The sequence below is a fragment of the Miscanthus floridulus genome, chromosome 14, assembly GCF_019320115.1.
Source record: "Miscanthus floridulus cultivar M001 chromosome 14, ASM1932011v1, whole genome shotgun sequence".
NCBI lineage: Eukaryota > Viridiplantae > Streptophyta > Magnoliopsida > Poales > Poaceae > Miscanthus > Miscanthus floridulus.
Window position 1 is genome coordinate 3,346,120 of NC_089593.1, and position 71,741 is coordinate 3,417,860.

At 44.4% G+C, this 71,741-nt stretch overlaps 4 protein-coding genes, 1 non-coding gene and 1 pseudogene across 12 annotated transcripts; 5 read left to right on the forward strand and 1 right to left on the reverse strand.

Moving 5' to 3' along the window:
* Positions 1-2,885: 2,885 nt before the first annotated feature.
* LOC136505968 (calcium uniporter protein 6, mitochondrial-like) lies at positions 2,886-5,099 on the reverse strand. The gene is made up of 2 exons (XM_066501098.1): positions 4,658-5,099; positions 2,886-3,483 (listed from the first exon to the last, which is right to left on the reverse strand). The coding sequence occupies exons 1-2, from the start codon at positions 5,015-5,017 to the stop codon at positions 3,028-3,030; spliced, it is 816 nt and encodes a 271-aa protein (XP_066357195.1). The 5' UTR covers positions 5,018-5,099; the 3' UTR covers positions 2,886-3,027.
* Positions 5,100-9,189: 4,090 nt separating this feature from the next.
* LOC136506307 (small nucleolar RNA Z247) lies at positions 9,190-9,328 on the forward strand. The gene has a single exon (XR_010771521.1). It is a non-coding gene; the product is annotated as a small nucleolar RNA Z247 (small nucleolar RNA).
* A 4,272-nt stretch (positions 9,329-13,600) lies between these two features.
* Positions 13,601-25,139, forward strand: LOC136505089 (bifunctional dihydrofolate reductase-thymidylate synthase-like; annotated as a pseudogene).
* Positions 22,965-24,091, forward strand: LOC136502903 (uncharacterized). Its single transcript, XM_066498153.1, has 2 exons — positions 22,965-23,345; positions 23,462-24,091. Exons 1-2 carry the CDS (start codon positions 22,965-22,967, stop codon positions 24,089-24,091), a joined length of 1,011 nt encoding a protein of 336 aa, XP_066354250.1.
* Positions 25,140-28,345: 3,206 nt separating the features above from the next.
* LOC136504854 (putative pentatricopeptide repeat-containing protein At2g02150) lies at positions 28,346-32,957 on the forward strand. 8 transcript variants are annotated; one of them, XM_066499886.1, is made up of 5 exons: positions 28,346-30,611; positions 30,756-30,830; positions 31,692-31,842; positions 32,489-32,563; positions 32,827-32,880. In XM_066499886.1, the coding sequence occupies exon 1, from the start codon at positions 28,492-28,494 to the stop codon at positions 30,583-30,585; it is 2,094 nt and encodes a 697-aa protein (XP_066355983.1). In that variant the 5' UTR covers positions 28,346-28,491; the 3' UTR covers positions 30,586-30,611; positions 30,756-30,830; positions 31,692-31,842; positions 32,489-32,563; positions 32,827-32,880. The 8 variants fall into 8 exon arrangements, with proteins under 8 accessions (XP_066355983.1, XP_066355986.1, XP_066355981.1 ...); XM_066499889.1 differs by lacking the exon at positions 32,489-32,563 and having other exon boundaries at positions 32,827-32,957; XM_066499884.1 differs by having other exon boundaries at positions 31,988-32,952.
* Positions 30,810-33,762, forward strand: LOC136502904 (probable galacturonosyltransferase 7). Its single transcript, XM_066498155.1, has 4 exons — positions 30,810-30,914; positions 31,692-31,754; positions 32,827-33,122; positions 33,408-33,762. The coding sequence occupies exons 1-4, from the start codon at positions 30,810-30,812 to the stop codon at positions 33,760-33,762; spliced, it is 819 nt and encodes a 272-aa protein (XP_066354252.1).
* The last annotated feature ends 37,979 nt before the right edge of the window (positions 33,763-71,741 follow it).

Below are 71,741 nucleotides of genomic sequence, written 5' to 3' on the forward strand. Positions count from 1 at the left end.
TCACCACCGAAGAAGATGGATCTGAGGAAGAAGAAGAGAGGAGGGCGAAGGAAGGGATTGAAGATGCCACGTCCCTCGGGGGCTCCCCTTTATAGCCTAGACGATTTGCTGTGAGCGGCCCTGGCCCCTCCGATCAGCCATCAACGGTCAGAAAGGGCCCTGGGGAACCGGCTAGGCATCCCTTCAATCCCCATAGCACGACTTCGGGCAGTTGCATAATGGTAGTCGCATAGTAAAGGCAGAGTCAGGGAACCGCTAACGATGAGTCAAGTCCCCGCTCCGCTTTCCACCACGCGCGTTGCCCACACGCCTCCTCACGGGACTTGGGGGGAACCAGCTCCCCTGGCCCCACCAACTATCATCAATGGCTTAGATCCACGTGCAATAAGTGCCATGACTCCTCTTCCACTAGATCTGCTCCACGTGGCCTTGATATCCAATCTCCTAGACGAGGCAGGACGGCGCGGGGGTTGCACGCCATAACTCCTCCACCAGGCATGATGGCCCAGATGCCATCAACCACCTACACAAGGTGTCAGCGGATGGGACGTGCCTAGTAGCCGCCCCTTCCGCTGGCAAGGAGACCCCACAATGGCCTCGAGGACTGCGCCGGCTCCACAGATGGAGCAGCCCGATGTCCCGATCAACGGGCACTAGGGTGGCACATCCCCCAAAAACCAACCAACTCCTCAGAGTTAGGTCAGAAGCTGCTGAGTAGTGGTCCCAACAAGGGCCTCCGTCCAAGCCTCGGCGCGCTCCCATCTCCCCGACCTATAGCCATAGAGGGTCGGCCCTAGAAGGCCAGCTCGAGAAGATCGGGACCTGTTATCGCAGCCCCCCAGAAGGGCGTGGTGCTCCTGATGATCAAGCGGCCCTGAGCCAAAGCCCAGCGCTCTTGATCACCCGGCCCACGGTAGGCTCCGATAAAAAAGGACGGCGCCTCTAGGCCTATAGTCGGCAACTCCCAGACGAGTTCGCCGAGCTCTCGCTCGAGTCGAAGACCCATGCGACATAGGCTCACGAAGGGATCAACACCATCTTCGCTCAGCCCCGACAGCCGAGCAACACCCATTACTTTAGAGAAGAAGGCCCCAAGCAGGGCACAACACTCTCGCCAGTAGAAGACGTCCCCACCAAGGAGGGTTCGATCACTAGATGATTGAATTCAGCCCTTCGTCGCCATCACGCCAGGTAAGGCCACGAAGGGCTCGGGGGCTCCTGATGAGATCCTAACATACATGTATGTTAAGCCTCGGGGCCAATGGTTCCCGAACAAAGAAGACCCCCTGACTGACCCCTTTAGGATCGCTCAGGGGCTCAGGGGCTATGCCCATCGGGCCCACTCGCGTGCACCCTCTGGCAAAGAGATTCGGCCGAGCCTAACTCGACCGCAACTTTGGCTTGGGGCTCGGGGGCTTTCTCGAGCCTTGGGCTCCCGATCTACGGCACGACCAAGCTCGGTCCTTGGCTCCTGCCCAGCTCACGATGTCAGCCAAGGCCCGGGCACAAGAAGACAGGCCTCTAGATACCAATGCTCGGAGGCTCCATGGCGCCGCTCCCCAGGCGTGGCCCTGCCAACTGTTCCTCCGACAGGGTCACGTCTGGGGCGTGACACAAGAAGACAAAGCTTCCCACGGCCTCTGGGGGCTCGCGGGCTTCCAGACCCACACGTTAGCCCCTGGAGCCGACCTCCTCTACCACCAAGAAGACTCCAGAAGGTCTCACCCGGGGGAGGCCGGTCCAAGCTAACACCGCCTGACATGCAGAGTGTCAGAAGAGAGCAGTCAGACGACGCCCAAGGCTTCTTCAGCTCCAAGACACCGCGACGGTTCTGCGTGATTCTTGTGTTCCTGAGTCCACCCGAGCCATCGGAGACCCGTACTCTGACACCGACTCGAACAATATGCTTGTCGCGGTTTCGACCCCGCGACAGTGTGGCTCCGTCTTCTTCACTGGCCAACGCGCTCCCTCGAGTCCTGGCCCAAGGGCAAGCTTGGGCCTCGCTATGCTGGCCCTTTTTAAGTACAGGAGCGCATTGGATCGGTGGCCTATCGTCTTTGCTCGCCAGATGGTGCCCATCTCCATGACATGTTCCACGTGGGGCTACTCAAGCCCTTTCGAGGTGACCCTCTGACGACTACTTCCCACTCCGGAGCGTGTGCTTCGCACCTAGCTTCGCCGGGGCGCTTGGCATGTGCTGGTCCAGTGGCAAGGGCTCCCTTCCGACGACGCTATTTGGGAGCCTCTGCAGGATTTCAAAGACCTCTACCCCGGTGTTCAGCTCGAGTACGAGCTGTTTGAAGAGGCGGGGAGAGATGTTATGACGGGCATCTCCTATCAGCGTTGGCCCAGGCCCAGTGGCTAGGCCACACCGACGGTGAGGGGACCAGGCACCCATAGATATACCATCTATAGTTATTTTGGCTATTTCCATAATTATAGGATCTGAGATTGATTTGCTTGTAAGTTTGAGGGGATAAATACCCCTTGACCCTTTGAGAATTAATTAAGCAAGGCAAAAGTATTTGCCAGGCCTCAAGGGCCATTACGTGACTCTCTCCAGCCTCCCTGCCCTATCTCTCACGTGAGCCCTAGGGCAAACGGCAGCGGCGCCACTGCCACCGTCGCCGTCGCTCACCTCCACCACGGCTCCTGGTCGCCGTGTCCCTCGTCCCCTAGTCTCCTATCCCTACGCCCTTCGCAGCCGCGGTAGGATAAGGGTCCTATCATGCAAGGCTATGCATGGAACATATTCCGGCATAGTTCAGCATGTCAGGGTCCTCAAAATAATCTGTCAAAACACACAGGTTATATTGGCAAGGTTCGAACATTCAGTTAGCCTTTTGATATGCAGCCAAAAGATAACTCCTATATGACCCGTGTCTGTCACTGTCAGGACCACATTTCTGTCTCGAACGGTAGTCTCAAATGCAAGGCGTGTAGTAGTGGCTATCCTAGTATCCTGCAACCTAGAGGGTGCACTGTAAAGTAGCAGGTAACATACGAGAAAGTTTAGCTCCTGTGGTGTTACAAGTCATGAAGCTTAGGACCATGAGGGCGATGGCCTTCCAGGGGACACCTACACTGCTTCTGCAACTCCAGGTACCTCTCCATATCAAACTTCTGCGCTGCACAAAGCTTTTTCTGCCTTGACAAGAACAGACTCTCCATGAAGTCCCGATACGTCGGATCTCTTGAGGTGATGAGGAAATAGGCGTAGCCGACGAGCAGGCCAGATGCGGTGGTGAAGAAGGCGATCGGCTCCATCACGTCCCACGAGAATTCCCAGAACGTGAGGCGGAAGAGGAGCCCGACTTGGCACATGAAGAACCCTAAGCCAGACCACAGGATGCGCCGCACTTGCTTGTGCGCCAGCTTGTCAATCTCTTCCTTCTTTGCCTGGAGCTGCTCGAACTCTTCTTTTCTCGGGTCATTCTCTGGTGATAGCGCAAGTGGCACAGCCCTTCTAACCAGGTCCACCACCTGAAAATGGTCAATGGTCAATCAATGTAAGATTCAGTCAGAAAGATTACATCATGACTCCTTTGGCTCGTCTTGCACGTAACTAAGAAAAACCTTTGACTCTAAGCAAATTGGCTGGATATTCATTATCTTCTCTGTCAATAATAGTGAAATTGAGACCTTCCTACAGGCAACAACTGAAAGCAACAGGAAGAAAAAAAATCTCACACTGTGATGCAATCCTTTTCAGATAATTGTCAATGTGCTGTCCACACTTCAAAGGATAAATTAGTACCTTAATTCCAGGTGGATGCTTTGATGCTTAGGTGGAAAGAAAAAATTAACAAGATTCCACTTTTTCCACAGCGCATACTATGGTCTTTGTTCTGATCAGGGTAGGTGAAGAACATACAGTAGTTGTGGAGGACCGGAAGGTACCAAATCAAAGAACATGTGATCTAATGTTAATCTGTACATGGCTCCAATTCCATGTGCAATGCTTTACAGCTAACTGCATCCTCACGTGACTGAGGATTCCTAACCGCATCCTCACGTTACTAAGCATTCCATTTCCATGTGTGCATCTTGACTATTTTCCCAATATTATGTTTTCCTCAACCATCTGGTAACTGAACCTAAAAAATGAGGATTTTCGTCAGTTGTTAGTCTCCAATAATATAGGAAGACTGAAACAGGGCATTACTTTGGGAATTTCATGTGGTTTTGTTTTTAAGAAAGGGAGGCATCCTCATCGGTGAACGAGGTGCTGCAGCTAGTCAAGGCCGAGGCCGATTGGTGGATCGACGCCGGCGCACGGGGAGGTGGGATGGTCACCCTTGAATGTTGTTTGTTTCAAAATGTAGCACTTGCAAAACACTAATGCGGCCGTGGAACGGCTTATATTGCTCAAACTCTTTCTACTTGATACAATGATACGCATCGCTTGTGCGTATTCGAGAAAAAAAAAAGAAAAAAAGAAAGAGTGATTTGTATGAAACGAGTTCCGATTTTAACTGATTAGCAAGGATGTAGACCCAATTTGAAACAAGATAGCAAAAAGGGTTCACCCGAATCGGAATCCGGAATAAACCGTTACGAGAGCAGCAAGCAGTTTCGAATTCGATACGAGGAGACTGCAGACGAAGAACCTATGACGATACAGTGACAAAGTGATGTAACGCTCAAGAAATGCGACCTTCTCGGGGTGGAGGTAGGCCTTGTCGCGGAAGAGCAGGACGACGCCGGCGTGGTCCAGGGCCCGCGCGAGCGCCTCGGCCTCGGCGTGCGTGCGCGCAGCGCCGGCCTCGACGCAGGCGTCGAGGAGCTGGCCGTACCCGACCACCTCGTCCCGGCCGTCCCGCAGGCGCCGCTTCAGCGCCTCGGCCGGCGTGACCTCCGGCTCGGGCTCCGCCTGCGCCGGGCGCGGCGGCGGCGGGGAGAAGGGGCGCGCGTGGAGGAAGAGAGCGGCAGTGGCGGTGGCGGCGGAGGGAGGGGACGGGGACGGCCAGCGGCGGGTGAGGAGGAGGCGTGCGGCGGCTGCGCGCCACATGGACATGGTGGTGGAGGAGGACCGGCGGCAGTGGGATGGCGGTGAGCCGGTGAGGCCTTGCTTTGCTTAGCAGTTACTCCTAGCAAACAGTTTCTCCCTGCTGTCGTGTGACTGGGTTTTGCTCAGTCTGAAGCCAGGTAAAGAAAAAACACCTTGAGCTAGATGAGACTTTGGCATTTCACCCCTCGTCTAAAAACTGGTTTCGAACTTTTATTATCCCACGAAGTGGTTTCGTTCGTTTGTCATTATAAAACTGGTGTATCCAGCTGAAACACATTTTAAGCAGTTTTAATTCGAGAGAAAAAAAAGAACCTCTATCTCTGCCTACTGTTTTTTTCATTAAAACGGATCGAACGTCAAAACGCGTGAGCCCTCTCTCCCGTTACTCCCTCTCCTCCATCCCCGCTCCCCAGCGGCATCAACCGGCACAAGCCTGCCACCACGCCGCTCCCCTCCCGTGCCGGCGCTGGCCTTCCTCCACGCCGCCCCCTCCCCTGCCGGCACAGACCTGCCCCCACGCCACTTCTCTCCCGTGCCGGTGCTGGCCTTCCCAACACCGCCCCCTCCCTTGCCGGCACAAGCCTGCCCCCTCCCTTGCCGGCACACGCCCCCACGCCTCCTCTCCACTGCAGGCGCCACCTTAGGCCCGCAGGCTATGTCCTGACAGGGCTCTCGTGATACTGCGACCTGAAAGGCATCTGACGCACAGGGCTCCCAGGCTCCATCCTTGCGTGGTTTGGACGGGCAAATGCCATTTCACCATTGGGGCCCTGATTCTGAACTTCCATTTGGACAACGTCTTGGTAGAACGGTCCTGATATGGAATCCGATAACTTGATGATTAGAAGCAATATGATGGGAAACATGCCGATAAATTACAAGAGCAAATATTATCTGAGGCATCACGATCAGATACTGAAAGGTACTTGAAAAAAAAAGGAGTAGACACTCAAAGGATGAAGAAAATGCAGTTATAGCAGTGAGCGCACAGCAACATGATGCGGCCTATCTGGTCAGAAAGGAAACTCGAGAATAACAAAAAAGCACCAAAACAAGCGTTGCTGGCAAGGGGAAAAGCGCAAAAGGAAAATACAGTTTCCACAAAGTGACCGCATAGCCCAGCATCAATGCATCATAGAGCGACAGAGATTGGTTTCGAAAACACCTTGTGAAGCGCGGGCGGAGGGTCCGTTGCAGCAGGCGGCGCTCTCGGCGGTGGGGATCCCCGCGGCGTTGCTCTTCATGGCCTCCTGCTTGGCGAGGTGGTTGATGAAGGCGGACAGGCTCCGCACCCGGGTCCCGGTCTCGGCGACCACCCGGAGCACCCTGGCCGCCGCGGCGTCGCCGAGCTCCGCGAGGTGGGCGCGCGCCCACCGGTCGGCGGTCTGCCCGAGCTACGCCTCGAGGCGCGCGAGCTCCGCGGACAACACCGGGAGCAGGGGCGCCGAGCACCCCGGCGAGGACTGCATTCCTCCGAGGCCGGAGAGGTCTAGGGTTTAGGGCTTAGGGAAGACCGCCGCGAGAAGCGGCGATGGCAGAAGAGGAGAGGCTTGCGAGGGAAGCTTTCGGCCGTCCGGCCAATCTGTTTTTGTTAGTCGGAAGAAAACAGCAGGCAGGGATAGGGGTGGAACCACGTGTTTTCTTTTTTTTCACAAATTAAAACTATCCAAAATGTATTTGAACGGGTAAAAATGCGAAATCAGTTTTTGATGATGGGTGAAATGCCAAAGTTTCGAGCCACTGTTCGCCTAAACGGTCGTTAAGCCCGTTTACACATTGTTTAAACACTACACGGTGGTATACCGTTTCCGTTTAATCAGTTGTTTTGACCGTTTAAATGGTTGTTTTTCCCGTTTAAACGCCCGTTTTGTCCGAATAATGGGCTAAACCATAGGTGACCGACTGTTTACCGTTTAGATAACACTGTCTCGAGCTAGATCTACCATTTTCAACTTTTCATCTTTATAAGTCCAATCTTAAAAAAATATTTTGTTATTTCCTCCGTCACAGAAAGATATTACTCTAGCTTTATTTTAAATTTGATCATGTTTATAGAGAAGATTATTAATATTTATTACAACAAATAGCTACATCATGAAACTATCTTCCCTGATGAATCTATGTCACTTATTTTATATATAATAATATATATATTAATATTTTTATATAGATTTTGTCACATTTTGAAATTTAAGATAGTTTTTTGACCGATGACAAATCTAGAATGCTTTCCTTCTAAATGTTTCGTTTTGATGAATGAAACGGCTCTCTAGTGAATAATTTCATTTTGATGTTTCATATAGTGGCCATAGAATTTAATTGTGATGCATGAATTAAGGCCATTTTGATGCAATGAGCCTCATATTACAAAGTCTTAGAAGTTAGAACAATGTATACCCATATTTTATTTGGTTGAAACCCTATGTTTTTCCTCATAACTCTAATGTCATGTCATGAAATTTGTCAGCACCTTATCTATTGGTAATAAAACTAGCATTGGGGGTACGTGTAAGTGTCGTTTATGTGAAGTGGTTTTGACGAAATTGGTTATAAAACTGCATATGGTTTTTGGGTCCGTTTTTCCTTATAAACCGGATCAATTCCATTCTTCTTAATTGAAAGACAGAGTTCTTAAGAGCTTTAAAATTATCCTCTATACCTATTGAAATCACATGTCAATCAAGTATTGGTTCCTTCTAAGGAAGACTTGTATCTCCGTTGAGGAAGCTGTGATTGATCAAAAGGTCAAGCTCGATCAAACTGCTTTTGCTTCAACCGCTTTCCTCGTTTCACTATTAAACTTCTTCCCTTGTGGAGACGGAGTCGAGGCTTTCACAAATTTTCAAGTGGTTCACCATAAGCACAGATTCTCATCGGGCAACATCTAGACATTTAGGGTCCGTTTGGTTCTTGTCGTGGGATGCCACGCCTCAGCTGCGGCCGCGCTATAATTGCGGCGTCAAATTCGGCCGCCGCAACTGCGGCAGATTGTGGCCTCGCAAATGAATTGCGGGAGTGGGTTGCGGCCGCGGCATGCCACAACTGTGGCAAATTACGAAAGCGAACCAAACGCTTGCCTCGTCTACGGCGCAAAAAGTGCGGCAGGGTGTGGCGTAGTTTGGTAAGCAACCAAACGCTCCCTTAATTTGGAACATAAAGAGCACTAAAGAGAAGTCCTATTCATGTTGCTATGTTAAAAATGTGTTCATTATCTTACAAAAAATGATTCGTGTTATGCAGTTGCAAGCATGTTTCCATCGATGAATCCACCAGTAAGGGCTTTTGTTTAGATGTTCGTGTATCCACCTTAAATCCACGTATGTTGGAGTAGATTGGTGTGGAATTTACCATCCAACACGCATGGATCGAGGTGTTTAAATTCTACACCAATCTACCCCCTGTTAGAAGGAATGGTCTAGCACATGTATAGGGGCTGCGGTTTGGAAGCATGGACCGAGTTCATTGTACCTTGCATGTTTGTTATACTAGAAATAGATAGTTGAGCTATTTTAGGAATAGGTGGTTGTAATTCCTCAATTGATGTAACTTGCCACGGTGGGGGCTCTTCCCACCTACATAACACGCAGCCGAGGATCCCAGGAGGGCAACCTCGTTAACCCTATTCTTCACATGGTATCCAGAGCCTTCTTCCCACCGGACTATTGAAGATGGCGTTCCAATCTTCCTCTTCTTCCTCTGCGCCGCCAGCCGCATTCTTCCCCATCACTTTCCTGCCCACCAACGAAAAGCTCAGCCGAGCGAACTTCCCATCATGGCGTGCACAAGTTCTATCCGCGCTGCGTGGATCGCGGCTTGCGACATTCATCCATCCGGGGGCTGAGGTGCCGTCCCCGTTCCTTGCCCCAGATAAGGGGAAAGAAGATTCGAAGGAGCCACCAAAGCCCAATCCCGAGTTTGAGGAGTGGGTGGCAAAAGATCAGATGGTGTTGAACTACCTGTTCTCCAACATGTCCAAGGAGATCCTTGGACAGGTGAACAGTGAGGTCACCGTGGCGGGCGCGTGGGCGGCCATTGAAAAATTGTTCGCCTCGCAGTCACGTGCGCGTGTGATCTCCACGAGGATGGCCCTCGCCACCGCCAACAAGGGCACATCCTCCATCGCCGAATACTATGGCAAAATGAAGGGCCTTGCGGACGAGATGGCATCCGCTGGCCGGAAGCTGGAAGACGAGGAGCTGGTGTCTTTCATCCTCACCTGCCTCGACGTCGACTACGATCCCGTGGTGACCGCGGTCACCGCCCGCGTCGAGCCGATCTCTATCGCCGAGCTTTATGCTCAACTCATCAGCCACGAACAGCGCCTGGAGATGCGTGGCGGCGGCGGGAACCAGTCTTCGGTGAATCTAGCGTCCAGAGGAGGGCGCAGCAATAGTGGCGGGAACCGCGGAGGTGGAGGCCGCAACAGCGGCGGTCGCGGTGGCTACAATCGCGGCAACAACAACCGCGGTGGCGGTGGCCGCGGAGGAAGTGGTAGGCGCGTCCCATTTCAACCGGGCGTGTACTGTCAGATCTGCACCAAAGAAGGACACTCCGCTTTTGACTGCTTCAAGAGGCATGATGCCTCATATACGCCGTCACAGAAGTCGGCGTCATCAGCGACCTCGTCCTACTATGGAGTAGACTCCAATTGGTACATGGGTACGGGGGCGACTGATCACATCACGAGTGAGTTGGACAAACTCATGGTGCGTGACAAATACCACGGTGGTGAGCAAGTTCACACCGCCAGTGGCTTAGGTATGAGAATCAGTCATGTTGGTCATGGCATTTTGCGCTCCCCACGTACAAATCTTCATCTTAAAAATATTCTACATGTTCCTGATGCTAGCAAAAACTTGCTTTCTGTTAATCATTTTACTCGTGACAATGGTGTCTTTCTTGAATTTCATCCAAATTACTTTGTTGTTAAGGAACAGTCAACGAGGAAACCTCTCCTTGAAGGCCGATGTGAGAATGGCCTTTATCCTGTGCGCTCGCCTAATAAAGAGGTCCTTGGAGTCATCAAGCCCACTGTGTCCTTGTGGCACCATCGCCTCGGTCATCCTGCTGCCGCCGTAGTTCAACAAGTTGTTCATCATCATCAACTCCCAGTTGCAAAAGAGTCCAATAACAATCATGTTTGCGACGCCTATCAGCAAGGCAAGAGCCACCAATTGCCATACCCAAGATCATCCACCATCTCTGATAGTGCTTTTGACCTTGTTTTTAGTGATGTATGGGGTCCGGCCCCCACTTCTGTTGGTCACAACAACTATTATGTGTCTTTTATTGATGATCATACTAAATTTGTTTGGATTTACTTGTTGCGGAAAAAATCTGAAGTTTTTCAGTGCTTCAGAGATTTCCAAATTCTTGTTGAAAGACAATTTGACAAAAAGATTTATTCCATACAAATAGACTGGGGTGGTGAATACCAAGCCCTTAGTTCCTTTTTCCAACGTGTTGGCATCACGCATCGTGTTTCCTGCCCACACGCCCACCAGCAAAATGGCGCAGCTGAGCGAAAACATAGACACATCGTGGAAGTTGGTCTCACCCTTCTAGCGCATGCCTCGATGCCCCTCAAGTTCTGGGACGAGGCCTTTTTAACTGCTGTCTTCTTGATTAATCGATTACCGTCACGCGTAATTAACAATGAGACACCCTTCTATCGTCTTTTTGGAAAAGAACCTGAATACACTTCTCTCTGCACCTTCGGGTGTGCTTGCTGGCCTCATCTTCGCCCCTACAACACCAAGAAGCTTGCATTCCGTTCCAGACAATGCGTGTTCTTAGGATATAGTAACCAACATAAAGGATTTAAATGTTTAGACCCAAAAGAAGGGTGTGTCTACATTTCTAGGGATGTCACGTTTGGTGAGCATGTGTTTCCTTTTGCCTCTCTCCATCCTAATGTTGGTGCACGACTGCGTGCCGAGATTGCACTTCTACCCGATGTCCTAATCAATCCAACTAGTACTGGGGATGCACAAATGTCTGACCTTGGGTTGTTTTCTCCATTACCTTCTAACGGTTCAAATGTTTTTGATGGAGATCAAAGTGTTGTAGGGCAAAATTTCGGCGCAATGCCACATTCATGCAGCTCACAAAGTTCAAGTGGGGGGCGTCATTTCATGTGCCCCCCCGTCGGGGATAGCAGCGCGCCCGGAGTGGATCTCACTGACGCGGCATCTGATCCTGGCAGCGCATCTACTGCGGGATCGACGCCCATCCTCTTGCCAGGCGCGTCTCCGATGCTGTCTCCCCATGCGAGCGGATCTTCTACGCTAGGATCTGGTGGTGCTGCACGGACTGCACCAACGGAACCGCCACAGCATGATCCAGGGAGTGGGGGTCCGCAGGTTTTGCCTGCGGGATCTGCTGCTCCATCGCCGTCTGTGGTTTCGCCTGTGGCTTCATCACCGGTCGCTGCACAAATGCCGCAGGGGCCGGTTACCAGGCTTCAGCAAGGGATCAGCAAGCCAAAGGTCTACACCGATGGGACTGTACGATGGTGTCAGCTCGCTACCACCTCTTATGATGAACCTAGCTCAGTGACAGAAGCACAAGGTGATCCGAAGTGGGTGTCGGCCATGGACCTTGAGCACCAAGCCCTCCTACGCAACAAAACTTGGCATCTTGTTCCTCCACCGAAAGGTAAAAATATCGTTGGGTGCAAATGGGTTTATAAGATAAAACAGAAGGCTGATGGAACTGTTGATCGTTACAAGGCTCGCTTGGTGGCAAAAGGGTATAAGCAACAATATGGGATTGACTATGAGGACACTTTTAGTCCCGTTGTTAAGGCTGCAACTATTCGTATTGTTTTGTCTGTTGCCATGTCCAAGGGCTGGTCACTGAGGCAGCTTGATGTTCAGAATGCTTTCCTCCATGGTGTTCTTGAGGAGGAAGTGTATATGCATCAACCTCTAGGGTATGAAGATCCATCTCATCCCAACTACGTTTGCAAGTTGGACAAGGCATTGTATGGGCTCAAACAAGCTCCTAGAGCGTGGTATGCTCGCTTGTGCAGTAAGTTGCAATGTCTTGGTTTTGTGCCTTCCAAAGCCGACACTTCCCTCTTCTACTATAGCAAAAGGGGCCACAGTATATTTGTTCTTGTTTATGTCGATGATATTATTGTTGCTAGTTCGTCTTCTCAGGCAACAGATGCACTTCTAGCCGATCTGTGGGCCGAGTTTGCCCTCAAAGATCTTGGTGATCTTCACTTCTTCTTGGGCATCGAAGTCAAGAGGGGGCGTGATGGTTTGACTCTCACCCAAGAAAGGTATGCTTTGGATATTTTGAAACGGTCAGGCATGCAACTCTGCAAACCGGTTGATACACCATTGTCACCCACTAAAAAACTAAGCATTGAGAGTGGTGATAAGCTAGGACCTGATGACTCTACCAAGTACCATAGCATGGTTGGAGCTCTCCAATATCTTACTTTGACACGTCCTGACATAGCCTTTGCAGTTAATAAAGTATGTCAGTTCCTGAATGCCCCAACCACTGTACATTGGAGCGCCGTAAAACGAATCCTGAGGTATGTAAAGGGGACTGTAAATCTTGGTCTACAGATTCGGAGGTCTAGGTCTATGCTTGTCAGTTCCTTCTCTGATGCAGATTGGGCCGGTTGTGTTGATGATAGAAGATCAACAGGTGGTTTTGCCGTGTTTCTTGGTGAAAATCTGGTTTCCTGGACAGCCAGAAAGCAGCCAACTGTGTCGAGATCTAGTACGGAAGCTGAATACAAAGCACTAGCAAATGCTACTGCAGAAATGATTTGGGTTTAGAAATTGCTCACTGAACTTGGTGTTGCACATCCACCCCGAGCTCTGTTGTGGTGCGATAACATAGGAGCAAAATATCTAGATGCTAATCCTATCTTTCATGCTAGGACCAAACATATAGAAATTGATTTTCATTTCGTGCAGGAGCGAGTTGCACAAAAGCTACTGGATATTCGTTTCATACACACAGGTGATCAAGTAGTAGACGGGTTCACCAAGGCACTACCGATTGTGAAGCTTCGACAATTCAGGAACAATCTCAACCTTAGAAGTGGCTGAGATTGAGGAGGGGTGTTAGAAGGAATGGTCTACCACATGTATAGGGGCTGCGGTTTGGAAGCATGGACCGAGTTCATTGTACCTTGCATGTTTGTTATACTAGAAATAGATAGTTGAGCTATTTTAGGAATAGGTGGTTGTAATTCCTCAATTGATGTAACTTGCCACGGTGGGGCTCTTCCCACCTACATAACACGCAGCCGAGGATCCCAGGAGGGCAACCTCGTTAACCCTATTCTTCACACCCCCAACACACATGGATTGAGATGGAATGCTCATCACACATGGATTGAGGTTGTCAAAGAAAAAATAAGTCATTTTTAGAAATAAAAATAAGTCCTTATTACACGAGAAGAACTCTTCCCACCGTATTTTCACAGCTTTGTAAATTGTAAGGGCTTTTCCGCAGCAGCGGCCAGTGCACGGCCCACGGGCTCGCATTCCAAGTGGGCTGCTGGGTTATCAATGTAGAAATCAGGCCTGCTACAGGCCCAGGCAAACAGCCCCACTGGGCTCTCTCTCTCGTTCCCTCCTCTCCCATTCTCGCTGCGACGACTGGGCGCCCCGCCGCCGCCGCCCTACGCCAGGTTCTCCCAAGGTCATCACCGGCGACGAGCACCCACCAGGTACCCCACTCACCCCTTCTATTCCCTTCCTGCTGTGCGAAACCGAGCGCCCAAGCCCTAACTTAAGCTACTTTATGTACGTGTATTCGCATCTGATTCTAATCACAAGTGTAGGTCGTACCCTCGCGCAGCAGTAGATATTCCTGCATTTTAGAAATCCACAAGTTTGTATGGTCGGTTCGGCCCTTTTCTTCTTCCTGCCCTTTTGATTGTTCAAGCAGGTGCACCAACAGTTCTAACCGTTTTTGTTGTTAGTCCACACCAAGTCACCAACCAATGTAGTTGTTGCTTCTGCGATTGATACTTCACTGTCAATTTGTAAAGGTTGGGTGAAGTGTCATGCATATGGTGCTCCTATAATAACCAGAGTTGTGTACTGCAATGCGATATATTGTATACATTTAGTTGTAACTTGGAGATTTCGAAATCCGACCCCCCCCACCCCCCCCCCCACCCCCCCCCCCCCCCCCCCCCCCCCCCCCCCCCCCCCCCCCCCCCCCCCCCCCCCCCGACTTACTAAAAGCTTGCAATCCTGTGCAGTAGTTTGAACTAATTGTACCACATCTTAATAATAGTTTCAGCATTTGCGTTGGAACCATAAATTGTGCTGTGCTTCTGTCTCCTGTTTCTTTAAACAGTTTTTTATATGCTTCCGCTTGCTTTGATAGCGCAATCAACCATTTTTTTTATTTGTAGTTCAGGGTCCAGATGTTAGTCGCAGAGGTGCTTAGAGTTGGAGCTTACATCTCTAGGTTTTCTCGACATGCATGCTAAGTATATAATCTAGCGTTTTACATGTGACATGCTTTTGTGTTGTATAGCAGAATACATATTCTTGCCTTAACTGAGGTTGTGGACTGTACTTTGTTGAACAAGCTGTGGCCTGTGGTACAAACTTACTGCATACTTGTTCTGTTGATACTTCTGTACTTTTTTTTCTAAAAATAGTTAGTAGAGTTTTAGAAAACGGTTATGCGTACAGTTGCCTCTATTAAATCTGGGAAAATACCGGGGCCTTTGTAGGTTAATTTATCTGCATACAGTTGCTTGTACTGTTGAACAATGAGAAATCTTGGGTCTTTTGCTGTTTCGATTCTGATTACATTTCTGTGCAATTTGTTTTTTGATGTTTAATCAAATTGCTATAATGCTCCCTCAAATTCAGGCTGTAAGATTTTCCAGCATTGGTTATTCACGCACTTCTCGATTTAGAAAACCCTTCTCGATTTAGAAAACCTCAAGTTCTGGACCTGATCAGCAAAACAAGTTCTTACCACTTTAGTCAGTCCAGACTCATGGCAATGGCTGCAGGTCCAGCCAATGGTGATTCAGAGAGTGGTCCTCAGAGGAACTATCAGGTTGTTGTGGCTGCCACTCAGGACATGGGCATTGGGAAGGATGGGGTTTTGCCATGGAGACTTGCTGGCGATCTTAAATTCTTCAAACAGCTTACACTAACTACATCTGACCCTGCCAAGAAGAATGCAGCTATAATGGGAAGGAAAACATGGGAGAGCATTCCAGTTAAGTCAAGGCCATTGCCTGGTCGTTTGAACGTCATACTTACTCGATCTGGTAGTTTTGATTTTGCAACAGCAGAGAATGTTGTTATCTGTGGAAGTATGAAGTCTGCCTTAGAACTGCTAGCATCTACTCCGTATTGGTTATCGATTGAGAAAGTTTTTGTCATAGGAGGTGGGCAGGTACTGAGGTGAGTTCTTATCTTTTGAAACAAAATATTGTACTTGCACTCTGTTGTCGTGGTAACTGTGTTGCAATTCCATTCACCCTTCGGCAATGTTTTTTATCATTTTATGTAGGGAAAATCTTAATGGACCTGCATGTGAGGCCATCCATCTAACTGACATTCAGTCGAGCATTGAGTGTGACACTTTCATCCCTCCAATTGACTTCTCGGTGTTTCAGCCATGGTATTCATCTTTCCCTGTGGTAGAGAGCTATATCAGGCATTCTTTTGTGACTTTTGTTCGTGTTAGAAAATCGGTGGTAGAAACCCATGATTGAAATGGCAAGGAATCAACTGAGGTTAATACCAAGAATGACAAGTTTGAAACAGAGAATTTCTCTTTTCTCTCCAAGATGATATTTGACTGCCATGAGGAGTATCACTATCTCAATCTTGTTGAAGACATTATAAGGTATGGTGCTCAGAAAAATGACAGGACAGGAATTGGAACATTGTCAAAATTTGGGTGTCAGGTATTTCTCCTTAACTTTGAATATTCATTTTTATCAACCAGTAAAATAATTTCTTTTCATTTTCTTATTAGATGCGGTTCAACTCAAGGAAAATTTTCCCTTTGCTGACAACAAAGGTATGCAAATATCTTGTATTTTCAGATCTAGCCCTGAGTCAGCATTTGCAAATAGAAATGTGCAAAAACTTCTTTAGTTTTTAATGATTTGTGAGAAGAAACACAGGCAAATCAGTGTGTAACTGTGTATAAAATTGTGTTTCTTTAATGCTTTGTGCTTGTTACTTTTGGAATGTGTGTTTATCAAGTTTGGACTGTGCCTTTTTTATTTTTCTGTTGTTTACAATTATTGGCAATCAACTTGATGTTGGTTTAGTTTTCTTCTTTTAGGGACCTGCTATGCTGGGACATCAAAGGCGCGTTGAGTCAATGTAAAAACTTAGCCACTTTAATGGAGATGAAACCCAAAAGAATCCTGTTGGAGCATAACCCTCTTAGCGACGCGCCATGTCGGAACCCAGGTATGGTGTTAAATGAGCAAGGGCCGGGTCGTCACCCCCGTGGCACGCCGTGTCGCGATCTGGACACAGTGTCAAGTGAGCAAGGATCGGGTCGTCGCATCCTTAGTGGCGCACCACATCAGTGCCCGGGTGTGGTGCAAAATGAGCAAGGGTCTTCACACCTACCTCGGCGGGTGCGAAGGGTAAGGAAGCTAGTCGAGCCAACTAGGATCCGTTTAGGTAGCTGGAATGTAGGGTCCCTTACAGGTAAGTTAAGAGAGTTAGTGGACACAGCGGTTAGGAGACGTGTAAATATCTTATGCGTCCAAGAGACTAAATGGAAAGGGCAGAAGGCGAAGGAGGTGGACAATACCGGCTTCAAGCTCTGGTACACAGGGACAACTTCAAATAAAAATGGAGTAGGAGTTTTGATTGATAAGATACTCAAAGATGGTGTGGTGGAGGTGAGAAAGCAAGGTGATAGGATTATCTTAGTTAAACTTGTCATTAGTGATATGGTCTTAAACGTAATTAGTGTGTATGCCCCCCAAGTAAGTCATGATGAGAGTGCTAAGCGACTTTTCTGGGAAGACTTAGATCGCTTGGTTAGAGCTGTCCCTAGTAGCGAGAAGCTCTATATAGGAGGTGATTTTAATGGCCATGTAGGTACATCAAGTGCAGGTTTCGAGGCGGTTCATGGGGGTTTCGGATAAGGCAGTAGGAACGAGGAGGGAGAGGAAGTCTTAGACTTCGCATAGCTCTTGATCTAATGATAGCTAACACTTTCTTCCGTAAGAGACAGTTCCATTTAGTGACCTTTAGTAGCAGCCAGTACTCTAGTCAAATCGACTTTGTCCTTACAAGAAGGAGGGATAAACGAACATGCGTGGACTGTAAGGTGATACCTGGAGAATGTGTGGTCGCTCAACACAAGCTGGTGGTGGCTGACTTTCACTTTCTGGTGCAAGCTCGTGGGAACAAACAAGCTAGGATTGCTAGAACGAAGTTGTGGAAATTAGAAGGGGAGGCATCAAAGGTCTTTAAGGAAAATGTCATTGAAGAGGGCCCTTGGAATGATGAAGGCGGTGCAAACAACATGTGGGAGAAGATGGCAACATACGTTCGAAAGGCTGCTTCAGAGGTGCTTGGAGTGACCAAGAGGAGCGGATGCGACTCGAAGGACACTTGGTGGTGGAATGAAGATGTGCAAAAGGCTATCAAGGAAAAGGAGTGCTATAAGCACTTGTATCATGACAGGTGTGCAAACAACATAGAGAAGTACAAGGTGGCAAAGAAGACTGCAAAACGAGCGGTGAGTGAGGCAAATGGGCGGGCCTATGAGGACCTTTACCGATGTTTGAGTACGAAGGAAGAAGAGAAGGACATTTATAAGATGGCTAGGGCTCGCGATAGGAAGAAGGGACTTCAACCAAATCAAGTGCATAAAGGATGAGAGGGAGCAGCTCTTGGTGAAGGAGGATAAGATCAGACATAGATGGCAAGAGTATTTTGATAAATTGTTTAATGGTGAGAACGAGAACACCACCGTTCAGCTGGATGACTCGTTTGATGACACTAACAGGCGCTTTGTGCGGAGGATTCAAGAATCAGAGGTCAAATAAGCCTTGAAAAGGATGAAAGGGGGTAAGGTGATGGGCCCTGATGGTATCCCATTTAAGGTGTGAAGATGCCTCGGGGATATAGCTATAGTATGGCTAACCAAGATGTTCAACAATATCTTTCGATCGAACAAGATGCCTGAGGAGTGGAGAAGAAGCATATTGGTACCAATCTACAAGAACAAAGGAGATATCCAAAGTTATATTAATTATCGAGGAATTAAGTTGATGAGCCACACTATAAAGTTATGGGAGAGAGTCATCGAGCAGCGCCTGCGAGGAACGATGCAGATATCAACAAATCAATTTGGTTTCATGCCCGGAAGGTCAACCACAGAAGCAATTTTCTTAATAAGACAGGTTATGGAGCGGATTAGAGAGCAGAAGAAGGACCTCCACTTGGTTTTCATTGACTTTGAGAAGGTTTATGACAAGATACCAAGAAATGTTATGTGGTTGTCTTTGGACAAACATAAAGTCCCATCAAAGTACGTGACCCTCATCAAGAACATGTACAACAATGTTGTGACTAGTGTTCGAACAAACGATGGTAACACATATTACTTCCTAATTAAAATTAGACTTCATCAAGGGTCAGCCTTAAGCCCGTATCTCTTTGCCTTGGTAAAGGATGAGGTTACCAGGAACATATAAGGGGATATCCCTTGGTGTATGTTGTTCGCTGATGATATAGTGTTAGTGGACGAAAGCCAGGCGGGAGTAAATAGGAAACTAGAGTTATGGCGACAGACCCTTGAGTCTAAAGGTTTTAGATTGAGCAGAACTAAAACCGAATACATGAGATGTGACTTTGGCGGAGTTGTACAGAAGGAGAGAAATGTGAGTTTGGAATGTCAAGTAGTGCTTAAGAAGGATACCTTTTGGTATCTGGGATCGATGCTACAGAGGGATGGAGATATTGATGCGGATGTGAGCCATAGAATCAAAGCAGGGTGAATCAAGTGGCGACAAGCTTGTAGCATTCTCTGTGACAAGAGGGTTCCACAAAAGCTAAAAGGCAAGTTCTATAGAACGGCGATTAGACCGGCTATGTTGTATGGGGCAGAATGTTGGCCTACAAAGATTCGACATGTTCAACAACTGAGTGTTGCAGAAATGCGTATGTTGCGATGGATTTGCGGTCACACAAGAATGGACCGAGTTCGGAACGATGATATACATGATCGCCTAGAGGTAGCACCAATTGAAGAAAAACTTGTCCAACTTCGGTTGAGTTGGTTTGGCCATGTTCAAAGGAGACCTCCAGAGGCACCAGTGCATTGTGGAGTCCTAAGCCAAGCTAATAATATGAGGAGAGGTAGAGGAAGACCGAAATTGACATGGGAGAGGCAATAAAAAGAGATTTGAAAGCTTGGGATATACCTAGAGATCTATGTTTGAATAGGAGTGCTTGGAAAGCAGCTATTGAAGTGCCTGAACCGTGACTTGGGGCTCTTGGTGGGTTTCAACTCTAGCCTACCCCAACTTGCTTGGGACTGAAAGGCTATGTTGTTGTTGTTGTTGTGGTGGTGGTGACTATGAGTTTCTAAATTCGATCCTGCAGTGTGTAATGTTAATGGAGCTCTTGTGCATGTTATTATTGTTATCTACAAGTCACATATGACAATATAAGTGGATTCAGTGGAACATTCTGTTCAATCATTCTACCATTTTATAACTCCTTTATATCATACCTGAATATCTGTAAACATTCCCCTGAACATGTGATAGAGAGCCTTAAGGCCACCACCTGTTGTTAAACATCAGGAGTCTAAGGTCCAAAAGAAAGAGTTTGAGTAACTATGTTACCATATTTAGGTACTATTGATGACTAATGCAATAACATATGCTCTTTAACAGAGGGTATTTTGGCGTGGTGTTGTCGAAGAACTCCTGTGGTTCATCAGTGGCTCAACGAATTCAAAGGTGCACATGATTAAATCATTTTAGCGGATCTAGTGCTATCTTTAGCCAAATTTATCCAATATTTTGATTTAATTTAGGTATTTATGCCTTAATGTCTCTCCTGCGTTTTCGAGAAAAAAATATTATGCCTTAATGTATTACCTGCAGCCTACATGCCATGATGCTTATGACACTTTGTTGGATTTTACGAAATGTACTAACCCCTTTGCAACTTATGTCTAGGTACAAACAATTACAATGCTATGTTGATACCTGCACTTTTGTAGAGTTTTGTTTCATTTGTTTTTCCTTTCAATCACAAACACAAGACTGTTTAGTTTTTCTAACTTTGCATGACATAATTCTGGGTACTTTCGTCTCTTCTTCCTTTTATACCCTTGCCTGAATACTAATTTGATCACCAAATGCCTTCTCTTCCTCATTTATTTTTTTGACATCATATTACTGCAGCCTAACTCATTAATAGTGTAAGACAAGCTGTTCATTTTTTGTGTACTATGTTTCTTATTGTATTAATTTGATATGATTAGAGTAGACATGGAGGAGAGACCATTCATTGATTAAACTACCATTTATACTATGTTGCAGTAGGAAGAAATTTTGTCTCAAAATTGTACGACTTCATGCAACAAAATTGAAGAGGCTGAAATGACTTACATTTGTGGGGTATTCAGCCTAACCTCTTCAATTTTGTTGCAGTAGGACACTTAAAAATTGTTTCTTGAAAGTTCTTGTTTTCTAACCTTGCCCTTCAATTCGTAGGTTTTGCAAGAGAAAGGTATCCATATCTGGGATGGCAATGCTTCAAGAGAGTATCTTGACAGGTATATCTTGGATATAGGCTGCAAATAATTTATATTTCGGTTCTTGATGCCTAATCCACATGGCCATCTTTTCTAGTGTTGGCTTGGGACACAGGGAGGAAGGCGATCTAGGTCCAGTTTATGGATTTCAATGGCGACACTTTGGTGCTGAGTAATCTTACATTCCACACCCTCCCTCCTCTCCTTCTCTTGCTTTCTGCTCTTTCGCTCTCTGTCATCTTTATGATAATTTAGTTATTTGACAGATATAAGGACATGCATGCTAACTATACTGGAAAAGGTTTTGATCAGCTAATGGATGTGATTGACAAGATCAAAAACAATCCTGATGATCGCCGAATAATTTTGTCAGCGTGGAATCCTCCAGATCTTAAGAAAATGGCTCTTCCTCCTTGCCACATGTTTGCACAAGTTAGTGTAATTTGTCTGCTTGATTTAAGTTTTATTTTTTTACTATTGGCTCTGTTTTGACTTTCCCATGATGGGCACACTTGTAATAGTCCATTGTAAGTTGAAAATTAGTTCTACTTTTAAATTATAGTAGATTGCGAACATAAACTATGTCTTGCTAATACATTTGTAAGAGTCAGAACATATTACTTACATATTTATTTGTGATAGCTTTGCCAACTAACAACATTTGCATTCAACCTCTTACAACGTCATCCAGTTTTATGTGGACAATGGGGAGCTATCCTGCCAGATGTATCAACACTCTGCAGACATGGGACTTGGTGTTCCATTCAACATTGCATCATATTCTCTTCTCACATGCATGATTGCTCAAGTTTGTGGTACGTTCTTGTATGCCTTAATCGTATTATTTCAACTAAGCTTGTTGTGCACCTTAATACATAGCTTCTTGGTTGTCTGTTGTACTGTATAACTGTATTCTAGTTTAGATTAATTTCATTTGGATGCATTTACTGTGCACTTTGATTTTCCCTTTTACTTGTAGAAACAACACACATGTTAGGTCTATATTCTAGATATTTTTGTAACTAGTTCTGAATAGTTTATATGATGCAAGGATTGTGATGCTATCTGGTATGTTTTCCTGTTCTTTCTTTTGATGCCATTTGTATCTAACTGATAAAAGCTAGAGTAGGCTGTGATGCCATCTTGTATATTGTTTGTTTCTTTTTGATGTCTTTTGTATCACCGATAGAAGCTAGAGCAGGGTGTTTTGCAGCTCTAACCCGTTGTCTTAATGTTGCAAGATCTTTCTCCTGGAGATTTTGTCCATGTCATAGGGGATGCTCATGTCTATAGAACTCGTGTTCGAGCTTTGGAGGAGCAAATTCAGAAGATGCCTAAACCATTTCCAGTGAGCCATTCCTAACAGAACTATTTTATTGAAAAGATGAAATCTGCTTGTTCAAACTAGATGGTTTGATGTTTCTTTTTGTGTGCATTCTGCACATATGTATCTTACTCTGTATGGGCGTTATATGCAGATTTTAAAGATGAATCCTTCAAAGAAGGATATAGATTCTTTTGTGGCATCAGACTTCAAGCTGGTTGGCTATGATCCTCACCAGAAGATAGAGATGAAAATGGCAGTATAATGGTAATATTCTATCGTTTCTACTGATGGATTATCATTTTCTTTTGTCATTACAAGTTTGCTTGGTCGCTGGCACAACACAATTGCCAATTTTGGTAGTTTGTTGCATGCAGTTCAGTCAATTGGCTAGGAGGAATAATAGGAAAGATGGGGAGTGATTGTAGGGAGTGGATTAGCCTCGATGACTATTTACCTGTTCAGTCAATTGGTTTGTTGCATGCAGTTCAGTCAATCGGCTAGGAGGAATAATAGGAAAGATGGGGAGTGATTGTAGGGAATGGATTAGCCTCGATGGCTATTTACCTGTTCAGTCAATTGGTTTGTTGCATGCAGTTCAGTCAATCGGCTAGGAGGAATAATAGGAAAGATGGAGAGTGATTGTAGGGCGTGGATTAGCCTCGATGACTATTTACTTGTAACCCGCATGGGCTTAGTGGTTAAGCAAGAAGTGAGTTATTATGATCAGAGCCTCCTAGGGAGGGAGATCAGGCTCACAACCTTGCCATTGTTCTAAGTCTAGCCAGATTTAATAAAGCCAATCATCCAGCCATATCATCTGTCCAGAATGTGCTGGTGAAGACCGGGTCGCGGTCGCTGACGATGGTCGAAGAAGACGTGCGCTACCGTAGTCGCCGTGTAGGGGTGGCCAAGAGCGATGAAGTGGGCGTACTTGGAGAAGCGGTCAATGACGATGAGCATCCAGACCGCGCCAAATCGGTGGTGCTCACCGTCGTTGACCACTTCTCCAAGTACGCCCACTTCATCGCTCTTGGCCACCCCTACACGGCGACTACCGTGGCGCGCGTCTTCTTCGACCACATCGTTCGGCTCCACGACATCCCTTGCTCCATCATCAGCGACCGCGACCCGGTCTTCACCAGCACATTCTGGACAGAGCTCTTTGCTCTATCTGGGGTGGACCTCCGCCTCAGCTCCACGTTCCACCCACAGAATGACGGCCAGTCGGAGGTGACCAACAGGGTGCTTGGCGTCTACATCCGGTGTCTTGCCGGCGACCAGCCACGCAACTGGTTGCGTTGGCTGCCATCTGCTACAACACATCGTACCAGACGACACTGCACACTACTCCTTTCCAGGTGGTCTATGGCTGGGCGCCACCCACTATGGCCAGCTATCAACCCGATGTCGCCCGCGTCACTGCACTGGACAAGCAGCTCCGTGATCGTGATGCCTTCTTGGCTGAAATCCGTGAGTGGCTGCTGCATGTTCGCGACCACATGAAGCTTCAGTATGATGCTGGTCATATAGGGACATCCAGTTCAACATTGGATACTGGGTGTGGCTCCATCTGCACCATCGCGTCACTGCTGGCAACACCAACAAGAGCAGCAGCAAAGTGTCGCCGCGCTACTATGGCCCATATCAGGTCGTCGAGCGTGTTGGCCCAGTGGCGTATCGTCTTCAGCTGGCCACCCAAGGCAAAGATTCATGATGTCTTCCATGTGGTGTTCCTCAAGCAGTTCGTAGGGACACCATCAGCAGCAGTGGTGCCTCTTCCTCTCCTATCACGAGGCTGTGTAGTGCCAATGCCTGAGTCCATCGTCCGCACTCGCCTCAACCGTGGCTGCTGGGAACTTCTAGTTCAATGGGTTGGCCGGCCAGCTGCTGAAGCAACCTGGGAAGCTCTGGACACATTCAAGGAGGCGCACCCAAAATTCCAGCTCGAGGATGAGCTGTTTCCCAAGAAGACCAAGTCCACAACTTAAATGGTTAGCAGGCGGGCTTGACTGGTGCCAATTTTGGTAGTTTGTTGCATGCAGTTCAGTCAATGGCTAGGAGGAATAATAGGAAAGATGGGGAGTGATTGTAGGGAGTGGATTAGCCTCGATGGCTATTTACCTGTTCAGTCAATTAGTTTGTTGCATGCAGCTCAGTCAATCGGCTAGGAGGAATAAAAATAGGAAAGATGGGGAGTGATTGTAGGGAATGGATTAGCCTCGATGGCTATTTACTTGTAACCCACATGGGCTTAGTGGTTAAGCAAGAAGCGAGTTATTATGATCAGAGCCTCCTAGGGAGGGTGATCAGGCTCACAACCTTGCCATTGTTCTAAGTCTAGCCAGATTTAATAAAGCCAACCACCCTGCCATATCAATTGCTTCTCGCTGCTAGTATTGCATTTTGCCAGGATAAATCTTATCTGTCAATTACATGCTATTGTTTCCTTGACATTGTTGTACTGCTCCTTTTGTCCCTGATGACCCTGAATATTAAAGACTTTGGCCTGGAACCGTGCACTGGTCTTTTCACCCATTCGCCACTGCAGAGTCTGGAACTAAATGCATACATGCTCTAGTAAAAGTTTTGCTATAGCTGCATTGCTTTACCATGATTCATGTTGCGCTCTTTCAACTTTTGCAGGTGGCTCAGCTCAGCTGGAGCCCCAGCCTAGGACCTTGGCGAAATCATTCAGACTGGTAGTATATATATACTCCTACAAATTAACCGGGCATGGCACTATAGTTTGTTTTCGGTGATGGTGCTGAATGTCCATTGGGATTTGGGAGTTTCTGCCCTTGTTTTCAGTTTTGTACTCTGGTCGGTTAAATGAACTCTACCAAATTGGTTCTCCCCTGCCCTTTTATGGGGCCATTTGATGACTCAATTGCGAGTGAGATGCTTTGGGCACACCCTGTTGCAAGGGCCCACTGGTGTGTGCACCCGTGAGGCTGAGGCTGCACACTTTGTAACTGAAAATGTTGTGTACTTGATGAAACTTCGTACGGTTTCTATCTGGTTGCCTTCATGCGTAGGTCTGATTTTCGAGTTGCACATCAGCCAGATGACGACTTGTGAGTTGTGACGGTAGGTTTTTAAGAATGCATTCTGCTCCATTTTTCCTGTGCTGTGTTGGTTGGGTGAAAGGTGAGTGCCGTGCTTGCTTGACATAGCTTAGCACTGTTTGCTTCGCTGAAAAGCCAGGCTGAAAAGTACTGTTCGCTGATTTGTTGTTTCGTTGTGAGAGAAAAACAATGTACCATGACTGATAAACCAGGCTGATAAGTTCAAGCTTCAAGCGAACAAGGCATTGGATCGGCCTTGCTAACGGTTACCGACCGTCTTCATAATAAATATAACACGTAGTGGTAAAATTTGCATGAGATCGTTTTTCATCTCCAAAACGTTGTATAGCCTTACTCCAAAATTTGCTTTGACCAATGGAAGCCTCCAACGTCCAAGCCTAGATTGCGACTGAGGATGAAAACGGTCGGAAAAACCTTAAATCGTTTTCTACTTTTACATTTGAATACGAAAACGAAAGCGAAAGCGGTAAAGCCGGACACGAAAACGAACGCGAACTTATGGAATATTAAGAATTTCGAAAACGAACCAAATCGAGCGGAATTATATCGAACACGGTCGGTATATGAAAAATTAATACGGAATAATGACCCGTAGGACTTAGTCATGCTCTCCGGAATTTATGTGTAGCACCATAAAATATTTACCTTGAATCTCCAACCCAAACCCCTTCCTAGATTTTCTAGAAATTACAAAAGGTGTCACAAAAATACAAAATCCAATTTGGGCTAAATTTTCCTCCCTCCTCTCCCTACGCTTGGCCCGATGGCCGCTCGGCATGGCAGGCTCGCTGGCAGCAGCCGACGCCCGCGCTACATGCAAGCTGCAATTGCTAGCCACCAGGCGCCCTTCTCAATTTGTACCACCTCGCTTACACAATGGCAGTGAGAGAGCCGATCCTCTATATAAGAACATCAGGCGCTCGCTCGTAGCCACAGACCATAGCCAGCCCACTGCAAAGCGCTCCTTGCGTCGTAGTATGCCTTAATTGGGACGGACTGTGCCTAGATTGGAATTCCTAACCGAATTTGAAAAGCGGCACATTCCGAATAAGCTGTTTGACCCTAAAATCTTAAAAAGTGCTATGATATTTATTAAATTGAATATTTATTGTTCATATATGGAGTATTAAATATAGATAAAAAAAATCTAAAAAAATCTAATTGTACGGGCATTAAATATAGACGAACTAGTTGTATAGTTTGGTGAGAAATTATAAGAACGTTTTAAATCTAATTAGTCCATATGTTTGAACATTAATTGCCAAATAAAAATGAATGTGCTACGGTAACTCTAAATTCTAACTTTCTAGAACTAAACTTCCTCTAAAATGGATGCGGTTTGGTTTGGAGTATCAATGTGTAACAGAAATTGTGGGCCCCCACCCAGTGAGGGGTACCAGTAATGAAGTATAGAGATTGCATTCTCTAGTACAGAGTATAGGCCCCATTATATTAGCTTTGGCTAATCCTTTTTGTCTTAATACTAATTTCAACCAGACACGCTATAAAAACTAGAGAAATCCCAGACACGCTATAAAATAGAGAAATCCTAGAAATGTCCATAGAAAAGGCGAACATCTTGCTTGTAAATTACCAACATATATATACCAATACCACAATAAAAAATAATAGAGCAGCCTCTTAAATATACATCTAAATCACTCATTTGCTAAGGCCTGTTTGGATTTCTCCTATAAACTTTAGAGCCCTCAATTTTAGAGCTAAAGTTTCTAAACAGTGATTGTTAGCTCTAAACTTTAACCGACCCCACATATACACACACGGTAGCACTATTCTACATCAAACCAAAACTAATTTGAAAAAAAATACTGAGTAGTACTTAACCGCGTTCAGTATCAGTCAGCACTACACCTAGTACCATGAAATATTAAAACGCAACTACTGAATAGTACTAAATTTTGTTAAGTATAACAGCTTGGCATAGAATACTATATATATTCTACACCTAGGATGTAGAATAGCACGCGTGACTTCTTATACACTTGTGTCGTAGAAAAAACTAACTTATATATAATATATAACCTCTAAATTTGAATCTAAATTATGTGCCTCATGTCTCGTGCGGCCCACCCGTGCCTTGTGCCTCGCGCCCCTATCCATGCCTCGTGCCTCGTGCCGCACGCTGCTCTCGCCTCGCATCGCTCGCGCCTCGCGCGCGCTTATGCCCCGTGCCCCGCGCTGCACTCCGCCACACCTTGCGTGTCCCACCCGGACTCACGTTGCGCACAGCCGAGGTTTGACCTTCGCGTCGTGGCATCGAGCTCCGTGCCCGCGTCAAGCTTCGCGTCAATGAGCGTCCAATTGGGGGTTAGCAAGTAGATGAGCACATATTGTAACCGTATGTTTCATGCGTTTCAGATATATGTTGTATATGTTTCATCTGGATGTTACAAAAATAAATCTGGTGTTGCATATGTTGCAATAACTATACATGTATGTTGCAAGTGTATGTTTCTAATGTTTCAGCCGTTTCAAACGATGTTGCAAGTGTTTTATCTGGACGTTGCATATGTTGCACTAGCTATACATGTATGTTGCAAGTGTATGTTTTAAATATTTGAAACATATGTTGGAAATATTTTATCTGGATGTTACATATGTTGCAATGCCATACACACATGTTGCAAGCGTATGTTGTAAATGTTTCTGTTTCGGACATATGTTGCAGCAAATGCTTTTATGTTGCAAGTGTTTCATGAGTAGGCATAGCAGAGGGGCGCAGGCGAAGGTTGTCCCTTTGGGCGCAGCGGTCCCCGCATTCGCATGGGAAACGAAACGGGTGCGGCAGCAGGCGTGGAGCACAAAGTTGCATCCATGAGCGTGGCAGCGGACGTGGAGCATGAAGCTACATATATGGGCCGACAGCAAATATGGAGCACAAAGCTGTATTCATAGGCGGACAATAGACGTGGAGCACGTGGCGAAGCGTGAGTGCAAAGCTACGTCCATGGACAAGCAGCAAGCGCAGAGCAGCACAAGGCGAAACAGAGCACCAACCTGCATGTGCGCCATCCTTAGTGAAAACGCCGGACGGACGCCGCGTCCGCACGCCGGAGCCAGTCTCTCCGTTCTTTTTTTTTTGATAGTATAGTATCAGCATTAACATTCTGTTCCTGGTATCTAAGACAACACCAAATGTAATTTCCTTTCAAAGCACACACACCGAATGTAGTTTTTTTTTTTAAAAAATGGGGAAACAAAACCCCTCAACTCAAAACCCTACACTCTCCATGGCCTGATTCCCTTCCCCCTCGCCGCCACCGGAGGGAGGCGGTCAAACGATGCTATCCCTCCCCCTAGGCCGCCGCCACCTCCTCCGCCTCTGCGCTCGCCGGAACCCTACCTTCCTGCGCCTCACCATCGCCGCCGCCCTCTCCACCACCCCTACCGTCGCCTCCGGCGCCGCCGCCACTCCCATCTCCGACCGCCTACGCGTCCTCCGCTCCCTCCACGCCGTCGCCCCTGACCACCTCCTCTCCCACCCGCTCCCCTCCTCCGCGCACGTCTGTCTTGCCGCCCACCTCGCTGCCCGCGCCCGCCTCTTCGCGCACTCCCGCCGTCTCCTCTCCCGCCTGCTTGGTGCTGGCCACCGGCCCCACCTCGCCGCCTCCCTCGTCGACCTCCTCCACCGCGCGGCCCTCTCGCTGGGGCCCCGTCGCAGCGCGCTACCGTCCGTCGTCGACACCCTCCTCTCCCTGCTCGCCGACCACGGTCTCCTCGACGACGCCGTCCGCGCCCTTGCCCGCCTGCGGCAGCTGCGGGTGCCCCCGAACACCCGTACCTGCAACCACATTCTCCTGCGTCTCGCCCGCAGCCGCCAAGGCGGGCTCGTCAGGCGGCTCTTCGACCAGCTGCCCGCGCCCAACGTGTTCACGTTCAATATCGTGATTGATTTTCTGTGCAAGGAGGGAGAGCTTGTGGAAGCGAGGGCACTGTTCGTGAGGATGAAGGCGATGGGCTGCTCGCCGGATGTTGTCACTTACAATTCTTTGATTGACGGGCACGGCAAGTGTGGGGAGCTGGAGGAGGTGGAGCGGTTGGTGTCAGAGATGAGGAAGTCTGGATGTGCAGCTGATGTTGTGACGTACAATGCATTGATCAATTGCTTTTCCAAATTCGGGAATATGGAGAAGGCGTACAGCTACTTTGGGGAGATGAAGAGGCAGGGAGTGATGGCAAATGTGGTTACATTTAGCACTTTTGTTGATGCATTTTGCAAAGAAGGGTTGGTCCGGGAGGCAATGAAGCTGTTTGCACAGATGAGGGTGAGGGGGATGATGCCAAATGAGTTCACTTATACTTCATTGGTCGATGGCACTTGCAAGGCAGGGAGGCTAGGTGACGCCATTGTATTGCTTGATGAAATGGTGCATCAGGGGTTGGTGCCAAATGAGGTGACATACACTGTTACGGTCGATGGCCTTTGCAAAGAGGGTAAGGTTGCTGAAGCAGAAAATGTTTTGAGTCTGATGGAGAGAGCTGGTGTTAAAGCCAACGAGTTGCTCTACACTACGCTGATCCATGGGCACTTCATGAATAAGAACAGTGAGAGGTCTCTGGATTTGTTGAATGAGATGAAGAATAAAGGAATGGAACTGGATGTCTCTCTCTATGGCACTCTCATTTGGGGTCTCTGTAAAGTTCAAAAGGTGGATGAAGCTAAGAGCCTCTTACATAAAATGGATGGCTGTGGTTTGAGACCTAATAATGTCATTTATACGACAATAATGGATGCCTTCTTTAAAGCTGGAAAAGAGTCAGAGGCCGTTGCCTTATTCCACAAAATTCTGGATTCTGGGTTCCAACCTAATGTTGTTACTTATTGTGCATTAATTGATGGATTGTGCAAAGCAGGATCAATCTCTGAGGCCATCTCCCATTTTAATAAAATGAGAGAGTTAGGCCTGGATCCAAATGTACAAGCTTACACCGCCTTAATTGATGGTTTTTGCAAGATTGGTTCCTTGAATAAGGCTGTGCACTTGATGAATGAAATGGTTGACAAGGGTATGTCTCTTGACAAAGTTGTGTACACATCTCTTATTGATGGGTACATGAAGCAGGGAAATCTCCAGGATGCCTTTGCACTCAAGGCCAAGATGATTGAAAGTGGTTTGCAACTTGATCTCTATTGCTACACTTGTTTTATCTCGGGCTTCTGTAATATGAATATGATGCAAGAAGCTAGAGGAGTTCTTTCAGAAATGATTGGGGCTGGCATTATTCCTGATAAGACGGTTTACAACTGTCTGATAAGAAAATACCAGAAATTGGGAAACATGGAGGAAGCCTCAAGTCTTCAGAATGAAATGGAAAGTGGTTTAAGCTTTTGCACAGAAGATGATACTGCTTCTGGTTCTGGTTGTGAAACCTGATCTTGCGGTTGTACATGGTATAAAGGGTCAGTTTTTCTTTTCTTTTGATATAGTATCAACATTTCGGCACTCTCCCCGTGCAGAAATTTATTGCAAGTAATTAATTACATATTCCTCTCGGATTACAATCCTGAATCCTGCCTTGTGCTTGGGGTTGTTTTACTTACTAGGAGCTGGCCGGCCTTGGGGCGCGTGGCAAGCAACATCTGGAGAATGGGGCTGCCATGAAGCACAAGCTGCTCAAGGTTACAATCCCTGCCTGCTACACTGCTTATGCGTTCACATTCCACGCTCTAGCTAGTCCTGGCAGAAACTGTAATTGTGTGGCAGTATGGAGCATTTTTGTTTGTGTTTTATACAGTATGTCAGAGAAAGACAGCAATCAAGTTGAATCCTTTCTTGCTGGCTGCTTTCGGAGAGAAATTAAGCTACTTGCCTCTGCTGATTTAGTGTGTTCATGCGCCTCGCGCGAGCACGTGTTGTGCGGACGTCTGCTGCTGTATGTGTGCTGTGACGCTTAACAACCTACCGCCTCCGTCTCCTTTCTCAAGTCGCTATTCTTGGAGTGGGCGGAGGTGGCAACCCAAAATTGTTTCTCTCATCATGCCTTGACATGCCATGCCTCAGTTTGCTATTCTTGGAGTAGGTGGCAACCCAAAATTGTTTCTTTCATCATGCCTTGACAAGTTGACATGCATGCCTCTGATGAAATGTACACAAAATTGCTGTTGCTGGCAAGATGCCCTCTTGCTGTACCTTCTCTTTTTTTGGAGACAATTTGGTTTGCCTTGTTATCTATTTTCTGTAGCCACCTTTATGTCAATAAGGGGCGTACCCAGTGCAGAGAGCTCCCGCTCTGTGCAGGGTCTGGGGAAGGGTGTCAGTGGCAAGCCTTACCCTCGCCTGTGCAATGCGAGGAGACCGCGACTTGAACCCGGGACCTTCCGGTCACAGGCTATCTAGCTAGATGGATCACTTTGTCACATTGACGTTACCTGGCTCACCTAAAAGGCTAAAACCATCATCAGGAGCCTGCTGTACTGAAATTTCTGATGGTTTCTTTTCAATCTTGACTAACCTCCTCTCTTTTCTGACTGTGTATCCAGGATGTTTCCAACAAGGTGTCTGGATCTAATGGGATTTCGGCTGAGAGATCTATAGATCAAAGTGTAATAAGGATCTATCAAATCAAAAGCAAAGCTTAAGGGTGCTTTTTCTCTTTAATTGGACTAAACATAGACACCTTCAAAAGTAAAGGTAAGCATTAGGAGAGTACAAACAGCGAGACATTGCTATCATCCATCGAACTGTAGTCAGTCGTGTTTCAGGACCTCGTACTCCCAAAAGGTATCAATTGAAGGACTTGTCAAAACTGCAACCTCTTATTTTTCTTACATTTTAGGATTCGGCAGTCTGCAGCTCTTCATTTTTCATATTTGAAAAATTAGTCGAGTAGCCTCAAGGGCTTGTGGTGCCCAAAATGGTGAGCTCAGTTTGTTGTGCTTCTATTGACGTGACCATTTAATCACTGGGGCTTCACAGTCAATAATTTTCATGAATATATACAGTAAACACAAATGTGATGATAGGAACATTGGTGTCCCTCAGTTTGGCATCAGTAATAATCTTGTGCGTTGCTTCTATGGGTTGAACTTCCAGTGAGATTTTACAAATAAAGTTGATAGGCTACATTTTGCACATTCACATATGCTAGTAAGATGGTTTTCTTTCTAAGTAGTAAATACTTTAAATCAGGTAACAATGCATGTTGTGGTGCACTGCAATGTGCAGTTGTGTTCCCTTAAACATACTGTATGTTTTTTTTCACCTTCTATAAGATTTACCCATGATTCCATGGTAAAGAAGTTAGTGAAGAATTTTGTATTGACTCTGAGCTTTTTAGGTCCTGGGAGATGTACAAGGAGGTCATAGTACCACTCAGACATTTAAGGACGTATTGATAAAGTATTACTTAGTGGTGAGATTAGTGTTGCATATAATGTTTTACAATATTTATCAGTTAGACATAACGATATATGTATATGTATTCGTTGTTAGTTATTTAGAAAACCTCTTGTTGTGAAGGCCAATCTTAATTAGTTCAAGTATTGCCACACAGTTTTCAAAGTTGGTGCAGGATATGACTCCTGTGCTCTTGAGAGGATCTGTGCTTTCAGAACAGAGTCGTCTTCAGTTTTTTTTTGTTTTCTATCATAGGAAACTTAATTTGTTTTGTGACAGGATCCTACTGTTAATGGGAAAGAGAACCATGGTCAAGAGGCAGTGCATGAGGAGAATACCAAGTCCTGTGAACATGAATATGGAAGTTACTGCCTCTGGTCTACTGAACATAGGGAATTAATGAAGGATGCCATTGTCAAGAGGCTTAATGATCAACTTTTTATGGAAAGAGCTCATTATCCTAGTGTTGCAAAATTGAAGCAACAGGAAAGATTTACATGTGAACTGAAGCAAAACATCCAAGAGCTTGAACGCATGCTGAGTGACACCATCACAGATGCTGATCTTCCACCATTGTTAGTCTCGTCTTAGCTTTAAAATCATATGTGTTTTTTCTTTGTTTTTCATATAACCTTTTGCACTAAATAAATGAATTATATGTGGCTAGTGCAATCCATTAACATGGCTTTGTTTCTTGTCTTAGTTCTGTGTCTGCATTTCTTCAAGCAATAAAGGATGAGCATACACAATTATGATGTTTGTGACTTAATTGTGATAAAATAATGCACTGCAATATCTTTTTTTTTTAAAATTATATTCTCAAAATATTTCTGGTGGCAATGACTGGTTACTCTTTTCAGTTTTGCAGAGAAGCTGGGGAAGATGGAGCACACAATTGAGCGAGCCGAGTCTTGTGAAGTAGGATGCTCGATTGTTGAACGGAAACTTAGGCAGCTACTTGATATTACCGAAGATGAAGCTTATTTCCATACAAGGCAGAGTGCATTTCTATATCATCTTGGGGTCCAGACTACGCCGAAAACTCACCATTGCTTGAACATGAGATTGACAGTAGAATATTCATACTTGGAGGCAACTGTTTGTGTAACTTACAATGAGGACAACCAGAAGCTCTCTAAGGATGTAGATTCCCTTGAGATGCAACAATTATGGCCTGCAGAGGAATTTCGTGTCACAATTCTTAATCATTCTTAACCTTCCCAGAGGCAGATGAAAACTGAGTACATATGTATTTTCGGCCATTCAAGTTTCCTCTTGCCTGACCTTCCTACCTTGAACAGAGTAGTTGTTCTGGACGATGATTTGATTGTGCAGAAAAAATTGTTATCTTTGTGGAACCTTGATATGGGTAGTAAAGTGATCGGCGCTGTCCAGTTTTGGTGAAGTGAGATTAGGGCAGTTGAAACCATAGCAGACCATAATGTCAATACTAATTCATGTGTGTGGTTGTCTGGCCTGAATGTCATTGAATTGGATAAATGGAGGGACACCGGCATTACCAGTTTGTATGATTAATCGCTCTAAAAGGTCAGTAGAACTCACCATTCACATTGAATTATCAATTGCTGTCTCATGAAAATCTGTGGTTTCCATGTAGTATCCCCCAGTCCTATCCTTTTGCTATAATTTCCTTGTCTTATGTCTAAAAGGCTGCTGCCATGTGATCTATTAACTTCGCTTTTTTGCAGTTGCGAAAGAACAGCCTGAAATCACAGTGACCGCAAGCACTTGCTGCAATGCACTTGGATTCTCTCCCAATCTCACAAAGATGATGAATCAATGATGGAGATGAGTGGGAGGGCTTTGGCTAAGCTCACAAGGTTGCTATGTTAATGCAAATGGCCAAGAGAGTGAGCTTGAGCCGGCCATATGTGGCTTAAATAGAAGCCCCCATGAAATAGAGCTGTTGTACCCCTTCACTGGGTACAACACGGGGTGACCAGACGCTCCGGTCATATCGACCGGACGCTGGACCTCAGTGTCCGGTCACACGATGCGTGCCACGTGTCCCCTCTCTTTAAATGTTGATCGTCCGATCTCAACGGTCAAGTGACAACCGAACGCAGCAGCTCAAAGTGACCGGACGCTGAATCCCAGCGTCCGGTCGTTTTCAGTAAGCATCCAGAGACGACTTTTCCCGATCGGACGCGTCCGGTCATGCTTGACCGGACTCACCCAGCGTCCGGTCACACGGCGACTTCGCTGTGCACTGCCACGTCAGCTAGACCGGACGCAGCCTTCCAGCGTCCGGTTAGTTTGTGACCCAACGTTCGGTTAGAGACCGATGATGCGCGTCTTTGCAGCTTCTACTGATCGGACGCGCCGGTCCAACCGAGGCTAGCGTCCGGTCACTGCGTGACTAACTCCTTTTCAACTGTATCTTCTTCACCCTTGCTCAAATGTACCGACCACCAAGTGTATCACCTTGTGCACATATGTTAGCATATTTTCACGAACATTTTCAAGGGTGTTAGCACTACACGATCCTAAATGCATATGAAATGAGTTAGAGCATCTAGTGGCACTTTGATAACCGCATTTCGATATGAGTTTCACCCCTCTTAATAGTACGGCTATCGAACCTAAATGTGATCACACCCTCTAAGTGTCTTGATCACCAAAACAAAATAGCTTCTACCATTTATACCTTTGCTTTAAGCCTTTTGTTTTTCTCTTTCTTCTTTTCAAGTCCAAGCGCTTGATCATCACCATGGCATCACCATCATCATGATCTTCATTTGCTTCACCACTTAAAATGTGCTACCTATCTCATGATCACTTGATAAACTAGGTTAGTACTTAGGGTTTCATCAATTCATCAAAACCAAACTAGAGCTTTCAATCTCCCCCTTTTTGGTAATTGATGACAACCCTTACACAAAGATATGAATTGAAATTCGATTGAATCCATGTTGCTTGTCCAAGCATATTTACCATGTGTAAAAGGATATGGACAAGTTTCATGAACCCCAAATGGTAGCAATTGATCCCCCTATATATGTGCTAAGAGTTTAGATTGAAGCTTGTACATATGCTTAGATAGGAAATATAGAAGACAATATCTACCAAATGATGCTAAGGTATAAAAGATGGACATTTGAAGCGTGATACCAATCGGAGTACACCATTATACCATCCTTAGAATCATGGTTAGCTTGATACCACTTGAAAGCATTTGGAAATGAAATCACTAGATAAACTTATGCATTGCTAGATTTTCATTTAATCATTCAAACCTACAACTAGCATACACCACATAAGCATGGATATTAAAATTTAAAACTTATGCCATGCAATCAAACATATGAAATGCACATTCAAATGCATCATACAAGTTCATGAGCTTGCTCTTCCTACTTGTATGCTCAAAATTTTAATTGATCTCTTTTCTTTGTCATATCTCTCCCCTTATGTCAAGTTCTTCCTCTATCACTTGTCTCTTTATTTCTCTCCTCTTTGTGTTGTCTTTTCACTATCTTTTTGCACTATTTCTCCCCTTTTGTCATCAATGACCACAAAGGCTTAAATTATAGATAGGTTGAGATTATTAATGTCAATCAATGGGGTGAGGATCATTTTCCCAAATTTGGTCTAATCTAGATCATTTATCAAAGATATTTAACTCGGTTTAATTCAAGGACAAACTTCTTCACACCTCCAAATAAGGGTTATCTTATACCATGTTGAGTTAAACACTTAGAGCTCATTTTCTAGATTAAACACTAGGTTTACAAGCTCACAAACATGTCATATGCTACCACTAGATCAAGTCAAGCATAGAAGCAATAGTGGTACCATACAATCATCAAATTCATTTGATTTTCATGAATGAGCCTATTAAATATGAAAGATGTCTAGATGCACCAAACATATCCTTAGTAAGGATGTATGCCATGCCAATCAACTTTTACCTTGGATTGCTCGAAGGAGAGGCATGCCATATAAGTGGGGGGTGCATCAACACATATTTGAGAAATCCAATATGTTCAACTCATTCCTTAGCTTGCAAAACCTTTTCTCATCCAATGGCTTGGTGAATATATCAGCAAGTTGATCTTCGGTGTCTACACTCTTAATGCAAATGTCTCCTTTTTGTTGGTAATCTCTTATGAAATGATGACGGACATCAATGTGCTTTGTTCTTGCATGTTGAACCGGATTGTTGGTCAACTTGACTGCACTCTCATTGTCACATAGCAATGTCACTTTCTTAAACTTGATTCCAAAGTCATTCAAGGTGGCCTTCATCCAAAGTATTTGTGCACAACAACTACCGGCGGATATGTATTCAGCTTCGGTGGTTGATAATGCAACACTATTTTGCTTCTTTGATGACCATGAAACATATGATCTTCTCAACAATTGACATGTGCCTGTGGTGCTTTTCCTTTCAACCTTGTACTCCGCATAATCCGAGTCGGAGTAACCAACTAGCTCAAACTTTGCTTCTTTGGGATACCACAAACCAACATTTTGTGTATGCTTTAAGTACCTCAATATTCTCTTTGTAGCCTTCAAATGACTTTCTCTTGGCGAGGCTTGAAATCTTGCACACATGCATACACTAAATATGACATCCGGCCTTGATGCGGTCACATAGAGTAGGCTTCCAATTATAGACCAATATAATTTTTGATCCACCATATTTCCACTTGCATCACTATCCAAGTTGTCATTTATTTCCATTGGTGTGCTAATGGCTTTACTATCACTCATGCTAAACTTTTTGATCATGTCCTTGATATACTTGTCTTGACTCACAAAAGTACTATTCTTTAATTGCTTGATTTGAAGACCAAAAAAGTAACTTAATTCTTCAATCATGGACATCTCAAACTCATTAGCCATCATCTTTCCAAACTTATCACAAAAGTCTTGATTGGTTGATCTAAATATGATTTTATCAACATAGATTTACAACACAAACAAGTCTTTGTCAATCTTCTTGATGAAAAGAGTGGTGTTAATCTTGTCCATTATGAACCCTTTAGAGAGTAGGAAGTCCCTCAATCTCTCATACCATGCTCGACGTGCTTGCTTCAAGCCATACAATGTCTTCTTCAACTTGTACACATGGTCGGGCTTCTTGTCATCTTCAAAACTGGGAGGTTGCTTAACATATACTTCTTCATTGATGTAACCATTGAGAAATGCACTCTTAACATCCATTTGATAGAGCTTGATATTGTGGGCACAAACATAGGCTAGCAAGATTCTAATTGCTTCCAATTTAGCAACCGGGGCATATGTTTCTCCAAAGTCAAGACCTTCAACTTGTGTATAGCCTTGTGCTACCAATCTTGCTTTGTTCCTTACTATTATTCCATCTTGATCTTGCTTGTTTCTAAAGACCCATTTGGTTCCAATCACATTGTGTCCCTTTGGTCTCTCTACTAATTCTCATACTTGATTTCTTGTGAAGTTATTCAATTCTTCATGCATAGCATTCACCCAATCAACATCCTTCAATGCTTCATCTATCTTTTTTGGTTCAATGGATGACACAAATGAGAAATGCTTACAAAATGATGCTAATCTTGATCTAGTTTGCACACCTCTTGAGATATCACCAATGATAGTGTTTAATGGATGATCCCTTGCAACATTGGTTGGTTGGAGGATTAGAACTTGATTGCTTGCACTTGCTTGATCATTAGGTTGAGATGATGTACTAGCCACTTGATCTTATTCATTATCATGAGAGCCACTTGTACTAACTTGATTTATATCATCTTGCATATTTGAGTTAGAGAGCACTTGCACTTGATCATCATTCACTTACCTAGGCTTCAATTCACCAACATCCATGTTCTTCATGGCATTTGAAAGTTGAATGTCTCTAACATCTTCTAAGTTCTCATTCTCTACTTGTGAACCCTTGGTTTTATCAAATTCAACATCATGAACTTCCTCAAGAGTACCACTATCCAAATTCCAAATTCTATATGCTTTGCTTGTAATGGAGTAGCCAAGTTGGAATCCTTCATTACATTTCTTGTCAAACTTGCCTAATCTAGTGCCTTTCTTCAAAATATAGCATTTGCAACCAAAGACTCGAAAATATGCAATGTTGGGCTTTGAGGCGGTTGCTACAATAGCAAGCCATGTTGATAGCTTCGGCCCAAAAAGATTGACTCACATTGTACTCACTAAGCATAGACCTTGCTATATCAATGAGTGTTCTATTCTTCCTCTCAACAAGGCTATTTAATTGTTGAGTGTACTTAGCCGAGAATTGATGTCTAATTTCAAATTCATCACACAACTCATCAATTCTAGTGTTCTTGAACTTACTACCATTGTCACTTCTAACTCTTTTGATGGTTGTTTCAAACTCATTGTGAATGCCCTTGACAAATGATTTGAATATTGCAAACACATCACTTTTGTCCTCTAGAAAGAATTCGCATGTGTATCTAGTGTAATCATCCACTATCACAAAGCCATATTTGTTACCATCAATGCTAGTGTATTGAGTTGGCCCAAACAAATCCATGTGCAATAACTCAAAAGCTTTACTAGTGCTCATCATGCTTTTCTTAGGATGGGTGTTTTCAACTTGTTTGCCGGCTTGACAAGAGCTACAAAGCTTATCCTTTTCAAGCACATCTTTCAAGCCTCTAACCAAGTCATGCTTAACCAATCTATTCAATTGTTTCATTCCAACATGACCAAGCCTTCTATGCTATAGCCAACCCATGCTAGACTTAGTAAACAAGCATATAGATAATTTAACTTCACTAGCATTGAAATCAACCAAGTATAGATTTTCATATCTAAAGCCATTGAAGATCAAATTAGAGCCATCTACACTTATGATCTCTACATCATCTACCCCAAATATACATTTGAATCTAAGATCACACAATTAAGCCACGGATAGTAAATTGAAGTTCAAGCTCTCTACTAGCAACACATTGGATATGCTCATATCATTGGATATTGCAATCTTACCAAGCCCGTTGACCTTGCCTTTGCCATTGTCACCAAATGTGATACTATCATAACCATCATTGCCATTGGTGTTGATTGAGTTGAACATTCTTGCATCATCAGTCATGTGTTGAGTGCACCCACTATCAAGAACCCAATGCATTCCTCCAGCTTTGTAATTGACCTACAAAAGAAGATCAATTCTTTTTAGGTACCCAAACTTGCTTGGGTCCTTGAAGGTTAGTTACTAAGCTTTTTGGTACCCAAATGGCTTTCTTCTTTGAGCCCATCCATGGTTTATCAATGAACTTAGCCTTTACACCATTTGCACCCTTGGTAAGCATATAGAAAGAATCAAGCTTAATGGAGGATACATTAGTATTTTTGCTCTTGTTTTTGCATTCATGCTCTTTATGACCAACTTGTATGCAACTAGTGCAAAACCGACCATTGTTCTTCACAAACCTAGTCTTGTGAGGAGCAAAAGCCGCCTTGTCTTTCTTGGGGGTATAGCCCAATCCCTCTTTGTAGAGAGAAGCTCTTTGCTACCCAAGCACATAAGCAAGCGGTCCTCACTACCATAGGCCTTAGCTAAGGTGAGTAAGGTTATTGACCTCCTTCTTGAGGTTCTCATTCTCAACCATTAGTGACGCATCATAAGTAAAACCATCACTACTAGATGAGGTGGAAGTAGAAGTACTACAAGAAGGGTTAGTGGGAGTAACAATGATAGGCATAGATAATGATTCATCAATTATATCACAAGTCAAGCCTACATTGTAAGTTTCAACATGCTTCTTTTTATTTTGCTCATTAAGCAAAGAGGAATGAGCTTTTTCAAGCTTTTTGTGAGCCTTGCCAAGCTTCTCATAGGCTTCCTCTAGCCTCTTATGAGTTGCTTTGAGCTCATCAAGGACTTGCTTAAGAACTTTTACCTCCTTATTTAAGCTCTTGCATTCCCTTCTCTTAATGTCAAAGTGTTCTTTAGCATCTTCTAGCATGTCATATAGTTCATCCTTAATAGGTTCATCAACATCACTATCACTTTCATTTTCATTTTCATTATCATGTTCCTCATCACTTCCATCATCACAGATTTGTACCTTAGTGGCCTTAGCCATGAAGCATGATGGAGTGTCGAAAAGAGAAGACTTCTCATTGATTGCAATGCTTACAAGTGCCTTCTTCTTGGTGGTCTTGTCATCATTACTATCATCGTCATCACTTGAGGAAGCATCACTATCCCAAGTGACCACATATGAACCACCCTTCGTCTTCTTGAAGGTCATCTTGTCCTTCTTCTCTTTCTTTTCCTTTTTGTCCTTGTTCTTCTTGTTGTCATCATCATTGTCGCTATTGTATGGACATTGAGCAACAAGATGATCTTTGTTTCCACATTTGAAGCACCTTCTTGACTCTTCCTTGTACTTGGATGAAGATTTCTTTCTTCTAGCATGGTACCCTTTTTTCATCAAGAATTTGCCAAATTTCTTGACAAAGAGAGCCATCTTCTCATCATCATCATCATCCCATGAGCCATCATCTCCACTTGATGTATCTTGCTTTGCCTTGCCCTTGGATGATGTGGCCTTGAATGCCACGCTCTTCTTCTTCTCATCCTTCTTTTCTTTCTTTCTTCTAAGCCTCATGAACCATCTCAATATTCTTGATTTGCTCAAATGTTCTCTCATCAATTGCATCACGAATGGCACTTAGAGCAATGTCATTATTTTGGAGAAGCACTTCTTCGGTCGCGGTGGGATTCTCTGGATCACCAATCTCAATTTTAGTTTCTACCACCTTCCACACTTTTCTATTGATTGACTTGATGTGTGTGGTCATCTTTGATTTCCAATACGGATAATTTGTGCCATCAAATTAGGGTGGCTTCTTGGTGTTGTTGATTTGAGCCATTTTTACACCGAAGGTTGTTAAGCCTCAAATCATGGTGACCTTGGCTCTGATACCACTTGAAAGGTCCTAATGGCTAGAGGGGGGGGGGGGTGAATAGCCTATTAAAAATTTCTACAACAACACTTAACAAACCGGTTAGACAATTATGAGGCGAAGCAAGTGTTGCGCTAGCCTACTAAAAATACAAGCCACCTACCACAATTCTAGTTTATATAGTTTCTATCCACTCAATAGCTATGACACTACACTAAGTTAGTGTGCTCTCAAAAGCTAACTAAAGAGTCACACTAACCAAACTAACAAGCTCTCACAACTAGCTACACTAAAGAGCTTGATAACTAGTTTGCGGTAATGTAAAGAGAGTGAGCAATTCGTTTATACCGCCATGTCGAAGAAAGAGCCAATCAATCATAAGAATGAATATCAATGAAGACCAATCACCTCAGAATCAAATGATGAACACAATGATTTTTTACCGAGGTTCACTTGCTTGCCGGCAAGCTACTCCTCGTTGTGGCGATTCACTCACTTGGAGGTTCACGCGCTAATTGGCATCACACGCCAAACCCTCAATAGGGTGCCGCACAACCAACATAAGATGAGGATCATACAAGCCACAAGCAATTCACTAGAGTACCTTTTGGCTCTCCACCGGAGAAAGGTCAAGAACCCTTCACAATCACCATGATCGGAGCCAGAGACAATCACCATCCTTCACTCGATGATCCTCGCTGCTCCAAGCCGTCTAGGTGGCGGCAACCACCAAGAGTAATAAGCGAACCCCGCAGCGTCCGATCATTTCCAGTAAGCATCCAGAGACGACTTTTCCCGATCGGACGCGTCCGGTCATGCTTGTCCGGACTCACCTAGCATCCGGTCACTCGACGACTTCCCTATGCACTGCCACGTTAGCTGGACCCGACGCAGCCTTCCAGCGTCCGGTCAGTTTGTGACCCAGCATCCGGTCAGAGACCGACACTGCATGTCTTTGCAGCTTCTACTGACCGGACGTGCCGGTCCAACCGAGGCCAGCGTCCGGTCACTGCGTGACCAACTCCTTTTCAACTCTATCTCCTTCACCATTGCTCAAATGTGCCGACCACCAAGTGTATCACCTTGTGCACATGTGTTAGCATATTTTCACAAACATTTTTAAGGGTGTTAGCACTCCACTAGATCCTAAATGCATATGCAATGAGTTAGAGCATCTAGTGGCACTTTGATAACCGCATTTCGATATGAGTTTCACCCCTCTTAATAGTACGGCTATCGAACCTAAATGTGATCACACCCTCTAAGTGTCTTGATCACCAAAACAAAATAGCTCCTACCATTTATACCTTTGCCTTGAGCCTTTTGTTTTTCTCTTTCTTCTTTTCAAGTCCAAGCGCTTGATCATCACCATGGCATCACCATCATTATGATCTTCATTTGCTTCACCACTTGGAATGTGCTATCTATCTCATGATCACTTGATAAACTAGGTTAGCACTTAGGGTTTCATCAATTCACCAAAACCAAACTAGAGCTTTCACACGCGCATACCGTCACTTATATAGACCCGGTAGTTCATCGAGTACCACGAAGGCCTCGATAAATCAACTTCACAACTAAGATCATACTTGATTAAGCAAATACCTATCACATACACAGAGTTTGCAGCAGAAATAATATTATAATAGGGTCACAAGTAATTAATACAAGTTCAGTTTCAAATCCAATAGGTTAAAACAACATAACTTTGAAATAATTACCAAATCATGATTTTGAATCATATTGCTAGCTCTGATGACAGCCTCCAACAAAAGCATAGATGAGAAGCAAATACAGAATAGCCGAGCCCACCGGTACTTAGTCACCACCTTCAGCAGACATAGCACTTCACCTGCAATAGGGTGGGATAAAACCTTGAGTGCTCAATTGTACTCAGTAAGACTTACCCGATAGGAGAAAAATGAAGACTCTAATGATATGCATGGTTTATTTGGTGGAGCTAGTTGGATAGCATAATCTTTTACAAATGAGCTTATTATGTAAGTCCTTACTTTCAATATTTTAGCATCAAGTTCAGTGAAGCCAATTATAGCTAAGTTTACATCTATCCTGTAACAATCATTTGATTAATAAGTATCACAATAGTAACCATATTCAATTATCATGATCAACAGAACCATCATGTTTCATCAGTTACTATGACTACTGGACAATGACCAAGTTTCTCACTAACCGGGAGATACGGTGATTCGAATTGATTACATCTAGCTAGGCAATCCCAAACACACCCATACGAGCCCACATTAGCTCACATGGGGCACCGTTCACTCCATTCGGCGATGAGTCTAGACCGTTTCGCAAAACTCATGATCCTATATCCTCACATGAATTGCCCAAAGCCCATAGCAAACATGGTCTTGGACCGGTCCCCTTTCTTCAGGCTCTCCTCCCAGCAATGCTAACGGTCCAATATACTCAGCTCAAATGAGCTAATCGGCTTCATGGTCAACTATAACTCAGGGCCCTGTTATGTGTTTGGTACCTTCAATCGCAACTAAGGTCCAACAACGAAGCGGTGCTTAAATGACATAGATGGGATCAAAGAATACATGCTTAGCCGACATCAACAACAACCACAATAGTACCAGATCCCGTCCGGTCTCCAGTTATCCATTATCACCTGGTTCTTTTCCACGATAGCAAATATAGCCAACCGTGTCAGAGTAGCCACCTATGTTTCGCAGGCGACAGGAAATCACCCGACTTCTATCGGTCTAAGCATAGCTAAGCATAGAGCGACCTATACATACTAGTAAGGATACAGGTATATATATTGTAGATAAGGTAAGACATGCAGCAACGGGTTTTAATTCAACTCCTATACTTAATGCACAATACAAAATATAAACTCAGGTGTATTTTAAAAGAGAGGTAGGAGGCTTGGAATGCTCCGGGGCTTACCTGGAGTTCAACACTAGGTCAATGTTTGTTAGATGATATTCACTTGACAAGTATCTCTTGCCCGACATGTATTCCTGGGGTCCTCCCATATTCTGGATCCGTTCACCAACATCACCTTTTGGTTGGTTTCAGCACCACGTTCTTCACCCTTTCATCATACATCTAGCGTACCTATATAATATATACAAAGATGCAATGCGTGCATATGAGAAAGAGCAAAACCAAAACATCACGTGATTGCAAACAAGGACAAGTATAAGGTCATAACAAAATTGACCTAGGCACATGGATGAATAAAGTGCCAACTAAACATCACACAAATTTGTCATGCTAAGATAGCAATAAGACAACACCATAACATTTATCTATCGAAAACTAATTAAGTTTAGTATCAAACAAAAGCACTAGGGTTGATGTGGGTAACACCAAACCTAGCCATGTCAATCATGATCAAGGTTCTACTACTAAACATACAACATGGAAATGGCAAGATGATATTCAGCTTTTAATTCTTTTCATCGAGTAGGTGTATATCTCTTCTTCGGTAGAGAAGGCAAAGATTTCATTTCACCTAAAACATATTGGTTCTAGGTTGGTTTAGCACATCAACAAGGTTTCACAAAACCACCACAACATGATCACATATCCATTCACCATGAAAGGGTAAAAGCTAGACAAGCAACAAGTAGCATGTATAGACAAGTTAAGATTGCATTCTATTCTATTATTAGCATGCTCATCATTGTATATAGATAACAAACAAGATGCAAAAAGAAAAAGGCCATCTGCTGTACAAATCTGGTACTCAGAAAAATGTAGTAGCACATACATGCTATATATATATATGCTATAACTGGTATAGCATGTATATATACATACATGCTATAACTGGTATACTATATAAATTTCATACCAATTTGATATATATATATATATATATATATATATATATATATATATATATATATATATATATATATATATATATATATATATATATCACGGAATACAAGGAATACAAATTAAACATGTAATTTCCTATGAAAAACAATATTGCACATGGAAGTTGGCCAAACAGTAGGTTTTATATTTTTCATAGCTAGCACATGTCAAAACAAAGTTAACGAAACTGGAATCACATTTTTAGGACATTCCTAGCTACATTTTTTTTTCATTTTACAAGTTTAAGGAGCAATTAACTTGGATAAACAGTACTGCATACAAAAAGTTATGAAGTAGAAAACTTTATACTTCTAAGTAGAGCACTTCAAGACAAAACTAACAAAACAAGTTTCACATTTTTAGCATTTTTCTACAATTAGCTATGAATTTTACAAAATTTGGCCTATTTATGGAATTTAGCAAAGCATGAAAAAAAGAAAAAGGGCCTCGGGCCCAAAGTGGCCCAGCTCGGCCCACGCTGGGCGGCCAAGTGGCCCAGGTGCATGCGGGCCCAGCCAGCCAGGCCGGCCCACGCGGCCCAACCAGAGGGGCGCGTATCTTTCTGAAGGGGGCCTTGTACTTTTCCTAATTTAACACGAGATAAACAACACTATGTGTTACTATTCATATGAGTCACGATATTTACATTGGGAACCCTAGAAAAGCTTCTATTTGTACCTTCTCCTTTCTCTCGCTGTACGAAACAGAGGACGGCGGGGTTCGACCGGCCGGCGGCTGATTTGTGCATCCTGTGCACCAAAGGAGAAAAGGGAGAGCCAATCACAAATCTTGGCATCAAGGTGAAGCTAGCGCAAGCGATATGTGAGAGAGAGCAACCCGAGTGGCCTGGCCACGGTGAGGAGCTTGCGGCGGCCATGGCGGACGGCCATGGCGGTGGAATTTGGCGCGTACGGTTGATTCTATCAAAGAGGGCTGACTCAAGCAAGCCATGGAGGAGTGCAAGGAGGTGGCGGTTCTGTCTATGAGAGTAATTGGATGGAGGTGGCGTGACGGCGGCGAAATCGGCCGGCAAAGCCGAGGTGGCTGGCGGCGAAGTGGAAGAGGAAAAGGAGTTGGCCGGCGATCGGGCGCTTAAGAAGACAAATATGGCTTCTCCCAACTCGCTAGAATCTGCTCGAGACATCCATGCGGCCAGCAATGTGCCCACGCGCGAGGAATCGACGAGAAGGCCACGGCGGATGGCGGTGAGCAAGCTGGCTGCGTGCTGCTCGATGTTACTGTTCACGACTGACAGCATTACTTTCTCTCTCTCTATCTCTTGATTCAAACCACAAAAGTTCAAACCAATTTTCCTAGGCTGTAGAGCTACATGAGCACAACAACTTTTCTTAAACGACTAACATGAAGCTCTCACTGGTTTGAAAGATATTGAATTTTGAAAATCAATACATGCAAACTCAAACTGAATTCAGTTTCGAATTTTGAAAACAGTTTGTGATTAGCTACTTTAGGTAATTAATTAATGGTCAAACATCTATCAAACATCACAACTAATAGCACATTAACAAAGTTCAGACTTCAAGCTTTGAAACAGTACCAAAATGGAACAAAGTTTATTTTTGAAATTCATTTTAATAATTCTCCAAACTTTGAATCTCATTACTATGAATCAGGGGATTAGTTAAAATTGCTAGGTTTGAAAAACAGTGCTGAATTCAAATTTGGAGCTCAAGTTTGAACATGTTTGACTTGAAAACATAACACAACTTTGATTCTATAAGATAGCACACACTTTGTATAGCAAAGTTTATTTTAGCAAAATTTTATTTGTTTAAGGAAATTACAATCCATAAAATCACAAAGTATCTTAATCAATATTATTGTCAACATTTCATGCACACATCACTTAAGATATGAAAGCTATACTTGAAACATGAAATGTATTTATGCAACAATGCTTGATGATTATGCTTGATGGTGATCATGGTCAAGGTTTTATTAACTCAATTTGCGAGGGACATGATTAACAATATTCAATGCACATTTTGAAAAGATTACAAGTCAACCAAAAGAAGTTTGCTTCTGCCTTTCAAAACAATTTTGAGTTAGCTCTCAAATGAAAAAGTTTGACTCCACCTCTGTCACCACTTGCAAAGTGTTAAACTAAAGCTCATAATCATTTTCTGACTTGTTTAGATTAGACTTAATCCACTGCTTAACTTAAAATTGACACATAGGGTGTCACATGCATCATTGTTGAAGTGGCAAAAGAAATGTTGAGATCATTCAGAGATTTCAAAGTCACAAAATGTCACAGGAGTGCTTGAAAGGATCAAGGTGCCCAAAAGGGGGGTGAATTGGGCTAATTCTAAATTTTCTTGCTATAATCAAATCCTACGGATAGCCCAATTAACCCCTTGTGCCTAGAAAAGTGTTTCTATCAAACTAACGCACAATGGATTTGCAACCTATGTTCCAAACTTACTCTAGCATGGCAATTCTATGAATGTAAAGACAAGTATTGAATTGCTCAAAGTAAATACTCAAAGTAAATGCTCAAAGTAAATAGAGAGAGAGAGGAACGTGGCGATATTTTGCCGAGGTATCGGAGAGTCGCCACTCCCCACTAGTCCTCATTGGAGCACCCGCGCAAGGGTGTAGCTCCCCCTTGATCCGCGTAAGGATCAAGTGCTCTCTACGGGTTGATTCTTCGACACCGCCGGGTGATCACCAAACTCCCAATCACCACCAAGCCATCTAGGTGATGGCGATCACCAAGAGTAACAAGCACAAACTCTCACTTCACCATGCAAAGCCTAATGAGAAGGTGGATGCACACATTGCTACTCTTGATTCACTAATGAGGCTACTCTCTTGGATTCTCAAATCTCAATCACCTCACTAGGACCTTGCTCTTCTTGGCACTCACAAACATGTTTCTCAGCTGTTGGAATGAGCAAAAGTAACTCCACACACGAGTGGAGCTTCTATTTATAAGGCAACCTCAAAAATGAACCATTATGAGCTTCTGCGGGGTGACCGGACGCTCTGGTCATGTTGACCGGACGCTCCGGTCAGTTCAACCCGTGAACCAGTGAAAATGTGTTGATCGGACACTGGCAGGGTCCGGTCACCACTGACCGGACGCGTCCGGTCGCAATAAACCCTTACTGGAACCTTTCTGTACTCGACCGGATGCTGAACTCCTAGGGTCCGGTCAGTACTGACCGGACGTGTCTGGTCACAGATTCTCTTCTCTGGAACCTTACTGGAGTCGACCGGACGCTGGACTTCAGCGTCCGATCACACCGAACACAGTCTGTTGATCAAATGAACTGACTGGACCCTGCGGCCAGCGTCCGGTCACACTGAAGCCAGCGTCCGGTCAACATTTGACCCTCCATTCACTTCCAACTCTCGAACATATGTGAATGAAGTTTGCTCCAAAGGATCTTAGGCATTCATAGGAGCTACCTAGAGCTAGTTTTAATAAGTGTGCACCACACCTAACTCACTAGACTCAACTAGGTCAAGCTACCCGTCCATACCCCCCTTAATAGTACGGCCAAAGGAAAAACAAAGTCCTAAACTACTCTAAGTGTCACTCCAACTCCAATCGACACTTAGAACTAGTCATCCTTAACCTTGTCGTCCATCCTTTGAAAACCAAAACGATTTCCATCGTAGGGGCATGACCACCTCGATTGCCCAATCGATCTCCATTACCATAACCTAACTTAATTGCCTCTGCAAAACACACGTTAGTCATAGCAATATTGTATTGACATTAATCACCGAAATCCAACTAGGGGCCTAGATGCTTTCAATCTCCCCCTTTTTGGTGATTGATGACAATACCACCTCGAGTATGTAAAAGAGTGAGGTTTTTGACAGGCTTGGTTCATATAAGCTTTTGTCAATAAGAACAAAAAAGTTAGGCCAGCTTATATGACCCAAGCCAACACAATGTACTCAAAGGATATGAATTAAGCATGAGTACAAGTAACAAAGCTCATTTGCATCGGAGTATAAACACGGAAGCAAAGGAAAATGAGCATAACACAAGTGATATGACATATAAATATTGCAAAGTAGAGAGCACACATGTCATATATCACAATCATGTAGATAGCACTATCACATAGATATAATAGTATGCATGAAAGTAACACACGAATGCATAATAGTAATAGTGTATCACACAAGTAAAACTCCAAATGTATATAATAAGCTACTACTAGATAACTAGCTCTCCCTAAATCTCGCTCCCCCTGAGTCTACATACTCGAACCCTCTCCCCCTTTGGCGTCAAACACCAAAACCTAGGGGTTGGTCGGTGGGGCTGTAGTGGATGAGCCGGGCGCTGAAGTACGTGGAGCAGGATGAAACTGAGTGCCATCATCATTTGACCCTGAGCTCTGTACTGACTGACCCTCTGTAGCAGGAAGTGTCGCTGAAGCAGGTCTGGGTCTAAGCTGGGGTAGGTGTGGCCTGTGATGCTGCTAGGACATCTGTCATAGGATCTGACGAGGCGACAGACGAGGGGAGCCTCTGAGTAGTAATGACCACTGGAGTTGCTGTAGAAGGACCGGTGGTATGCATATGAGGCGGTGTAGGCATGCCGGTCAGCTCGCTGAAGGATGCTCCAAGACTCCTAGAGACTGACGTGTTAGGCACAAAAAGCGAGGGTGACTGCTCCAGTGAGAAGCCCGTGTGATATGGAGTGAACTGCGGGGCAACCACTGGTGAGGACAACCACTGGGACACCTGAACTGTGGGTGAAGCAAATGGAGCTGGAGGCTGTCCCTAACTCTGAAGCCCACTGGGCTGTACTGCTGGAGTCGTCGTAGTGGTGGCAGACTGAGCAAGCTGGGGCGAAGACTATGGCAGTGGGGCCCCAAGTGCTGTTACTACATGCTGCATAAATCCCATGAGCTGCTGCTGCATAAGTAACTGCTGGTGCTGAAGGAGCTACTGCTGCCGCTGGAACTCGTCCTGACGAGCCTAAAACTATGCAAAGTTGGCAGCTGTCTCCTGAGCCTATCGTGCCTGCTCCTGCTGCATCCGCTCAAGAATGGCAATCAATGCGGGGCCCGTCTACGGTGCAGGTGGAGCTGAGCTGGAACTGCCAGCCTCTGCATCATGTCTGTGTGGAGGCATCTGAGGAATCAACTGATAGTCATCATCCGAACTATCACTGGACTCGGTCATCCCCTGCTGTGCCTCAAGCTGCTCCTCCTCTATAGCGGCTATGCCTCTAATGATCTCGTCCTGCTGAGCTGCTGACTCGAGAACATCTGGACGACGACTGGGCTGAGTGGGTGCCTGTGGAGTGCTGTGCCTGATCCTCTGTGCCATGTTATATGCTGGAAACTCTATGGTGGCACCCTTGTACTCTGCAACCATCTCAGGGGTCCGAACCTGCACAGACTGGAGCATCAGGAAAGTAATCCAATGTGCATATGGAAGCTGTCTGCGACCCTTGAAGCCCTCAGCTATAGTATCCTCCATCTCTGATAGAAGGAGATCCCAAATATCGAACACGGTCTGCTGCATTAGGGCATTAAGGAGCCAGAGCTGTAAGCGAGTCAGACCCTCCCTGTATCCCAACCTAGGAAGTAGTGTCCTCCGGATAATGGCCTCTAACACTCGCGCTGTAGGAGTTAGGTCATTGGGGTTCCTCCTCGACCCCTCACCAAAGGGCTCCTTGAAGCAATGCCGCACAAGATCTGTAGGGGGCACCAACCCTCCATGAGGATGCCTAGGAGGCTCCTGCTGTCCATAGCATACCTCATGTAATCTAACAGGCTGATCCTATAGCCTCAGTATCTCCCGGGCCCTGAAACTCATCACCCTATAATCTCTGCCATTGAATGCAAAGTGAATGAAGTTGTGATGCGGATCAACATAGAGTGAAGCATAAAACTGCCGAACCCAAGATGGTACATATACTCCTGTCTAGCCAATCAGATCTGTGAGCCCCAGCAAATATGACAAGTAGGGGCAGATGTGCTCTCCGGCTACTGCCACAATAGACTCTATACTGCAGACTCTCTGAGATCTAAACACTGCCCCACTATTGAGATAAGAATTATAGAAATCCTCTTGGAGCAGCGTGTAGAACCCCTCTGCTGCTCTCTCATCCCTCCTCGGAGGGAACCACACATCGAATTCAACAAACCTCAGTTGGCGAACCTGTCTGGCTGTGGCGGCCCTCAAGTCAAGATGTACTACTAGAGGCGAACCTTGTGGTCTGGGCGATGGGCATGAACCCCTACGCTATGTAGCTGGCCTCGCTAGAACTATAGCACTGGTACGACCAGAGCAGCGTAGCTGGGGTGCCGGCTCGGTCTCCTTGGCCTGCTGGCCCTCCCGAGTCTCCTGAGCTGGCTGAGGCTCTACTGGTGGGGGCTGCTGCTGTGGCTCCTACTGAGACTCCCCCTGATGCTGAGGCTCCTCAATAGCCAGACAACGTCCTGCCATCATGACAGTCCCAGGTGGACTACCATGAAGGCGCTCAATCTCCCTCAGTCTGCCCTGCGCATCTGGTGCCAAATGATCTGCTATGACAACTCCACTGTGGGCACCGCCTCTCTCGGCACGCTCTGCGGCCTCAGCGACAGTAGCTGCTCTCGCTATCTCTACGTTGGGGTACTTGCGCTTCTTGGATGTCACTTGCTTCGTTGCCTTGCCTTTTGGTCCTATAGGCTGGCGAGGTGGGGGCCTCCGATCGTCATCTCTCGGACCACCACCAACGTTCTTCGTGCGAGCCATCTGATCTGACAAGAGGATGAACTGCCACTGATGAAGATCAACTGTCAAACTGACACTCCCGAGGCTTGGCCTCGATCCTTACTCACGAGCTTGGCTCCAAGTTGACTGCCAACTGCCACAAGAACCTCAACAGCACCGACTCGCTGAATGATGGAATAGATGGATATACAAATAAATACAATACATCTAATAGATGCGAAAGACCTAGGAAGCAAGCAATGTAGGTACGAAATTGAGATGACGGACATGCTACCTGACGAACCGGCGATCCGAGAGAAGGAGAGACGTGTCATGCGGGGGAAACCTCGGAATCGGCTGGGGCTAGGGTTGCGAAGAACTGCGATGAACCGGTGGCCCTAGATTATTTGAAATCAGTGATTTGCGATGGATTTGGATCACAAGCAAGGCAAATAGAAAGCTAGGGTTGGGCCTTACCAACCAACAAGGAGGCAAGGGCTAGGGTTGGATGGCACTGCAGGCGTCACGGTGGTGGCGCGCTGTTGCTTGGGCGCGGGAGGCGCACGGTGGCTTGGGCGCGCGGGGAGGCGCGGTGGCGTGCGAGGCTGGTGCGAGGTGCTCGGCGTGCGGGCTCGGCTGCGGCGGCGCGGTTGCGGGAGGCCTGCGGATGCGGTGGCACGAGGGGCTCGGCACGGGGCTGCGGCGGCGCGGCGAGCTACAGCGGCATCGGCGGTTAGGGCACGGGATAGGCCGGTGGCGGAATAGGCTAGCAATGGTACGGTCAATGCGATTAAATAGGCCCCCCAATGCGACAAGAAAGGAAATGGAAGAAGAGTCCTGATGCCGCGTGAGATCCACTGACCGGACGCTCCGGTGGTAGCGACCGGACGCTACCACCCAGCGTCCGGTCGATTCCAGAGAGGTCCAATACCTCTGGAATCAAGACCGGATGTGTCCGGTGGTCCATGACCGGACGCAGGTAGGGTCCGGTCAGTACAGCCTGTTCCTTCTTCGAATGACCGGACGCTGGATCCCTTCCTAACCAGACGCACAAACGCAGCATCCGGTCACTCCTTCAGCAGTAGTTCACCTCCTGTGAACTGACCGGACGCTGGACAGCAGCGTCTGGTGCACCTTTTCCAGCAAATCTTCAAAGTTCCTTCGCGCTGCCTGTTCCCAATCAAGTCCCAACTTGAATAAGATCCAAATAAACACCAATTGAGACTGATGTGAGTGACCTCTCTCAAACCCTCATATTTTTCAAAATATTTTGCCTTAGGCTATAATTCTTTTTAAGAAAATAGGCAATAAGAGGGCAAATGGAACAAAACGACAAAACAACATTCATGCATATGCAATACTTATAAGTAAATCTAGTTGCTTGTCAAGTTTGATCCAAGGTTAAGCTTCTTCACACGCTTTTCGGCGGTTATCTTAACCATGTTAGACAAGCCATATATGCATTGCCAAAAATTAAACATGTTGTATATTACAATGAATGCAAGGGACAACACAAGCTCAATTTTTAGTGAAGTTGCTAAAGTCAAGTACATTGAGCTCATTCCGCAATCTACAAAATATAGCCTCATCTAGCGGTTTAGTGAAGATATCCGCTAATTGATCTTTGGTTCTTACACCTTCTAGTGATATATCATTTTTAGCAACATGATCTCTTAGAAAGTGATGGCGGATATCTATGTGCTTGGTGCGAGAGTGTTGAACTAGATTATTTGTAAGTTTTACCGCACTTTCATTGTCGCACAAAAGAGGTACTTTTTCTAGAACTACACCATAGTCTAACAAAGTTTGTTTCATGTATAAAATTTGTGCACAACAAGCACCCGCGGCAATGTATTCCGCTTCGGCGGTGGACAAAGCCACACTATTTTGTTTCTGGGAGGACCAAGACACAAGTGATCTACCAAGCAAATGGCACCCTCCGGATGTGCTTTTTCTATCAACTTTGCATCCGGCGTAATCCGAATCGGAATAGCCAATTAATTCAAATATAGCTCCTTTGGGATACCAAAGGCCAATGCTTGGTGTGTGCTTAAGATACCTAAGGATTCTTTTTATGGCAATTAAATGTATTTCCTTTGGACTAGCTTGAAATCTAGCACACATACACACACTAAACATGATGTCGGGCCTAGATGCGGTTAAATATAACAAGCTACCAATCATGGAACGGTAGAGAGTTTGATCAACCGGGTTACCTCCCTCATCTAGGTCGAGATGTCCATTGGTAGGCATTGATGTCTTGATTGGCTTACATTCATCCATCTTGAATCTCTTGAGAAGATCTTTTGCGTATTTCTCTTGAGAGATGAAGATGCCTTCTTTCATTTGCTTGACTTGAAAACCAAGAAAGAATGTAAGCTCACCAATCATTGACATCTCGAACTCCTTCGACATCAATTCACCAAATTCTTTGCATGAGTCTTCATTTGATGATCCAAAGATGATATCATCAACATATACTTGACAAATAAAGATATTCCCATCAAGCTTCTTGGTGAATAGTGTGGTGTCGACCTTCCCAATGGTGAAACCCTTCTCAATGAGGAAGTCCCGAAGGCGCTCATACCAAGCTCTTGGGGCTTGCTTAAGCCCATATAGTGCCTTGGACAACCTATAAACATGATTAGGATATCTAGGGTCCTCAAACCCGGGAGGTTGATCAACATAGACTAGTTCATTAATAAAGCCATTTAAAAATGCACTTTTCACATCCATTTGATATAGTTTTATTTCATGATGTGATGCATATGCAAGAAGGATACGGATGGCTTCTAATCTTGCAACCAGTGCAAAGGTCTCCCCAAAATCCAAACCTTCAACTTGGGAGAACCCCTTTGCAACTAGTCTTGCCTTGTTCCTCACAACAACACCTTGGTTATCTTGCTTGTTACGGAACACCCACTTTGTTCCAATGACTCTTGCACCTTTTGGTCGCTCTTCAAGAGTCCAAACTTCATTGCGAGTGAAGTTGTTCAACTCTTCATGCATGACATTGATCCAATCCAGATATTTTAGAGCTTCTTCTACCTTGGTAGGCTCATAACAAGAGACAAAAGAGTGATAAGCAATAAAAGAAGCAAGTTTTTGAGATCGAGTCATTACACCCTTTGATGGACTCCCTATGATGAGATCTTGTGTATGATCTTGTAGGAGAGGTGTATTTCTTCTATTGACCACTTGAGGAGGAGGTTGTGGAGCATCAACATCTTGTGCTTGTACCACCATTTGCTCATGGGAGATATGAGTATCTTCATTTTCTTCTCTCCCATCTTTTTCACCATCTTGTGGTACACTTGATGAAGAGGATTGATCAATGATTTGTACATCATCTTCATCATCTTTTGGCTTGATGTCTCCCACCGGAATATTCTTCATAGCCTCCCTCAATGGTTCATCACCTATATCATCAAGATTCTCATGTGCTCCTTGAGAGCCGTTAGATTCATCAAATTCCACATCATATGTTTCTTCAACCAAGCCGGTGGCATGATTAAATACTCTATATGCTTTGGACTTCGATGAGTAACCAACAAGAAAACCAATATCGCAACGTCTTTGGAACTTCCCTAGGTGTTGTCGCTTCTTGTAGATGTAGCATTTGCAACCAAACACCCTAAAGAAGGAGACGTCCGGCTTCTTCCCATTGAGCAACTCATAAGGTGTCTTGCCAAGGAACTTTTGAAGGAATAGGCAGTTTGATGCATAGCATGCGGTGTTGATTGCTTCCACCCAGAGAGTTTCGGGGGTGTTGTACTCATCTAGCATTGTCCTTGCAAGAGTTATCAAAGTCCGGTTCTTTCTCTCAACTACACCATTTTGTTGAGGAGTATAAGTTGCGGAGACTTCATGCTTGATCCCAACTTCATCACAATAGGTTTCAATGTTTGTGTTGTCAAATTCTTTCCTATTGTCACTTCTAATCTTTTTGAGCTTCACTTCAAATTCATTTTGAGCTCTCTTGGCAAACTTCTTGAAGCAAGATGCAACTTTGGATTTGTCATGAAGGAAGAATACCCATGTATACCTTGAATAGTCATCCACAATCACAAGACAATAGAGATTCCCTCCCAAACTCTTGTATGTTGTTGGTCCAAATAAATCCATGTGTAGGAGTTCTAGCACTCTTATGGTTGACATGAAAGCTTTGGTTGGATGAGTATTTGCAACTTGCTTGCCGGCTTGACATGCACTACAAAGCTTGTCCTTTTCAAACTTCACATCCTTCAACCCTCTCAACAAATCATTCTTCATAAGCTTCTTGAGTGAGCTCATCCCAACATGAGCAAGTCTTCTATGCCATAGCCACCCAAGTGTTGTTTTGGTGAATAGGCAAGTCTTCAAATTTGCATCTTTGGAGGTGAAGTCCACTAGATATAAGTTGTTGTATCTAAATCTATTGAATATTACTTGATTGTCATCTACCTTGGATACAACAACCTCCTTCTCGGTGAACAAGCATTGGAAGCCAAGATCACACAATTGCCCAACGGATAGCAAGTTGAAGCTCAGTGAAGCAACATAGAGCACATTGGAGATGGAATGATCATTTGATATTGCCACTTTGCCTAATCCTTTAACCTTGCCCTTTGAATTATCTCCAAATGTTATTTTCTCTTGTCCATCTACCTCTTCATCTAGTGAGGTGAACATACGAGGATCACCGGTCATATGTTGAGTGCAACCACTATCAATAACCCAATGACTTCCATCGGTCTTGTAGTTCACCTACACACAAGAGATTCAAGCTTTAGGAATCCAAACTTGTTGAGGGCCCTTCACCTTCTCAACAAGTGACTTAGCCACCCAAATCTTCTTAGGCCTACTCTTGTTAGGGGGTCCTAAGAACATGACTTTCATCTTTCCACTAGAATCTTTTCTAAGCATGTAGTGAGCATTGAGCCTACTAGAATCTTTCCACCCAAGTCTAGCATGCTTGGGCAAGGGTTGTGGTGGTGGAGTTTGACACTCATGAGCAAAGTGGCCTTCTTGTCCACACTCAAAACATCTCTTTGACTTTGGCTTTGGCTTTGATTGTTGTTGTTGAGCTTGAGCCTTCTTCTCTACACTTGCCACATATCCAATGCCACTTCTATCCATCTTCATGATGGTGTTCATAAGTAGCTCACTTTGGAGGTGCTTGCCTCTAGCAAACTTGCTCAACCCAATCTTGAGATGCTCTTTCTCCAACTTGAGCTTCTTATTTTCTTCCTTTAGAGCATCATCTTTCTTCTCTTCCTTGAGCTTCTTATTTTCTTCTTTGAGCTTCTTATTCTCAAGGATCAACTCTTTGTCATGACCAAGAGTTTCTAGCACAATGATGTTGTGGCTTTTCATCTCTTCAAGATCTTTCATGAGCTTCTCATTATCACTCTTGAGCTTGACATACTCATCATAGTCATTGCACTCAACCACTTGCTTGCCTTTGCTACTAGATCCTTGCTCAATGCTCTCATCAATTAAATCATCACATGAAGTAGCTATATCAATCTTGACAACATGGTTAGTAGCATCATGTGGCTCATTTGGTAAAAATTCTTGAGCAATAACAAGAGTATCATGATTGATCTTAAGAGTAGTGTATTCATCTTTTAGCTTGTTGTGGCTAGTGATGAGCTCATGGTGCACCCACTCAAGTTTATCATGTTTATCTTTAAGCTCTTTCTTAGAAGATTTGAGCTCCTTGAGTTTGGATGATATAGCATCATTAGTTTCTCTAAGCTCATCATTGGCCTTTTCCAATGTATCACATTTTGCTAAAAGTGAATCATTTTTAGCATCAAGCTTTTCATTTTTAGCTCTACTCTTTCTAATGATCTTAGTGTATTTTCTTAGTATTTTGACAAGATCATCATATGAAGGTGAATCATCATCATCGCTATCGCTATCACTATCACCATCACTAGCATGTTCATCATCACTACTATCACCATCATTTGATACCTTGCGTTCACCCTTGGCCATAAGGCATAGGTGTGTAGAGGATGATAGCGGTGGTGGCGGTGAAGATGAAAGATCAATAGCAATGGCGGCCACCTTCTCATTGTCACTATCATCATCGGATGATCCACTTGATGAATCAATGCCCATGAGCCAATCACCGACGATGTAGGCCTTTCCACTCTTCTTCTTCTTGTAGAAGTCCCTCTTTTTGCCATCTCTCTTCTTGTATGGCTTGTTCTTTTTCTTTTCATCTTCATCTTCATTGCATGAGTCATCTTTCTTGCCCTTGTTCTTGTTCTTGAACTTGTCTTTCTTGGGCTTTGTGCATTGATGAGCTAGATGGCCAAGTTCACCGCAATTGTAGCAATCCATCTCGGAGATTGGCTTTCTTCTTGAGCTAGTGAAGAACTTCTTCTTCTTGCCATCAAACTTGATGCCACTCTTATTTAGCTTCTTTAGCATCTTGGCGGTCTTCTTCACCATGAGAGCAAGACTTTCTTCATCATCTTCTTCATCACTTGAGCTCTCATACTCAAGTCTTGCTTTGCCCTTATCTTGGCTAGCTTTGAATGCTAAGTCCTTCTCTTTCTTCTTTGTAGAGGATGAGCCATCTTGTGGCGTGATGTGCATGTACATCTCATGAGCATTGATCTTTCCCAAGATTTGTGTCGGTGTAGCGGCGGAAAGATCACCTTGATATAGCACGGTCACAATGTGCCCATATTTGTCAATGGGGAGGACACTTAAGATCTTCCTCACAACGTCGGATGGTGACATTTGAGTAAGTCCAAGCCCGTTGACTTCCTCTACAAGAACATTTAAACGAGAATACATCTCATTAGCACTTTCTTTGGGAAGCATCTCAAATGAATTTAGCTTTTTAATCACAAGATGATAGCGTTCCTCACGCTCACTCTTGGTTCCCTCATGGAGCGCACAAACGTCCGACCATAGTGCATGGGCGTCTTTGTGGTTCCTTATACGGTTAAACACATCTTTGCAAAGGCCTCTAAAGATGGTGTTTCGAGCCTTTGCATTCCATTTTTCATAGTTAACCTCATCGCCTTGTAGGTTAGTAGCATCTCGAGGTTTTGGGAAGCCTTGAGAGGCGGCTCTAAGAATACCAACGTCTAGAGCTTCTAAGTACGCCTCCATGCGGATTTTCCAATATGGAAAGTCATCTCCCTCAAAGATAGGAGGAGGTCCATCCCCGTGAGACATCTTGCTCAAAGCGATTAAGCTTAAAACATGAGCATGAGGCTCCAATACCAATTGAAAGGATCAAGATGCCCAAGACGGGGGGTGAATTGGGCTAATTCTAAATTTTCAAGCTATAATCAAATCCTACGGATAGCCCAATTAACCCCTTGTGCCTAGAAAAGTGTTTCTATCAAACTAATGCACAATGGACTTGCAACCTATGTTCCAAACTTACTCTAGCATGGCAATTCTATGAATGTAAAGACAAGTATTGAATTGCTCAAAGTAAATACTCAAAGTAAATGCTCAAAGTAAATAGAGAGAGAGGAACGCGATGATGTTTTGCCGAGGTATCGGAGAGTCGCCACTCCCCACTAGTCCTCATTGGAGTACCCGCGCAAGGGTGTAGCTCCCCCTTGATCCGTGCAAGGATCAAGTGCTTTCTACGGGTTGATTATTCGACACTCCATCGCGGCGAATCACCCAAAGCCACTCACAACTTGAGTTGGGTCACCCACAAGCTCCGCCGGGTGATCACCAAACTCCCAATCACCACAAAGCCATCTAGGTAATGGCGATCACCAAGAGTAACAAGCACAAACTCTCACTTGACCACGCAAAGCCTAATGAGAAGATGGATGCACATATTGCTACTCTTGATTCACTAATGAGGCTACTCTCTTGGATTCTCAAATCTCAATCACCTCACTAGGACCTTGCTCTTCTTGGCACTTACAAATGTGTTTCTCAGTTGTTGGAATGAGCAAAAGTAACTCCACACATGAGTGGAGCTTCTATTTATAAGGCAGCCTGAAAAATGAACCGTTATGAGCTTCTGCGGGGTGACCGGACGCTCTGGTCATGTTGACCGGATGCTCCAGTCAGTTCAACCCGCAAACCAGTGAAAATGTGTTGACCGGACACTGGCAGGGTCCGGTCACCACTGACCGGACGCGTCCGGTCGCAATAAACCCTTACTGGAACCTTTCTGTACTCGACCAGACGCTGAACCCCTAGGGTCCGGTCAGTACTGACCGGACGCGTCCGGTCACAGATTCTCTTCTCTGGAACCTTACTGGAGTCGACCGGACGCTGGACTTCAGCGTCTGGTCAGTTGACCTCTCCAGCGTCCGGTCGCACCGAACACAGTCTGTTGATCAAATGAACCGACCGGACCCTACGGCCAGCGTCCGGTCGCACTGGAGCCAGCGTCCGGTCAGCATTTGACCCTCCATTCACTTCCAACTCTCGAACATATGTGAATGAAGTTTGCTCCAAAGGATCTTAGGCATTCATAGGAGCTACCTAGAGCTAGTTTTAACAAGTGTGCACCACACCTAACTCACTAGACTCAACTAGGTCAAGCTACCCGTCCATACCCCCCTTAATAGTACGGCTAAAGGAAAAACAAAGTACTAAACTACTCTAAGTGTCACTCCAACTCCAATCGACACTTAGAACTAGTCATCCTTAACCTTGTCGTCCATCCTTTGAAAACCGAAACGATTTCCATCGTAGGGGCATGACCACCTCGATTGCCCAATCGATCTCCATTACCATGACCTAACTTAATTGCCTCTGCAAAACACACGTTAGTCATAGCAATATTGTATTGACATTAATCACCGAAATCCAACTAGGGGCCTAGATGCTTTCAGTGCTAATGGAGTGGCTCATGCTCTAGGGAAAATTAGCAGGAGAGTTTTTTCTTCTTGTTTTTTGTCTGAAGCTGTCCCGGCCTGCATGTCGGAAGCCTTAGACGCCGATTGTAAACATGTTTATGATGAAATATAAGCTCTTTCCTGTGTTAAAAAAAACATCTAAATTACCCATTTACTAATCCGTCAACCGTGGTGATGCATGGGCTACCAATTTTATAAGAGACATAAGTACTAAAATATTTCTTAAACTAATCAAAGGTTTAAGAGGGGAAGCCAAGATAAGTAATTTAATCAATTATGCGGGTCTCAAATTTATGCATAGACTTTGAATACTTGTATCCTTGTAATTTCTTGCTCATGTAGGATTATGAGTTGATGACAAGTACTATGTAAAAGTATATATTATTTTCAGAATAATAAGTTATACTTTATGAAAGTATTTTATTTCCAAATAAGATAAATAACCAAAAGTAACCTCTAAACTACTCACATGTCATTATGGAAAATAATATAAAGTACCTCCCTAACTATGTATCTAAATTATGCACCTCCACTACCTCCGCTATTATTACAAATAAGATTCCTGTACCTAAATTATATTACCAAACATATATATCATTATAAAAGAATAAAAAAAATACTTCTATATACACTTTTGTCGTAGAAAAGACTAACTTACCTATAATAAATAACCCTGAGTATTTAAATTTAAATTACCCGTCTCTACTATTATTAAAATTACCTAAACAATTCATGAATATTAGTAGTAACTCAGCATTAAGCATAGAACAGAATTTTCTATTCCTACAGTGGAGCCGCAGGGGATTGTTGCTCCATTGAATGCCGAATCAGGATTCGAGCGAGCCACTTTCTTTTATCATACTGTAAACGGTGTATGGATATTGTACTTGGAGCTATGATAAATAGGTCATAAGATGATATGCTATTATTATTGAAAGAGTATGGCTCTGTTAGTTAGGCACTATTCCCGGTCCGGCACGGTGTGCTGTCCCTGTTTAGTTTGCTAGTATCAAATCTTTTGTTTGTTGCCTACTTTGTGACTCCTGTGATGTATATGTAATTGTTAGGAAATTAGGCATTTTCGTGTTTAATTTAATCCAGAAAAATAACAGTAAATTCGTGACAACAAATATGTGCATGTGTAAACAACTAGTGGCAACTATGATGAACAAACTGACCATGTTTAAAAGCACAAAAACCTTACTGAACATAGAAACAGTAAGATTAGAAGTATACCCAGCGAGGGACCCATGCTCAAGGCACCGGTGGCTCCACGCGCACTAGTCGACATAGTGCGTTGCTCGATATCACGGACCACAATCGATGCATGACGAGGATCGCAGCGCAGTCCCTCGAACGTCCACCGGGAAGTAGACGATCCAAGGAAGAAGAAGAAGATGTTGGCAGTCACCAGGAAAAAGCGAGCAGTCGCGGAGACGCTTCCCAAAAAACTGATCGCCCGCACACCTGAGCAGGTGTCACAGATGCCGACGGCGGTTTCGGAGACTTGCTCTCCCAACTCTCTGTGCGCGCAGAGGATTGGGATGGAGAAAACTTGGGAGCAACTCAACAGAAGAACAATGGTGTTGTATCTTGTTTTTTCGTCCGCACAGCTGAAGGCAAGCGATCCTTTTATAAGCACTGAAGGTAGGAGATGAAGTGTAGAGGATGAACTTGGACATCATGAAACATCATGAAGCGTCCATCACTTACTAGTAACCTCTGCCATAAACATGGGGGTTACTAGTAACTACAACCATAACCATAGGAGTTACTAGTAACCGCAGCCATAACTATGATCGTTACAAGTTTAGCCATCAACTACATTCAGTCCACCATTTTATTGCACCTAGCATCTAATGTGGCCTTAAAATTTATTTGATTTAATTATTAAATAAAATATGGGTCATACCCACATTAAATCTAACAATCCCCACCAAATTCTATGGCGTATATGAAATGCTCTCAATTATCTATTGTTTAATATACCAGTGTTTCGATGGAGACTGTTAAGTTGAACATCCATCTAGAACAGAGGTTACACATCTTCACAAATGAAAAATGGACTATGCCTTGAATTGATAGTTTTGTGCGAAATAAGTTTCACCTAAGTCCTAAATTATACATTAAGATAGCTTCGTGAACTCATATAGGTGTATTCCTCAAAAGATGTTCTGTAGGACAATATCTTTGCTTAAGCAAGCCACTTGAAATACATTAAGGTAAAAACAAACCTGCCTTACAACAAAGGAAAGACGTGCATCTGACATGGGCCTAGTTAAGGTCTTTCCTCACAGTCTACCGCTGGCTTGTTTCACCATCCTACTTCACGGGATCTCCGATCACATAGAACATGTTATCACCATGGTAGACTTCATGTGGGTCTCAGGCCCATCTCACTCGATGCATTATCTATCACATTACGTGATAGTCTCTTAGTGAATTGATCCGCCAGATTTTTAGACGTATGGACATAGTCCAACGCTATCACTCTGGAGTTTCTTAATTCTCTAACAGATTTTAGCCACCTCTTAACATGCCTTGTGGACTTCATGTTATCCTTAGAACTGTTTACCTAGATTATCACAGCCTGGTTATCATAATTCATAGAAATAGCCGGTATAGGTTTTTCTACTACCGATAAATTCATAAGGAGTTCACGAAGCCACTCGGCCTCAACGCTGGAGGTGTCTAATGCTGTGAGTTCTGCTTCCTTGGTTGACCTTGTTAAGATGGTCTGTTTGCAAGACTTCCAAGAAACAGCACCACCTCTAAGCAGAAACACATATCCACTTATGGCGTGAACCTCATCAGCATCAGATATCCAGTTCGCATCACAATAACCCTCTAGTACCTTTTGGTACCTAGTATAGTGAATGCCATAGCTCACAGTACCTCTCAGGTAGCGCATTACTCACTCAAGACCACGCCAATGACTATCTCCTGGATTTTACACAAACCAGCTTAATTTGCTCACAACAAATGAGATATCAGGCCTTGTAGCACTAGCCAGATACATAAGCGAACCAATAATTTGGGAGTGTCTCAATTGATCTCTTGCTATTCTTCGATTTTTCCTCAATAACACACTAGGGTCATATGGCATAGGAGAAGGTTGACAGTCACTAAACCTAAAGCGACTTAAAACCTTTTCCACATAGTGGAATTGTAGAAGTGTAACCCCACCATTGCCTTTTCTTAACAGCTTGATATTAAGAATAACATCAACCTCTCCTAAATCTTTCATCTCAAAATTATTAGACAAAAATTCTTTAACCCACATCAAGGCTGGTTCCAAAGATCAATATGTCATCAACGTACAAACACAAGATCACACCTTCACCCCCACCATACCGATAGTATACACATTTGTTAGCTTCATTCATAACAAAGCCGACAGATGTCAAAGTGCTATCAAACTTCTCATGCCATTGCTTAGGGGCATGTTTAAGGCCATATAAGGACTTCAATAATTTACACACCATGTCTTCTTGACCATTTGCTACAAATCCATCTGGCTGATCCATATAGATCTCCTCCTCTAACTCTCCATTTAGGAAAGCTATCTTAATGTCCATCTGATGAACGAGAAGACCATGTGAGACTGCCAGGGAAAGTAACGCTTGAATTATAGTCAATCGAGCAACAGGTGAATAAGTATCAAAGAAATCTTCTCCTTCTTTCTGGGTATAACCCTTGGCCACAAGCCTTGTCTTGTACCTCTCAATTGTACCATCAAGCCTATGCTTTTTTTCTTGAACACCCATTTGCATCCTATAGGTTTACACCCATAAGGACGTTCGATAACCTTCCAAGTTCTATTAGACATAATTGAATCCATCTCACTTCATACTGCTTCCTTCCAAAGGTCAGCATCAGGAGAGGAATATGCTTCTTCAATGGTTCTTGATGTGTCATCCACAAGGTACACAATATAGTCATCACCAAAAGACTTTGTAGTCCTTTTTCACTTACTCTTTCAAGTGACTATAATGTCATCCTCCTCAGGATTTTGCACCGGGGGTTCCTCAAAATGTTTTATCGAAATAAATTGCCCATGGGGTATTATAGTTTCATGATTAGAAGTGTTAGGTGCATTTTTTATAGGAAATTCACTTTCAAAAAAATGTAGCATCTCTGAACTCCATTATAATACCAACAAGCATGTCAGGTACTCTAGATTTTATTATTACGAACCTATATCCAACACTATGAATAGCATAACCAAGGAATACATAGTCAATAGTTTTAGGCCCAAGTTTGCGCTTCTTGTTAATTGGCACATTCACCTTGGTCAAACAACCCCAAGTGCGCAAATAAGAGAGATTTAATCTTTTCTTCTTCCATTCCTCGAATGGTGTGATATCTTTATTCTTTGTAGGAACTCTATTCAGAACATGACACGCTATCAAAATAGCCTCACCCCACCATTCTTTAGATAGTCCCGCTGTCTTCAACATGGCATTAACCAACTCAGTTAGAGTACGATTCTTCTTTTGGCAATCCCATTGGATTGTGGTGAGTATGGCAGTGTCCTCTCATGAATAATCCCATATTCTACGTAGAATTCAAAAAATTCACTTGAAAAGTATTCTCCACCACGATCAGACCTTAACCGTTTAATTTTTCTCTCAAGTTGATTTTTTACTTCAGCTTTATAGGTCTTAAAATAATGCAATGCTTCATCTTTTGATTTTAGCAAGTACACATAGCAAAATCCAGTACAATCATCTATAAATGTCATGAAGCATCTTTTGTCACCTTTAGTCAATTCTCCATTCATCTCACATAGATCAAAATGAACTAGTTCTAATGGTGCCAAGTTTCTTGCCTCCACTGCCTTGTGAGGCTTGCGAGGTTGCTTAGATTGCACACACACATGGCACTGAGAACCTTTGACTAGATTAAATTTTGAGATTAAATTCAGATTTGCTAGCCGTGATAGACAACCAAAATTAACATGACAAAGCCATGAATGCCAAATATTTGACTCATTAGGGATAATAGCATTGTTCATAACCATATTACACACATCATCATGCAAGGATAAGCGGAACAAGCCTCCACAATCATAACCTTTTCCAACAAATATCTCATACTTCGACAGAACACATTTATTGGCCTCAAAGACAATTTTATAACCATCTCGACACAATTGAGAGCCACTAACTAGATTCTTTTTGATGGAGGGGACATGCTGCACGTTCTTTAACAGCATTGTCTTTCCCGAAGTGAACTTCAGAATGACCGTACCAATGCCAAGAACACGCGCATGGGACCCGTTCCCCATTAGCAAGGCTCTAGTCCCGCGGACCTAATAAGAAGTGAACAAAGAAGCATCAGCACACAAATGTATGTTAGCCCCAGTGTCCATCCACCACTCAGGCGAATAACAGACTGAAAGAACAGTGGGTAAAGAATTTCTATACCCAGATGTTCCTCCTTCAGCCTCGCTAACAACCATGTTTGTAGCTTTCTCTTCTTGCTTAAATTTGCGGTCTAGACACGCACTTGCCCAATGCTCTTCACTACCGCAAACAAAGCAACCTCCTTTTTTGTTCTTTTTCTTCTTAAAAGTGGTTGTTTGCTTAGGCTTTGAGTTATTCTCTTGCTTGTTCTTCTTCTTATTATTACAAGATGCATCTGAATTTTTCTTCTGCACCATATTGGTACTAGAAGACTCAACTCCTTTTTCCACGATTATCTTTTGCTCTCGCCCTCTCCTCAACATCAAGAGACCCAATCAGCTCAGCCACATTAAACTGTTGTCTCTTGTGCTTTAGAGAGGTAGTAAAATCCCTCTAAGAAGGTGGCAGCTTAGCGATAATATGGTCGACCACAAACTTGTCGGGCAAGACGTATGGAAATTGCTCGAGTGCCTTAGCCAATGCCTGTATCTTATGAGCCTGTTTCACTACTGAATGGTTATCAACTATTTTTTAGCCATACAACTGCTCCATGATGTACAACTAACTACCAGCATCAGAAACACCGAACTGAGCATCAAATGCATCCCATAACTCTTTTCCTGTCGCACATATGATGTAATTGTCCTCGTATTTGCTATGAAGAGCGCTAATCATGGCGCCTTGAAATAGGTTATCGGCAGCCACGAACCTTTCCTCCTCCTCAGGAGTAAATTGTTTGGGTTTCCCCTGTGCGACATAATAGCAATTCATAGCAGTTAACCACAAGACCATCTTAGCATGCCATCTCTTATAATTTGTGCCATCAAAATCATTTGGCTTCAATGCAGCAGCAAAACCACTAACAAAAAATTGCCTAATATCAGGTTTTTGGATTGTTAGGAAATTAGGCATTTTTGTGTTTAATTTAATCCAAAAATAGCAGTAAATTTGTGATAACAAATATGTGCACGTGTGAACTACTAGTGGCAACTATGATGAACATACTGATCATGTTTAAAAGCACAAAAATCTTACTGAACATAGAAATAGTAAGATTAGAAGTATACCTGTAACACCCTTCGTGTTACGCCCTAAACAAATTACTAAAACATGTCATGAGCATCATGTTTATGTGATAATACATGTGATGAAATGTGTAGATAACATTTTTGTAACTTAAGATGATCAATAAAAATATTAAATGTGAAGCTATTACACAACTCATGTATATCAAGTAGGGTTTAAAACAAATTTTTATTGAACAAAAATGCTATAGAACATATATGTGGCGTTGAAATAAAGTTTGGAATATGAACTTTGTAGATGACAATGAAATACTTGCCTTGAAAAATAACATTGCTAGCCAATATTTCTAATAGCCTAGAAATGCAACTTAGAATCAAGTTTAGCTTAAAAAAACTTAGAATATTTTCAAGTATGTTGACAACTAGACAATGCTAAGTTTGGCAATTTATTTTGTGAAATCGAGTTAAGAAGTGGTGTCGTGTTTTAGCTCAGGTTGGTAGCCTCATATCCCCTCTGGAGCATGGTGAAGATGGTTTAGGTTCTAGAGCAATTGTTTAGTTTTTATAGGCGCTTTAAAATTCATGCAAGACATGATTTCGGCCTAGTTCACCGGGTGAGAACGGTCACCATGCCTCGGGGCACGACGTCGCCGCGCCAGCTCGCTCTGCGCGCGCACGCACGCTGCTGCCTGCCTCGCCGCGTAGCCGCACCACCGACCCGCCCGTGCCGCGATGCAGCCGCTGCCGGTGTCATCGCATCCCCGTCATGTCCGTTCCTCTCCCCTGTGCCTATACCCCGCAGCTGGCCCAGTTAGATGCCGCGCGCACGTGGCCAAGCTCGTCGTCACCTTGCCATTAATGGCACTGTGCCCACGCGGGCCATGCCGATCGATGGATGCACGTGCCTGTCCGATTGCGTCCGTGCACGTAACACCTAGATCACGCCGGCCACGTCCCGCCAAGGCGAGACTGAGACGAGCCCACTTGCCACCTCATCTCTCTCTCCCTCTGCTGCCGCCGTCGAGCCACGTCATCAAATTGGCCATCGAGTGATCACTTCCGTTTAATTCAGCATGTCTGCGACTTCACCATCAAGTTCTCTCGCTGCTCGACCCCACCTAGCCATGAAGAAGGCATTGCCAAGCTCCAATTTGGCGCTTTTCCCGCCACCGTGCCGATAAGGCCGCGTTCGACCATGGATGAGGGCAGCCCTCCCACCGTCCCTCCCGAGCCAATTCACCTGCACCACTAGCTTTGCCTTGCCTCCCTCTCCACCTTGCGCACGCCAGTGGAACCGCTACCGCCTCCCCGTCACCACTAATGCGACCGCGCCACCGCGGTGCACCGTCGCATGGCTCGGCCACACGTGGCCACACCTCCTCCACCATCCTCCACACAAACCATCACCTCGGCTAGGTCTACAGTAGTCTACTGATGCTCTATCGCTAGCTAGTTAGGTTCTTAGGTGCTCTGGTTTGCCGGGGTAGCCGCGCCACCATCCTGGATGGCCGTGTGCTGCCGTAGCTGGCTCTAGCGAGTCTCGTCGCCCTATGTTGCCGCTTAGCGTAGCCGCTCGGGTCGAGGAGGGTGATCGACCCGATATGTGAGCCGACGCATGTCCCAGGTGGCCGGTGCGACCGTGCTGTGTCGCCATCCGCCGCGCCGCCGTGCACTAAGCCGCTGGGGGTGCACGTGGGTGAATTAGGGAAAGGACGGGGGGTTAAGTGAGAAGGTCTGAGAGAGTGGGAAATAGTGTTAGCACTTAGTTATGATTTGGGAGAAGTGCGAGGCCTCTTTTGCAAAAGCGCCAACATGCGCGGGACTCCCCCGCCGTGGGCCGCCTCGCGAGCGGGCCGGCCTCTCATGGGCCGCGCCAGCAGGCCGCTGCGCTCATGCGCTGCGTCACGTGGGCCACGTGAGAGATTGGTTTTTCTTTTTCTAGGAATCAGTGAATGGTTTTCTAATTTAATTTCTAAACTAATCTTTGGTAATTAATATAAAATCATGTAGGTGTCCAAAAATTATGAAACAAATTTTGTTAGGTTCCTAAAATTGTGATCTATTTGTTGGTGTATTTAGTTCATATTTATATGTGTTGACACTAGAAGGTATTAAATCATTTGAAAGTGCTTCATATTATTAAGTTAACCATTGTAGGATTTTTTGTAGTAAATTGGTGATAGCTTTAGTCCTGAAATGTTTATGGTAGCTTCATTGTATTATTATGTGCTCACTGTAATTTTTATGGCCTTAGAATAGACTAAGCATTAGGGTAGTTAAATGTTCTTTGTTTCAAAATACATTAAATCTTTAGTATAAATAAAGATATACCCTTAATTTGCAAAGCTAAGTGTTTGTTAGTGAACCCAACACTTTGCTTGATGAAGATGGTAGTTAGCTTAGTACCTCAGTAATTAGAGCTAGCTTAGTAGCTTAGTATGCATATTCTTATTTTAAGAGCTGTTGTTGCCTAAATACTGAATTGTTGCATCATCATCGCATGCATATAGAGAACGAGTCGACGAAGATCGTGACCACCGGCAATCACGAGTTCGAGGAGATTGTCGAGGAGTATGAGGAGGAGATTCTCGTGCAGAAGGAGGTCCCGGAGCCACCGACGACTGACTCAGCTGACACCGCGCCTGCCTAAGGCAAGCCCCGATGCATAACCCTTATTTTTTATAATCACTGTATATATATGTAATGTGCATTTATGTTACAGGAATCTTATGAAAACCACATGCATAGATATATCTGTCATATGAGTCCTACTAGTACAGGTTCGAGTAGCTGCTATGCTTAGGTTATCGGTAGCGTGAGTAACCTGTCGTTGCTCACAATAGGTGATTATTATAATTACTCTCATGATAAAAATGATGAAAGGAAAATGGAGATAGGGTAGGGATATGGTATGGGTTATGGTGGGTGTGACGAGTTATGTCCCAAGGCCATGGGGCTTAACTTGGTTACACTATTTTCCCTATCCATGTCGATTGAGGTCCATTCATTGCTGTGGATGGTAGTCAGGTCACAGACTTATTATCCTGAGCACATACTTGCTTATGGGAGCGGGAAGGCTCGTTACGCTCTTGTCGTGGGTTCTGACTCTTTCTGGACCGACTGATTGGAGGTGAGGAAAGGTGGAGGTCTAAGCACCATATTGAGACCAGCTCTCAAGTGTGGGGGCTTAGAGTCCAAGTTTGGACGGAGACCTAGACCCCGTAACAGGAGTGGAATGGGTTGGTCTTGTTTGTGCCCAGGGTACAAACGGGACGTGTGTTTTGGGGTATCCAGCTGGGATACATTGGTTCATGAATCGCCATTTCTGTGAGACGGTACGACTTGGCTATGGTCTAGCACCGTAGTAAGAACTGGAATATGAAAGATGGTAAAATGGTTCTCATTGCTCAACCCTTGCTTGAAGGTAGTATAGGTGCTTACCTAGAATGGTTAGCTAATGAAGTAATCATGACTGCTAATTAAACTTGATCTTAAGGACGTACATCTAGTAATGCTTTTCGCAAACAAAAAGAAAACAATAAACCCATATTGCCTATTATACCCCTTGGAGTCGGGAAACTATTCCCACTGGTCGGGTAAGTCTTGAGAGTATATTGTGTACTTAGGGTTTATTTTACCCTGTTGCAGGAGCAGCTTGAGGAGTAGCTCTTGTGTGGAGGATTCTTCTGGTGGGCACAGACGGATCCTTGTATCATTTCCGCTAGATGTTTATTTTCATTCCGCTGTTTAATTATCGCACTCTGAACTCTGGTATTGTAATAAATAATTTCCAAGAACTCTTGTTGTATGAAATGGACTAAGTATTGTAAGCCCGTACTCATTATTTGATTCTAGAGGCTTGGGATGGGGAAAACTTGGGAGCAACTCAACAGAAGAATAATGGTGCTATATCTTGTTTTTTTCGTCTGCATAGCTGAAGACAAGCGCTCCTTTTATAAGCACGAAAGGTAGAAGATGAAGTACCGAGGATGAACCTGGACGTCATGAAGCATCATGAAGCGTTCATCAATTACTAGTAACCTTGCCATAAACATGGGGTTACTAGTAATTACAACCATAACCATAGGAGTTACTAGTAACCGCAGCCATAACTACGACCGTTACAAGTTCAGTCATCAACTACATTCAGTCCACTATTTTATTGCACCTAGCATCTAATATGGCCTTAGAATTAATTTAATTTAATTATTAAATAAAATATAGGTCATACCCGCATTAAATCTAACAGTAATCACCTCCGATCAATGGGAAGCTTATTGTTATTGATTCTGTGTAGGTCTCGAATTCAAATCTTGTCCATCATAATTAAATAAAATAATTATTGCTCGCTCCTATTTCGTTTCTAAGGCTCGAAGAAGCTTTCACATGTGTGGGAGTGTTGAAGTATAAGTAAATTGTTCACCTCTTTCTATCAGTTGAAGCTTTTGGATTGAATGGAC

Coding starts and splice junctions, on each gene's coding strand:
- LOC136505968 (XM_066501098.1), bottom strand. CDS start 5,017: ATGTCCATGTGGCGCGCAGCCGCCGCACGCCTCCTCCTCACCCGCCGC. Junction 3,484..4,657: donor CCTACCTCCACCCCGAGAAG/GTCGCATTTCTT, acceptor GACCATTTTCAG/GTGGTGGACCTGGTTAGAAG.
- LOC136502903 (XM_066498153.1), top strand. CDS start 22,965: ATGGTCGAAGAAGACGTGCGCTACCGTAGTCGCCGTGTAGGGGTGGCC. Junction 23,346..23,461: donor AGTCGGAGGTGACCAACAGG/GTGCTTGGCGTC, acceptor ACTCCTTTCCAG/GTGGTCTATGGCTGGGCGCC.
- LOC136504854 (XM_066499889.1), top strand. CDS start 28,492: ATGCTATCCCTCCCCCTAGGCCGCCGCCACCTCCTCCGCCTCTGCGCT.
- LOC136502904 (XM_066498155.1), top strand. CDS start 30,810: ATGAAGCACAAGCTGCTCAAGGTTACAATCCCTGCCTGCTACACTGCT. Junction 30,915..31,691: donor GAAACTGTAATTGTGTGGCA/GTATGGAGCATT, acceptor CTGTGTATCCAG/GATGTTTCCAACAAGGTGTC. Junction 33,123..33,407: donor GATGCTGATCTTCCACCATT/GTTAGTCTCGTC, acceptor TACTCTTTTCAG/TTTTGCAGAGAAGCTGGGGA.